The sequence below is a fragment of the Triturus cristatus genome, chromosome 1_1 (assembly GCF_964204655.1).
Source record: "Triturus cristatus chromosome 1_1, aTriCri1.1, whole genome shotgun sequence".
Classification (NCBI taxonomy): domain Eukaryota; kingdom Metazoa; phylum Chordata; class Amphibia; order Caudata; family Salamandridae; genus Triturus; species Triturus cristatus.
Genome location: NC_140579.1, coordinates 1103375512 through 1103447600, shown reverse-complemented (window position 1 = coordinate 1103447600; position 72089 = coordinate 1103375512).

Here is a 72089-nt window from a genome sequence, read left to right as displayed (position 1 = left end):
AGTAGTCTAGAGAGGGAAATTAGGTTACCACCCAACGAGCTTGAGACGCACCCTGATCGATGATACTCTATGCGGCACTCCACGCTGACAGCAGAGGACGGGACGGTAGAATCTCTGATTAATTTCTGAGGACCAGTTTCTGACTTAGAGAACGACAATTAGCCAGAATAGGCAATTATGACAAAAGATAATATTGCATTTGTTAGGATTTTAACCTGCATTTTGATTAGATAAAGAAAATTGATTTGTTTTAAAGAACTGTGTCGGGTGGTTATTTCTTGTAATGTATATTGATTAATATAAGAATTGAAGGGTTATCTATCAAATTCAACTCAACTAAATGATCCGATCGACCTCCGGATGGAGGACTGGTTAGGGTAACTTAATAGATGTGGTTTCCTCCATCCAATTGGAAAAGAAATTGTAGTTCGGGATATTTGAAGATCCCTCTGTAGGCACGGATAGGATTGATGTGGAATGAGTGTTGGTGTTATGGGCCCCAGCAGCGTGTGATGTGTGTATGTGCGTGTGACTGAGGAATCATTCCGTCCGTGGAAGCAGGAGGAGATTTTGTGTTCTGAACTGCACCACCGACTCTTCACTTTAATTTATCTACATCCCGTGTTCTGTTATAGTTCGAATCGGACGGTAAGCAAATTCATCTGGCGCGCGGTGACAGCTGCAGAGAGGTATGGGCTCTGTGCTGAGCAGGCAGTTCACTCTGCGCAACAGAAGTACAAGGAGGAATATTTCGGAAGACACTGAAGGAAAGTTGTATTTTCCTTTATTAAGTGTTAAAGTGTTTGAGATAAGTGTTGAACTCTGATCCACATCTTGATTGGCAAGAAACCTCCACTTTACACAGTAAAAGGGAAAATAAACTATTTGTGTGAAGTACAGAGGGATACAAAAAAGGCTAACATTGAAAATAAAAGGGGGAGATGAGACATTATTAGTGTTTCATTTATTGTTCATCGCCAAATTCACACAATTTCTTGCTGATTTTAGAGCACACATGTTAGCCCTCCTTGCTGGAGTCTGTCTCAGGCTTCATTTTCTTCCCACGCATAAGTAAAGACTGGGGGGCAGATTTACAAACCCCTTGCGCCTCTTTTATGCCGCCGTTGCGTCACTATTTTGACGCACCGCCGGTGCAAAACCAGCGCCATGCTGCAGGGTATTTATAACATGACGCATCTGGGAGATGCGTCAGGTTGTAAAGCCCTGCTCCAGAAGTAGGCGTTCCTGTGCAGGGGGGGAGTTCCGTCGCAGGAACGCCTCTTAAAAGTGGCTGAGTGAAATCTACAAGATTTCACTCAGTCACTTTTGAGCCCATGCTGCGTCAAAACCCTGCGCCTGCTTGAAGCAGGTGTAATGATTGACGCAGCATTGTGGAGATAGGGCACCCCAGAGCCTTGCGACGCAACTCCAGCAATGCGCTGCCTTTACGGCACAGATGCGTCACGCATCTGTCCGTTTTTTGCCCCATGGTGCGCCGCTTTGTAAATGCGGCGCACCATGGTGGCGGAGCCGTGATACACAATAACGCGCATCCCTGCTGATATGCAGGGATGCGTCAGTTATTGTAAATCTGCCCCTGTGGATGCAAGGAAACCACAAGTTCTTACGGAAAGGCCGGGCTGCAGACCTCTGCTATCACCAGCAGCTGGTTGTACTTTCATTGAAGAGCCAGCAATGCACAAGATAATCACAGGGGAAACAAAGCACACGTTCTTCAGCTTTTATAGCACACACTCCTGCTTCTTCCCAGATGATTTGAAAATGCATTGCATAAAAAGGCCTTCTGCTTCGTGGAACACTGGTTAAAGCGCTACCAAAATGCAGAGCTCGCAAAGAGGCACTTTTTAGGTCTCGGCTGCGAAGGCTGTGCTTGCGCAGTCTCGCTCCGAGATTTAATGTTTTTCAGAAGAGGGGCTTGAACCCGCCCCTCTTCTCCCCTCTTCTCCATTGGCTGGCCTCTTAAATGCTGGTCAGCCATTGGAGATGAGCTTTGTCTCTCCAAACAAGCCCCGTCTTTTCGGATCCGGGGGCGTGTTTTTTCGCTTCTTTCTCATTTTTTACTCCCTGCCCCTTTTACGCGTGGTGCGCGTGGTGGGCGTGTTTTTTTTTTTTTTTACCGTGGGAAGGTTCGGCCATTTTGTGCGCGGTCGGAACGGAGCGGGACGTGGGGTCGCCTCTTCCTTGCTCCAAGGCTGATCTCGGCGTTTCCTGGCGCTCGAGGACGCGCGGCAGATAAGTATGTATTGCCACCATGGCACTGAATGCAAGAATCTTTGTTAATACCGATGGCCCCACTGGGGTATTTACCAGCATTCAGTGGCCCGTCAATATCTGCCGTCATATGTGTTATGCATATCAGAATACACGCCTGTAGTTATTGCGCCTTGGCGGCGCCTGCATGTATTACTTGCCCGACCCAGATCTGCGTCATTATGTGTACCGTTAGAATCTGAAAGTGCGAGTCGCCGCGGTTTGGCCTCAACAACTCCCCGGTAAACGGCAACATCAGCTGTCAGATGTCTTTCCCCTCCAGCCAGTCTCTGTACCGTACCTCGGGGCCCTTTGTCTATGACTGCAGCAAGTTCTGACACAAACGGGCTCTGCAGACTTAATCCTTGTCCCAGAGAGCCCAAAACATTCGCTAAACACTATGTACAGGGACATCAGGCATGTCTTGGTTTGTTTAAAAAAAGAACAGTGTTAACTCCAAATAACACGTAAGTTTCTTCATGCTTTTGAGAAATACTGTATTCTAAGTGTTATTTCAAAAGTAAAAAAGGGACACGTTTGCGAAGGACTTGTTACAAAATGTAAATTGCAAAATAGTAATTTATTTTTAATGTGTAATTGGATGTTATGGACCAAACGCCAGACAGTGTTTCCAAGCCGACGTTGTGTTACCTAACACACTGACCTGTTCAAAAAGGGAACTGTATTTATCCTGATTCTATCGATTTATCATTTTTGTTGGAAATATTCCGAAGGTATTGCATTGTTTATTAATAAATTACCATTCTACTTGAATAATAAGAACGTCTGCTATTTTCCATAGCCAATCTGAGAGTCCGGTATTACTTTATATTGTGCGCACAGATCGACGCAACCAGGCTTCGACTGCTGGTGAAAGAGACAGGTTCACTGGTAAATAAACAAACATGTTTACAAAATAATGAAGGGGCGGGAGGAATGCACTTTACAGGACACCGATCTTATTGTGCCCACGTGTGTTTGCCTGGTGACACGCGGCGAGGCGGAATATTCATGCAGATGAAAATTTAAAATCAGGTACAAAGGGCCTGGGGTCGCTGCACTGTGCGCGATGCCAGTTTTCAGAAGACAGGGTCTCGTATCCCCTCAGAGGAGTAACACTTGGGGTTGTTCGTTGTGTTATTTATTCTTTGTGCTTCTCCAGCATGGATACAGCTGCAGAGAGCACTCACTGATTTCTGAATAGTGAGTGTAAAAGCGTTAAGGTAACAATGTTGTTCCTACTTGCATTTCACATGGTTTGCTAAATTTTCCATTCCCCTATGAGTGTTTGCTTTTTGGATGATGTTACTTTTTTCTGTAGGCCGCATATTGCTCTTGTCTAGTGCGTCATTTAAATTGAGCCTCATCCAGGTGTTTATAGCCGGCAGCAATTGGGTTGTAGTTGAAGGCAGTGTGAGTTTTTCTCAGTGGGACAGTATGATGTTCAGTGGGGGAGACGATGTGGCACTATGGCCAGAGCTGCTGAATTTGGAACTGGGCAAGCAGGTTCAGCCTTAATAACCAGTCCACCAGACGACTCTCCTGAGAGAGCACAATCCCATGCTAGACCTTAGAAGGCTGCGCAAGACCTTAGAAGGGCTGGTGTCTTAGCACCAGCAGGTGGACCCTAGCACTGGCACGTCTGGGTTAACCTTCAAGGTTTGTCCACCACAATCCATACTGAAGTTCACCTCCAGTCTTGCTAGCAGGCCTATGAAGCAGCACAGCCAAGAACAACAGTGACTCTGTCACTGAGGTCACAGGACCCTTGAGCAGGGCCAGCTCTAGGGCAGTGCAACCGGTGTGACCGGGCGCTGACTTTGGGTGGAGACATTATGTTTGCAAGTAAATTAATGTTTTAAAAGCGCTTGCTGCCTCCTTCCTGTCCTCCAGAAATTTTCGGCAACAATAAAAATGTCATGATGACGCTGGTGTTTAATGTTCTTCCTAGAGAGAGATCGAAGTTTTGTCTAGTGGAAGTTTTGACTCCTGGAAAGGTAGCACATAGGGTTAATGTGCCTGAAGCAAAGAACATGTACCATGCAGATCACAAAGTACACATAATGTAAATAGGTCAGTGGGCTACTGTGTGTGTGTGTGTAGGTGGCTCTGTGGGTGGCTCTATTTGTGTGTGAGTTGCTCTATGTAAGTGGCTCTGTGGGTGGCTCTGTGTGTGTGGGTGGCTTTGTGTGTGTGGCTCTATGTGTGGGTGCAAATGCAATAGGTCTCGCATTGGAGAGTGATTAAGCTATTGACATTGTAAATAACAATGCTGTTTCTTTAAATGTTTTTAAAAACAAAAACATAAACAAAAATAATGTCATGAGTAATGGCAATAGCTCAAACTTTAACAATGCCGAGACCATTGCATTGTAAATGCTTGTTGTACATTTTACTGTTTGTTACCGTTTACGTGACCTTGATGCTTGATGCTTGATGCAGTAATTCACTGCTACACCATAACACACAATAGTCCTATAATTATTGTTTGGGCGTTTTATTTTGTTAGAAAACTGAGCATTTCTTGCAGAAGGACTATATGCATTAATAAGGCGGACTGTTCAACCCAACTTGGAAGAATGGCCGCTAAGAGCCACTAAGAGCAGGAGGTGATTGGAGATGCATGTTAAAGAACAGTAGATGCTTCAGCACCCAGGCTAATGTGCTGCACAGCTAAATACATAAAAGATCCCAAAGGCAAGACCAATTGCATTGCAAATGCTTGTTTATTTTGTAGGCTATCAACATCGTGTTAGCCTTTCAGGCCCTTTCACGGAGCAATGCTCTGTTCGGCACCTGCAAAGTAGCAATTTCTGTCCGGTAGCTATTGAGCTATGCCAATAGCACTAACTCAAAATAATAAGAGACCTATTGCATTTCTAATGCTTGTTTACCAAGCCATGTTGCAGGGTGCAGTACCATATGTGGCTAAAAGAGTTCTTTTGGCCATATATAGTACTGCATCCTGCAAAGTTGGAGTTAGTGGCATTATAAATGGCAATGTTTTTTTACCTACCATGTTACAGGGTGCAGTACCATATGTGGCTAAAAGGGATCCCAGGGGACCTCTTTTGGCCACATATGGTACTGCACCCTGCAGAAGATATGGTTAATCCACCCTACTCATAATGCATTGCATGCAAGACAGTACCACGAGTACATCCAACTAGCTATGTCCATATATAAAATTCATAGCTTTGAAATGTGACAAAATAATTATTATATTAATTCCGGGTTTCTACTCTGTGTGGAGCTGATGAAGAGAAAATAATAGAAGGTGGAGAGGTGTGGTGCAGCGGCCAGGGCAGCTGACTTCAGAGCACAGGGTTCATGGTTCGATACCAGGCTCCGGCGGCAGCACAGCTCAGCACCGTGTGACTCTGGGCAATAGCTTGCTTAATTTCCACTACGGCCCCCAGTGACTTGAGACCCGTAAGGGTGAGTAGCTGCGCTATTTAAAAACGGACTTACATTTTTTTTTTACTTACAAGGTCAAATGAATGTGAGATGTGCTAATTAGTAAAATAACCACTGAAAGCCTTACAGAGTTTGTGTTCTGTCTGTAAATCCTTTAAAAAAGCAGTGCTCTGAGGCTGTAATTAAAACATAGGGAGAGAGAACACATGTACCAGGAAGTGTTCTCATGGGAGGTTACAAGAAGAGACAAGGTGGTACTAAGGAGGGACTACTAAGCCTATTGATAAATGAAAAACTACTATTTAAAAAGATGAGGCAGAAAGTTTAGTTTTGTTTTTATTTGCAGTGGAATTATTATATTTGCATAGCACTATTGTCAATGGTATAAAAAAGCTATAGTAAAAAACACTGTCATTTTCAATGCCAACAGCTCAAATGCAAGACCTATTGCAATGAAAATGTAATTGGTCTCGCATTTGATGGAGTTGGAATTATTGACATTATTAATCCCAATGTCTTTTTTAGGTTGAGCCTAGAAGCGCGCATGCGCTGCTCTGCGAGGCTTCTTGCATCTACTCTGTGTGGGTCTGACTCCTCCCACACATTGGATTGGCTTTTGCATGTGTCTTTCTATAATGAAAGCACACAAATGGCTAAAGGTGGGTGCATGTCCCACCTCTTTTGAAATGTTCACTCCCACGGCGTTTTGCCTAAGGAGCAAGCAGCAGCGCGCAGGGGGCAGCTGCAGTGCCTCCTTGTTTATTTCCCGCTTAGCATTAGGACCACTACCCCTACCCTCTGGGCACAAACACAGCATTTCCCTCCCCCCAACCATTCCGTGTGCATCGAGTGAGGCAGCACAAGCCCCGGGCACCCTCAGCAGCCAGCTTGGTAGTTTACTGGTTTTTATCACCATGGGCTCGAAACTTGTTGTTAATATGTTTCAGTTTGGAACACTAGCGCTTGTGCTTTGCTGTTGCTTGCGGTGACCGCAGTCCCGGTTTCCAGGCTCAGGCGGAGGCGCTGGGAAATTCACTCCACTTGTCAGCTCATGTGTGAACTCTACACAGCTGGGCTCCCCTTGTTAGAATGTTGATTTCAACTTTTTAAAATTTTATTTAGGAGGCCGCACCCTCTTCTTTGATCACACGGCGCCGCCAAAACGACTGCTGTGCTTTATGTTTCAGCATGGCAGACGTGACTAACTTTACGTTCACGAATACTGTGCACGCTTCCAGGGCATGTTTTTTAAATGTTTATTTAAATCCTAATTGCTTTCTCCGTCAACTAGTGTTTAATACCCCAACTGACCCGTCATCAGGGTCTCACAAGATCGCAGCAAATGGATAAACGGGTAAATAAATGCATTTCTCTGTCATTTAAATAGTTCAAAGTGCCTGCTTTACACAAGAACTAGATAGCGGTCATCGTTGGTATGCTTTAGAAAGTGTCCAATTATTAAAGAGTCCAGACTGATTGTTAAATGGAATAACTGGTGCTCATTTAAAGCACTCCAATACCTTCTAGTCAAGTTCGCGCTATATACATCTACAAAAAACAAATAGGGCACGGATCATTTTCAGGTTTTTAGTTCAATTTAAAATTGTAATATAAGCGTCCTCTCCTGACCATTGATCAAAACAATCCTCTTACTATTGTTAACTGACATATTTAAAAAAATTCCAGTTTCTGTTGAACATTGTTCCATTATTTAAAAAAAACAAATAGACCCTTTAGAAATATAGCTTTATTTGTTATTTTGTTATATTTGAGACTCGACCAATAAATCCATTGGGATTCATTAGGGCGTAATTCCAGTTCTTTGTCACCTGGGCAGTAACCTATCAATTGGGCATTAAATAATGTAAATCACAAATGTAGCAGCCACTTTAAAAAGAACCAAAAATAATAATTTTCACAGTTTGGCTCATCATTATTAAACATTTTGATAGAAATGCGCACATAATAAGTTTCTGTTTACTTAGTATCTAAGAGAGCATCGCTGCACATCTATGACCATTTACCCCGCCCCCTACCGCTGTTAAGTAATAATGCAAACAGGGCGCATTGGCATATACTGCTCTGGCCACAGATAAATACTCCTACATGTACCAGCGGTAAGATTGCAACCTGCCGCCTCTTGTCTGTAGAGCTTGTGCCAGACACACAAAATACCTTCAGTAGATAGTCCATCTTGTGACAACTACCGAGCCCATTACCATCGACAACAATAAATGTGATTGTTGGCAAGATGTGAGCTTAAATGGGTTTGAGGTTAACAGTAAATGTTTAAGCACCCAGAATAATGTGCGCCATGGCTAAATACTTATAAGGTCCCAAAGGCGAGACTATTGGCTATGCCAATGCTTGTTTACTTAGCCATTTTGCAGGGTGCAGTACCATATGTGGCCAAAAGAGTTCCCATGGGCCCTCTTTTTGCCATATATAGTACTGCACCCTGCAAAGTTGGAGTTATTGGCATTATAAATGCCAATGGTTTTTACCTAGTCATGTTACAGGGTGCAGTACCATATGTGGCCAAAAGGGGTCCCAGGGGACCTCTTTTGGCCACATATTGTACTGCACCCTGCAGAAGATATGGTAAATACACTCTACCCATAATGCATTGCATGCAAGACAGTACCATGAGTACATTCAACTAGCTATGTCCATATATAAAATTAGTAGCTTTGAAATGTGACAAAAGAATTATATTAATTCTGGATTCGGTTCTACTCTGTGTGAAGTTGATGAATGGAAATTAATAGACGGTCTCATATAAATGTGAGATGTTCTTGTGAGTGAAGTAAGCACTGCCAGCCTAGCTTAGGACCAAGTGTGTGTCCTGCCTGAAGCCTTTTAAGAAAATAGTTCCTTGAGGCTGTAATTTAGATCTAGGGAGAAACAACGGGGCAGATTTATGTTGCCTGGCGCATCCCTGCAAATCAGCAAGGATGCGCCAGGAATGATGCGTCACGCAAGTTTACCCTTGCGCCACACATGATGCGCCGCATTTATAATGCGGCGCATCATGGCGCAGGAATAAACAGATGCGTGACGCATCCAATGGCGTAAGGTTGGCGCAGTGCTTCAGTTGCGTCGCAAGCGCGACGCAACTCCAGCACTGTTCCAACCAACCCTATCCCTAACATGGTGCGTCAAGCCTTACGCCTGCTTCAAGCAGGCGCAGGGTTTTGGCGCATCAGCGTCGGGAAAGTGACTCAGTCAAATCTTATAGATTTGACTGAGTCACTTTTCAGGGGCGTTCCTGCGACGGAACGCCCCCCCCTATGTCGACACGCCCACGTGAAACCTGACGCAGGTTTTACGTGGCGCAGGGCTTTACATCGTGACGCATCTCCATAGATGCGTCACGATGTAAATATGGCGCAACGTGGCGCAGGGTTTACACCGCCGCTGCGTCACAAAAGTGACGCAACGGCGGCGTAAAAGTGGCGCATCTCCGACATAGATCTGCCCCAACATATGTTGTTACTCCCTAGATCCCTAGGCGTGTTCTCATGGGAGGTTACAGCAAAAGACAAGGCGGTACTAAGGAGGGACAACTAAGCCTATTGACCAGGAAAACCCACCATTTACAAAGGACAGGTACAGGAGCCAATTAAAAAGATGGGCGGAAAGTGGGTGGAGCTTTATGCATATATCCTGAATACAGCATGTCTCGAAGCGACAGCGCAAGTGCTACCTAGGCGAGACCTAAAAAGACCAGCATCTCCCTGCAGAGATTATTGAGCCCTTGGACTGAGGCCCTGAATGGGACTCTCGTCCATGCGATGTACCACCAACATGCTAAGAGCACATGCTGGTATATTGAAGACTGGGTTAAATGCGTCGGCGGTGAAGATCACAAGAATTTTCCAAAAGAAGGTAACTTTGACATTGAGTGCTTGAATGACCTTCAATAATTGAAAGATCTTAAGTAAAGTATCAATTTAGCCCAGAACAAAGGGCAGCCTTTCAAAACTGGTATGAAGATTCAATTAAACGAACGCAAGAATCTCAGATGGAGAGATTGAAAGACATCTATGAGAAACTGGAATACCAAATTAGACAATTAAGGGACAGAGTTAGGGCTTGCGCCCCTACGGCAACCCCTCCTTTTTATATGTCGCCCTTAATTACAAGTGAGACTTCAGAAACTTTAGAAGAAAGGAAAAGGACATAGAAGATGTTCTGAGTGTCCCTATTCTGGCAGGAGACACGAAGGTTCTTCCACAAAGACCACTTGGGAATGGAGCAGTACTGCTCAATGGACCAATGGGAGGGGCATAGACAAACCTGTGCAAGCAAGTACATTGAGCAAGCACAACAAATGCAGCCAGCAATAGCACAATCAGTGCAAGACGGGAGGTTGACACAAGAACAATCCACTTGCTACCCCGGTATGATCTTACTCAGCATCCAATCATTCCAAAGCAACGAATTGGAGCTGTTAGGTTTGCAGGATGAAAGACAAAAGAGCTTGAAACAAGACACTCCCTCAGCTAGTGGGGAAGACAGTGGTGATCTAAATGACTTTTTGCATGGCCAATCAGATGCCCTCCAATCCCTGCCTGAAGGTCCGTGTCCCAGTTTAGGGGACCGTGTTACTATTTATGTTCCCTAGTCCGCTTGCAAACTCCTACACATTACTTCACAACTCCCTAAAATTCAAAACAAATCACAAATATTTTGAGAAGAATTGCAACTTGTTTTATTATTATTGTCAGACCCCCACCTATGGAGCTGCAGGGGCTATTAGGCCCCAACCATGGTGGTTGAGGTCATTTGCCACTGGTTTTCTGGTCTCCATCCTACTATGACTTTCAAACCTGGGCTAAGTATCACCCTTTCCACACTCGTCTCTCAGAAAAATGAGGGTGAACAGTCATAGACTTCTCAGTGGGTGCTGTGGAGGGATTAGTCAACCAACAGACAAGTGCTGATCTTTCATGTAAAAAGAAAGTACTTTAAGCACACAGCGGAACTAAATACTACATAGTTCAAATGAAATTGCAATTATAGCATTGTAACCTTGGTTACAAACTTGAATAAAGATTGCACCCTAGCCCCTTCGATTCTCTCTCCCTGCTCTGATAATGCTAATGATTATAGTCCCTGGCATAGTGTGGGTTGGGCCATGAATTCAGCACAGGTGTAGATTACTTCACTCTTACCCTCACTGATTGGATGTTAACTGAGTTCAGTGGTTTTCACCCCAGGTATTAACTCGGGCAAAAAACCTCAACGTTCTTGCGTCACATTCCTCAGCACACATCTTTTTCTCCTCCCATTTGCAGACCAAGTCCCGCTTTTACCTGATTGATGGTGTTTCAGATTGTCTATTGCAGTGGGCATAGCCTACGTCCTCACCCTTGGCAGTGGCAACTCCTCACTGAGGAGACCTCAGTGGTGGCTTTCCTTTGGAATAGGAGTTGCAGGCCGAGATCAGCACAACAATTCTTGAGTAGTGGCATGACGCCTTTGACCGTAAATCCCTACCCAGCCGAGTCCAGACAGATAACTAACCAAGGTTGATGCGGCCTCCAGGGCGATCCCTTTGTTGTGAAGTGTCTTTAGCAATTGTGATCTCCCAAGCTGGTGAGGCTCCCCTTTAGCAGTGATGTGGCTCCTCTTTTCCAGTGTCGGCAGTGACAGCACCAACTTGTGGATCACAGCATGTGCCAGCTGACACAGGGGTGCTTATGCTTATAAAGTTATTGGGCACTTCACAACAGGAACCTTATAGAGAGACCGGAACACCCACCCTATCAACATGGGTTGCTCCTAGCTTCACCCACTAGGGCAGTCTACTTTCTATGGGTGCTCATCACGCCAGGAACAAGCTTGGCTTCTTCTCCTGGACAGTCTTTCCTCCTGCAGGGCCAGGCAGTCTCTCTCTCTCTCTCCACAGGCAGGCAGACTTCTAGACACTAAACAGACCCTGCAAAAAAAGTGTAGATTTCAGGTGATGTCCCTTCACCTCTGGGAGACTGACAGTGAGGCAAACACCAGTTCTCATCACAGAACAGTTCTTCAAGCACTCTGCAGAGCACTCCCTTCTTTCGTCTTTACAAACTTTAAACTAATAAAAAAGGGGGTTTTGGATTCCATTTTATATCCATTTTCCAGACAGGGTATGTAGATCCACCGTGTAAGGCTTCAAAACTGGGTTGAGTTGCTTCTTTTGGGTTGGTCTCTATACACAGACTTTGTGCAAAGTGATGGCTCTCACAGCAGGTAGCAATGGGGCTGGCTCCAAGCAGAAGCATCCAGAAATAAGGCACAATCAACCTTCCTGAAGCACCTAACACATATAGACAAAAGGGCAAGCCTGCCTAGAAACCTCCTCATCTTGAACAACAGAAAGTGCAGACCTTCCTCTGACTCTTACCATCTACCATATGCTCTGGGAGAACTAATCAGTTCTTTGATAACAAAGCCCTCATGAAAGTTCTAGATGGAGCTCTGCTTCCAACCTCCGCACTGCGGTGTCTGGGTCTCAACCGTCCAGCCACAGGGATGCAGGCAAAATACTTCTGCAGTCTATAGCTATCCCTAACACCCCTCTTGAGCCATATTAAGTAGGGTTGTCCAAAGTAGACCCCACTGGCCCCAGTAATCGAACACACACACCACACAGAGACCTACTGGAATACTTGTGCCTTGCACTCAGTGCAAATACATGCATGTGATAATCACACGGGATATAAAATCCTGGGTTTCACATAACAAAGAAACTTTACAGAAGAGAGAGCAGATGACCGGACTCTCACTTACACATGGGAAAAAGTCTAGTCACACAACTAATTCACAAAGCACAATACACTGCGAACACCACTTACATGATATACCCAGGCAAGGATAGTGGTCCTACTATGAGGGCACTGTGAGTACCCCTCCAGGTCACGGGAAAGATCCTGAACCTCACATTTTCCAGGGCAAGCCTACAACACTGTGGACAGGCTACGTTTTCATGACATCAGGGACAAAATAGAAGTGAGGATACCAGTTTCAAGTGCAGTGTGGCACCTAAGGTAGGGTTACACACGTGTTTATCATGCAGAGGACTTTCTTGTCCCAACAGTTGTAAACCCAGTTGAGCTGATGCCATTGCTTTGTGTAATTGTACTATGTAAAGTGAAAGACTGATTGCTAGACAAACCATACTGGTTGCAACAAGCCACAGTTGATGAAGCTGCTTGTATTGCTACTATAGATGCACTGTTGAATGCTGTTGATGAAGTTGTCCGTGTTAAAACTGATTGGACCATGGTTAATAATTGCAAACAGAGCATAAGGGAACCCCCTGCAGATTACGTTGAATTCTTGAAAATTGTGTTTGGTCATTAATTTGGTTTGTTGCTGCTTCAAAGCCATTCAAGAAGCGTAGTCTGCATTGAAAACCTCAGATTTTTCCCCCCTATCGCTCTCTGGTGAAGCGATTGATGCAGTTTGTGTTTCTAGCACACATGTTCCTCACTACATTTCTTATCCTGTTTCTATCTCTGCAGGTCCAATTGCAGACCAATACACTTTCTCTGGAGCCCTACCTCACCTGCCAATCGCCTGGGGAGGGACCTTTTTGTGCAAATTGAATTGTGTAGAAATTATTCTACTGATGCTGTCTATTTGAATGTCCCAGTGGAGAACTAGATTGCTGTGATAATACTGTGAACTCTTCGGGGCAGATTTATGTTTCCTGGCGCATCCCTGCAAATCAGCAGGGATGCGCCAGGAAAGATGCGTCACGCAAGTTTACCCACAGATGCGCCGCATTTACAATGCAGCGCATCGTGGCGCAAGGATAAACAGATGCGTGACGCATCTGATGGCGTAAGGGCAGCGCATTGCTGGAGTCGTGTCGCAAGCACGACGCAACTCCAGCAATGTTTAGGGGCTGCCCATACCTTACATGCTGCGTCATGCCTTACGCCTGCTTCAAGCAGGCGCAAGGTTTTGACGCAGCAGCGTCGGAAAACTGACTGAGTGAAATCTTGTAGATTTCACTGCGTCACTTTTCCGAGGCTTTTTCCGCTGGAACGCCCACCCTGCATACATTAAACCTGACGCAGGTTTAATGTGGCGCAGGGCTTTACACCGTGACGCATCTCCATAGATGCATCACGTTGTAAATAGGGCGCAACGTGGCGCAGGGTTTACGCCGCCGCTGCGTCACAAAAGTGACGCAACGGCGGCGTAAAAGTGGCGCAAGTCTAACATGAATCTGCCCCTACGTCTTTATGGTCTGAACATGCTAATGATACAGGTGGCATTTCAACTTCTGAAACCTGTTGCCATTAGAGGCAATCCCACGAACAGCTTCCGTGCATACCATAATTCCTAGTAGAGTTCCATGCAGTCATTGCTGGTTTACTATAAGAAGGTTTTTGGTGCCTACAGTAATCTTTCATAATACTTAGATACTGACCTGGATACGCTGTGGCCTGACCTGGATACGCTGTGGTTGCACTTCCTGTGGCAACCTGCTACCTTGCTGGACCCACGTTTGCTGTTGTGGAAGCTCGTTGCTATTTTTAGTAACTCAAAAGACCCTCTGCAATATAACATCAGTCTCCCTGAGAGAGGTACCTTTCTGTTCCTCTTTTTTGCCCTTCAGTGCTCTGAACCGCTGACACATCGCATTTCCATTCGTAGCAGTCCGCATCTCGTAGCGCGGCTCCCAGCCTCTTTCTGCCTCCCTGATTCTCTGTTACACACTAACATAACCTGTTGTACTAGGAGTATCAAGCAGCGTGAGGACGCGCTGCTTGGAACGGCATCTCCTGCCTGCACCAAACCGCATATCGGAGATCGGCCCCTCATCGAGACACGCTGCCTTCAAAGGAATCACCGGGTGGGAGCAGTGACAGTAACATTCTACCTGCAGCGTTAGAGCACACTGAGCCTTGTGAACTCGTCTTCCTAGTTTCCCTTAATGCTTGCATCTTCGTACTACAAAACTTTATTGAGAGCAAACTGCAGCCTGACAAACAACCTACTCCTGTTGAGACTGTGCTACCTTTTATTTTACCCTCTGATATAATCCTCATAGAACTCACAAGGGACTTCTTTTTGGGTTGGATTCACCTTTATCTTCTGATATTGAGTCACAGACAGCAGAATTCGTCTTTCATCGCACCCAGTCCTGTTGGAGGTCCCTCCTGGTGGTCCTTTTATCGTCTCTTCGCTCCCCCCCAAAAAAAAAGGGAACTAAAAGATGGCACCAGCCAAAGCAAGACCTCGTAAGGCTCCAAAAAATGGGACAAAGAATGAAACGAACATTCAAGCGGTAGGCGAAGTGAGCAGTGTTTGTAAGCCAAATGGGGTGACAAGTGAGCCAACCGGAAAGAAAAAAACAGTATCTAGAAATACTAAATCCTTGGTGCTAACACCGCAGTCAGTAAAATCAGCAAAATCAAAAATAATAAATGGTGGTTCATCAGTGTCTAACTCAATTAAAGATTTTTTGGGAAGACATTTTAAGGGGAAGGACACGATGGACACGATGGATAAGGAAACAAGCGTTGTGGTACATCCAATCTCGGAGCCCTTAGGCGAGGTGGAGTTAGGCTCTTCAATGCAGACCATCTTTAATATTTCTGGAGCTTCTTTGAACCCACGGCTGTCCTCTGCACCAAAAATGTTTCAGCAGTTATTTGAGCATGAAACTGAGAGCGAAGGCGAAGATGAAACACCAAGCAGCAAGGAACTGAGTATAAAAGGCAAAGATGGGACAATTGCTCAAACCAAGGAGAACGCTGGCATAGAGTGTTCTTTTGGTATGGGGAGCGAATCTCTGCACTCTCTATTGCATGGGTTGGAGGTCACAGGAGCCTCGAGTACTTCCATGCTTGAGGTTATGTGGATCCTCCAAAAAACCCTGCAAGGCCTATTAGAGGTATCTGTAGTAAATAATGAAATTTTAAAAACACAAGGGGAGCAGTTTTAAGCTATGTTGGGAGAGTTGACACAAATAAAGGATTAATGCCGGCATTAGTTAGACCGGTTGGTGAAGAACAGGACAGGGTAGGCAGTAAGGAGGAAGAGGAAGTTGTGCTAAGGGCCCCCAATCTACAAAAAGATGAACCGAGAGTTTATATATCTCGACAGCCCATGATTGTAAGGAAATGGGGCGAAAGAAGATATAATATGAGGGGCTTCCCGAGGTTTAGGGGGGAGGTGGTCACCTCTAGAAATAGACAACTGTTAAAACAACCAGAAAGGAAGGGGAGAAGAGGGAAAGAGGAAAGGAATAAGAAAGATCAAGAGAGGAAAGTGACGCAAAGAGCAAAGCAGAATAAGGTAATGCCCCTAGCTGAAAAAAAGAATACTGGAATCCGTTAGAAAGATCAAAGAATAGTAAAATAAATCTGATGCCAACATTGAATAGAGAGGAGGGGAAAGACACAGAAAAGAGGATAATTGCCCAGTTGGGATCTAGAAGCCCTAGGCGTAGCAAGGCCCTTATGGGAAAAGATAAAGAAGACGTCCTGTCAAAGAGAAGAGAAACTGGATTAACGGGGACCCCCTATGGTGTAAGGCAAGGATGTACCCCCGATTTATGGGTTTTCCTAGAACCTTCCGGACAGGGTAAAGGCGGGAAAAAAGCTAGGAAATTAAACCCATTAAATCGAACACAGCTCCTATTCTCCTTGTCAAAATGTGCAAGCCTCTGCAGCATTGGCACAGAGGACCTTAGAGAAGTAGGGTTTGTTATGAGTAGTAAAAAGGGGGAAGTAAGCAAGGTTCTTTTTTACTCTGCCTTGGTAAAAGCCGCTGTGGAAAAAGCAAAAAATGAGCTGCAAAAGGAGGGGATTAGATTGGTAAGAATGGAGGAGGTCCAGGGGCAGCACTTCCTTACGAATCATGCAGGATTAGGGTTACGGCAGGTAAGATTAATCAACTCAAGTTGGAATAAGAAGGAGGATCTTGCAATAACGATAACTGAAAATTAGATTGCAGGATATGAAAGAGATATACTTACTGGAAATAGGTATAATGCCCTAGCAACCCCAGAATTTAGGGAGTATGATGAGGAGGGGTTCCTGAGCGAAATTGACTAGGAGCATGGGTCGTCACACAGCTTATCAATCCTATCGTAGAATATAAACGGATACAAGAAAATATCGATTCAAGATAATGTTGACAAATTCATCAAAAGTAACGATATTGTGTGCTTGCAGGAGTTATAGAAGGATTCACCCAACACTCTAAAGCAACAAAGAAAAACACCTTGGGGAGGCCATCGGGGGGGCAATTTACGCTGATCTCTACACAGATAGCTAGAAAGGTCGAAAATGTGAAGCTAAACTGTGTTTGGGCACTAGGCTGTAGGGCTCTGCTGCAGAAGACGGATCCCTGTTATGATGGAATATGCATTATAAATGTATATATACAGAAGGGAAAAGACCATGAATATAAGGAGAACCTGGGGAAGCTGAAAGAAGATATAGCGTTCGTAAGTGAAAATTATCAGAAGGATATATTATTGGTGTTAGGAGATTTTAATCATAGATTAGATCCCAGAAGGGTGGATAGCTGGCACAAGGAACTATTAACATCTTATAATATTGAAGTGGCCAACTTCCCTAGAGGAGAGACCTCTCCACAGGATACAAAATGTTCTCAGTTGATGGGTTCATTAGGTATGGCATGTCTAAATGGGAGAATGCAGTTGGATCGGCCAGCAAGTCGCACATTTATGAAGGGCCAGCAACTCTGCCCAATAGATTATGTGTTTGCCCATCCTTGGCATTTTGGGCTAATCAAAAATTTTGAGGTGGTGAAAATGGAATGCAGTGACCACTACCCTCTGAGGACAGAATTATATTTAGCAAGCAGTAAGAAGAGAGAAAGGGTTCTACAGGTACATGTGGTTTACCCTAAACGGCTGACAACCAGGATAACAGAGGAACACATTGAGAAATTAAAACAAACCCAGCTGACGATCCCGGTAGAAGAAATCCATTCTAGAAATGGAAGCATCTGGTTCGAAACCATTATAAGTAAGCTAGTGGACACCCTAAAGATAAAAATTAAACCAAGAAAGTCAGGGCTTGGAAGCCAGAGAGCTAATAAAAATATGCATGCCTGGTTTGACGATGAATGCCGAGTAGCAAAGGCACAGATCAGGCAGAAGGAAAGAAGGCTAAGGGGTAGGTTTAATGTGGAAATATCTTAGTCCCTCCAGTCACTCAGGGTAATATATAAAACTTTAATTAGAAATAAATAAAGAACTTATAAAGATAACTGCTGGGCAAATATGTTGGAGGTAATTGAAACCAGAGATGTAAATGGTTTTTGGAAATTGGTCCAAGAAAGTGCGGGTAGAAAAGCAGGATCCCTAGACTGTATGGTCCCTGAGGACAACTGGGTGGGTTACCTGGGAGAGATACATGGGAACTGGCCAATACAAGATAAGGCTGGGAGGCCAGCTTGGCCACTGGTGAGGGACGACCTAAAAGAACAGTTTTCCTCCAGTTATATAAAGAAAATTATAGAAAATTTGAACCTCACCCGTGCTGCTGGCCCAGACAATCTTCCAGCAGTAATAATAAAGACTAGACCAGAATGGTGGGCAGAGTTTTTCGCAAAGATGTACCAAGTGAATTGAGGGGTGCAATTATAAGACCAATTCATAAGAAGGGCGATCGGAAATTACCGAAGAACTATAGGTTGATAAATCTCCTAGATGTAGGGGAGAAGGTCTTTGCAAAAGTCATTTTAGGACTACTTAAAGAGTGGACAGAGGAAAATCAGATTATAACCCCAGAACAGGGTGTTTTAAAGAGGGCCATTCCACAATTGACCATTGTTTTGCTCTCTGGTCCATAGCGCGGAAGTCGATCGAACAGCGGGGAAATTTATTTTGTTGTTTTGTGGACTTCCGTGCAGCTTTTGATCTGGTGGACCGGAAGCTATTGCGGGAGGCCCTAATTAGCTATGGTATCCCAAAAGATTTACTAAGTCTGGTTCAAATGCTCCACACAAAGAATTGGGCCCAGATAATTTTAGATGTGGATGGAAGTTTAACCAGGAAGATTGAGATTGGAAATGGATTGCGGCAGGGATGCGTATTGGCCCCCCTGCTGTTTTCCTTGTTCCTGGCAGATTTGCCATCGACCCTAGAGACCGCCAACGGGGCAAGCCCAAAACAAGATGGTAAGCATATTGCATGCTTGCTCTATGCGGACGACCTGGTGATCATGGATCAGACCGAAATCGGCCTGCAAAGGAAACTAAAGATATTTAACGATTATTGCTCCAAGAAAAAACTTGTGGTTAATATGGACAAGACAAAAGCACTGAGATTTGGCCGGAGGAAAGCTGGGTTTGTATGGTTTTTGGGGACCGAGAAAGTAGAAACAGTCACATAATATAGGTATTTGGGAATGTGGTTTGAAAGAAATTTGAAATGGCATACCCATCTAGATGCGTTAAAATTAAGAACATCAGCATCAATTAGCGGTTTGAAATTGTTTAACAAAACCTACGGTGCGATGTCAGGTAGACCAGTGTTAAAAGCTTATTCTGCCATGGTACCTCTGCAGTTTCTGTATGGCGCGGAACTCCTATACTTGAGCGGCAAACAGGGCTGGGATATCGAGGAAGGCAAATATTTAAAAAACCTATTCTCACTCCCCTTGTCGGCAATGGTACAGGCCATAAGACTTGAATAATGACTGATTTCATGGGGCATTCTAGCCAGTATGGCTCTTCTCTGTTTTTGGCAACGCCTAGGAGTAGGTGAGAACACCAAAATATCACAATGGTGCAAAAACGAAATTCAGAACAGCGAATTAAAATGGGCAAAAGAGTCTAGAGCTATCATGACGAAACTATGCTGTACGATGAAGGTTAAATTGTGCCCCATCACTTATATGATTAATTGTGATAAGAAGGTACTTAGGATGTTGGGGAACGAAATATCGCAGGCACAGGATCAAAACTACCTTGCGAATAAAACTTCAGTACACTTTATGACTATGGCATGGCAAAATGAACAATGCTCTCCCTACGTTGACAGGTTACCCGATTGCTGTTTGCGAAGAGAGGTTTTAAGGGTATGAATTGGGATAAATCCGTGTTATGTAAACAATGTGATAAAAAGTTCAATGATTGATAAGATGGGAAGATGTATTTGCACTTTGGGCACTTCATGTGACTTGTTACATATCTTAATAGATTGCCAGAAGTTTTTTGATATTTGAATTATGCTTTAAAGACCGATTTTTAGGAAATATGAGATAAAATCTAGGGCCCAGGCTGTAATTTTGGTGACTGAAATGAGCCACTTAGACATTGCCGCTGCTATTGGAAATTTCATGCAAAGAGTGAAGACACTTCTTCTAATTGGTTTTAAATGAGTTTTAAACCACCAAGACTTAATTAATTAATTAATGGAGGTTGTATTAATTGTATGTGTTCTAAGATGTGTTTAGTGTATTTAAGGTTATGCAATTTTAGATGTATTTTAATTATATGTAAGGTTTGAGGACCAATGGTCTAAATAAACGTAAATTGAACTGAACTGAACTGATAATACTTAGATTTCATCCATCAAAAAGCCTTGTAAAGAAACATCATTTTCTGCAAAATTAATATGTCATAAATGCTCTTGTACTAAGAAGCTTTCCTCTTGTACCGAGCCCTTCTAGCATTCGGACATGCTCACCAGCTGATCAGTGCAAAGGTGGGTGACTTTATTTGCTAACTGAATTGACTAAAAAGGGACCTACAGCGTGTACAGAGCAACTGACGTTTGTCTGCCTAATTCGATATTTAGTTATTCTAAAGAAACAGTGGTTTGCATCTGTATCATTAATGATCCAATTACAATATTCCGTTAAATCACTGTTTACACTGGGGAGGGATGGACAGAAATTAGCCTTTGGACGCTTAGAAATGGGTGTTTTTCAAATGGTGACTTGTATTCCTTTCACACAAACACAAGAAATTAATACTGTTTCTTCTTACTCCACTGCGTTCTCTTCACTTCTTGGATTGTCATGTGCTTTTGTTTACTCTCTCTTTTGTAGCTTTTCCTGGTTTCCAGTGATCCAGTGGGTTACCGACCTCAGGTACTTCAACACCATATACTCACCTATGCCCATAAACACACACACTATCACATAGGCTAGTAAATACCGCTGGGGTCAAATCTATAATATTTATGAGATTAGTTACCAGTCAAAATGTAACTAATCTTCACTGATCAAAAAGTTCTTTCCTAATTCATACTTTGGGGAAATAGAGAGCCTCCAGAGGACTTTCCTCTGGGAAGGCAGGCCACGCATAGCACTATCGAAGCTCACGCTTGGCTGGTACGATGTTTGGAATTGGACTGCCTGACATTAAAAGATACTATTGGGCAGCTCATCTAATCGCGATCAATCATGGCACCTATGGCCCCCCTGATGCCCCGGGATTCTGTATGGACCGCTGGCTCCTGCCCAGCGGGATGTACGGTCGAGCATTGTACTCCACTGCGGGAAAGTTCCCCCTGACAGGACCTACCAAGCACACGACCAAGATATGGCACACTGCGACACAGTCGCTGGGCTGGGCCAACAGATTAACACGTGCTACCCCATTTTGGGATTCATAAAAACTAGGATACCTGGGAGATTCAAAGGGGTTTGACAAGTGGGATTTGATCGGTATCTCCACAATTGGTGATCTTTGGGAGGCGGGGGGAATAAAACCGTTTAGTGCTTTGCAGACCCAATACTCACTTGCCGACTCCGAGCTATTCAGATACCTCCAGGTCCGGCACGCACTGCGGACCGCACTGCCAGGAGACGCCTCACTACCTGATAGCACCCCCCTGGAGGACAGACTCCTTGATGGATACCTGCCCGAACGGGCCGTATCTCTGACATACAGAAAGCTGATCAATAACATGCATGACCCCCTTACCCTACTGAGAGAGAGATGGACGGGGGACAGTTTAGAATTAGATGATGAGGGGTGGCAGACGGCTATCTCATCCCCTAAAACAGTTGCAATAACAGCGCGGCTCCGCCTAGTGCAACTTAAAATATTACACAGAACATATCTAACAGGGCCGCAACTGGTGCACATGGGGAAGCAAACTGATGGCTCCTGCAGACAGGGATGCACCCAACCGGGTATATTTATACACATCATATGGCACTGTGGGATAATTCAAGAGTACTGGCAGAAGATACATTCGATTCTTAGTGAATTCCTGGAGGTTGAACTCCGGCCGGAGGCTCCCAGGTGTCTCCTTAATATCTGGGAGCCCACGGACCTCAACGCCTATGCCATTCAATGGGTCACACTTGCCTGTATGATAGCTAAAAGAAATATTGCACAGCACTGGGGGGCCCCACAAGCACCCAAAGTCACGGAATTGAAAAAGGACCTTGATTGGTGCATGCAACGAGAAAAATCTGTATACATAGCAAGGGGATGCCCCCGGAAGTGGTCTATGATTTGGACCCCTTGGAACTTGTACCGAGGTGAAATATGTGCCCCCCCCAGACTGAGCGATTCAGATGTCTCCCCTTCCCCGTAACTCCAACTGCAAAAGTATATTGTGTACTGATGAAACCTTGTATATGCCATTACCTGTGTTGTGCCTCTGTGAACCTATGCCTTGTTGTCGAAGTTTTTACAATAAAAAGAGTTTAAAAAAAAAAAAAAGTTCTTTCCTCTGGTCAATGGACATAATAGTTGGAACTAGTTGAAGGTGAAATGACATCAGGGTTATTTATATTCCTTACCAATCTGAAATAATCACAGACTCGGGAGAAGTTTTAAATATTTATCTAGTCAATTCATGTGAGCCAAACAAGAATACAGTACAAACTCCGTTTCTCTAGGGAAGAAAAATCAAATAATTCCTTACTCTGTCACCTATATTAAATTAATAATTCACAATGATGGTGCTTCAGAAAGGAGAAGATAGAGAGAGCAACACAATGACATACTACACAGAATTATAGTTACCCCAGATGGTGTGGAAACCAACCCCTTGGCCAAGGAGCTGGGAGGGTCCCCCGGGAAAGATCAGGTGACAAAGACTTCAGGATAGGTTTTCAGGACAGGATTCAGGACAGGATAGATAACCTCTTCTAGATACGACCCCTGCGTCGCACCCCTCTCTGACACTATCTTCCTCCTCGATTCTTCCGTGATCTTCTTCTATTATGTGCCTCCTTGATTCTTCCGCGATCTTCTTCTATTATGTGTTCCTCGATTCTTCCGCGATCTTCTTCTATTTAATTGGCTCAAATTCTAAGACTGGAAATCGATTCTTCTTCAGTATTTATTTTGTTCTCGGACAGCATCCTGGTCTCTCAGCATCTCTTAACACGAGCATAACTAACTAACTAAACTACCTCAATTATACCCTGCTCATGGCATGTACCACCCCTTAATGTTTCAGTTTCATGGAAGCCCTAATTCTGATTGGACAGGCAAGGGGGGAATGGTCATCACATCATGCTAAGTTTAATAATTTTCTTTAGTCCTTTGTTCAATGTTCCCGCCCATAAATTTATTTTCCCAAGCTTTATTTCCCACCCGCATTCACATCTTTATCAACAATTTGTGTACATGTGGCTTTATTCTTGTTCAAATTTCAGGATGTCCACCAGGTTCCCAGGACATGTTGTGAATGTGGCCTTGGACGAGATTCAAGTACACCATCATGGTTTCCCGGCTTGTTGTTACTGCGCATGCGTGAGGAGTCAAGTGCTGTACAACCATTAGCATCTCTCGGAGGCCAAAATATGAACTAGAAGAGAGGTCAAAAGAAAACATATTAAATTCAAAATAAAATTATTTCACTCTATACCACCTATCTCTACTCTAACCCCATTTACTTATTTTATCTCTCCCCGCATTAGCATTTAGTACATAGCATGTTTTAGTTTCAGCAAAGCAGATGCTTAGCATGTGAGCTTTCAAGCAGCCATTTTAAAAGCGTTTGCGCAGGTGCAGGAAATTCCCTCCAAGCAAAGACTTGTCATATTGCGTAGATGCAGTTGACGCATGTGCAGTACAGTTTCCCGCGTTAGCAGCCATTTTAAGTTTCACTCAGGTTACTTCGTTAGTAAAACACATAAGCAAGCATCATTCTAGCTAAGATATGGAATGTGGTGTATATTAGTTTACAAAAATACATAATTAGTACAGAGTTATGAGTTATATGAGAGGATTGCATCCGAGCAAGTCTCTTTCATACGAGTCCTTGCTCCATCAATCCCCTCTCTGATGGCATTTGTACCATCACCAAATTACCCATCACTGAACCAGATGCCAATTTTAGAACATCTCAATTCCCTTTCCGGTCTGTTCATTTCCTTCCTCATCTTTTTCTTTCAAATGTTTCATTTTCTTATATAATTTGCCTTTCATTTCTTCTAATTGAATTTCTTCATACTTTTTTTCTTTCCCTTTTCATTTACTTCATATCTCTTTCTCTTTCTACAACATTTGTACCGTGACATTATTGCTAAGACTAATATTATTATTCCAAGTTTAGGTAGGATTATTTGGCCTATAAGACCTTTGCCTATATTAGTAAACCAATTCCCTATTGAAGTAATACTATTTGTTAATTTCTTCCATACACTGTCATCTTCAAGTGGTTTTCTTCCAAGTTCGAAATATTTTAAATGTACCCTCCGATTTCAACACTTTTATCAGGAATGTAAGTGCAACAATGTTGCGCTTTCAGCATTTTACAGACTCCGCCCTCTTTTGCCAGTAATATATCAAGAGCAAGTACATTTTGCAAAACCATTGATCTAATTGCAACCATTTCCGTATTGATCATCAAGAATCCTCCAGCAGTATCAGTCGATAGACGATCAACCACTGTCGATGAGTGACAAATCTTACGTGGATTTAGAATGACTAAATATGTCACCTACTATTTCTGAAAAACTAACTCTTTTCTTACGTGTTAGTTTGTTTGTGTTTTCATTGCTTCCAGTGATTCTTTTTACATGATAGACTTTAGGGAATACTATTCCAAAATAGCAACTCCCATACCATCGTGCAGGCAGCCTAAAATAAGTTTTATTCCCACACACAGAAGCCTTTCTTTGGAAGTCCTGTCTCCTTTCCGCCACTAAATTCAAAGATATCTTTTCTTCTTCGTGTAATGGACATTTTAGGTTGTTTTTGTGTGCTTCGGCTATATCTATTGTCTTCATAGTTAAGAAATATTCACCCATAAACTGTGCATCTTTAGTACTAAGAACTGGATTCATACTCTTACGAATAGGAACCTCTGAAAAAATCACATCTACATTAGAATAGTAATACTGTAACTTTCCTGTCCTATAAAATAAGCTTGATAAAATACTACATGAAATACTATATATTAACGGTAAATGGTGATATGTGACACCTTCTGCTACTGATGCTGGTAATTTCATAAATGTATTTTATTTTATTTATTTGAAAAGTTTTATATTGCGCTGGCTAAACCCAGAGGTATCAGAGCGCTTTACATGAGGAGGTACAATTGCTTCAAAACATAGTTACATAGTTACAACAGTTTCAGGTACGTAGTTCCTGGAGATATATGAGTTACAAAGGCATGGATCAGGTATGGGGAAGAAAAAGCAGGCAGGGGGAAGAGAGATTAGGGGGAGAGAGGGAAGGAATAGAAGAGGACGATAAAGAGAGAGAGGGGAAAGAGGTGAGGGAGGGGGTAGGAAAACACAACAGGGTGACGAGAAAAGAAACAGTGTCTGACGATCAGAAGGGTAGGTGCCGGCCAAGGGGGGAACCAGAGTCAAACCCCTCAATAGTTGCGTAGGGTAACTCCACCGGTCATCGGCCAAAGGTTGCTCGGTCGCCGAAGTACATCAGAGGGTTAAAGTATCAGCCTAGGGGAGATCATCAAAAAGGTTTCAAAGAGAGCGCCTTACACGGTACGGTGCTGAGTTCCCAGCGATAATGGGAACAATCCCAAACCTCCGCTAAGTGTGAATCCCTTAGCACTGTGGACTCTCTCAGAGGGGTATCTGAGACTCAAGGGCATAAATGCTGGATCCCCCCCCAACAAGGGGAGAAGGAGTGCTTTGGCAAGGGGCACCTTAGAGGAGGCCGTTATAGGCCATTTGCCGCAATGTGTGGAACCCTTAACACTGTGGACTCTCTCAGAGGGGAATCTGAGACTCCGGGGCAAAAATGCTAGAGCCATCCCCAACAAGGAGAGAGGGAGTGCTTTGGCAAGGGGCACATTCATGGAGGCCGTTAGGGACAGTTGAGCGGTAGGGGAGGACCAACACAGTGGAATGGGGGAAATGAGAGTTGGTATGCTGGTACAGACGCCTACTGCCCTAGAGCAGCTAACGTTGGAGGTGATAGGAAAATGCCAAGAAAAAAATATGAGTAGTCTGCCAATATGAATGTAGCTTAATCAAAATCAGTTACCCTCATGGTCTAAAATGGGAGGGCTAGCAGTAAAAGCGAGTTAAAGGGTGAAGAAAGCATAGGCTGAATGTGGAGAACGCAGAAACATTGGAAACAAAAGATTGCGGAGGGAAAGGGAAGATGTAGTCCGGGGGGAAAGTTTGGCAGCTATTTTAAGGTCAGGCAGTTATAAGCAGTATCACGGGGACGGTCACCGGGGGTGGTGGAACAGGTCAGAGTTACCTCATTACATCAGTTCAAAAAACAAAGACAAGGCGAAGCTAAACAGGCCTATGGAGCATAGAGGGAAGTGGGGTAATAGAAGGGGTTAGCATGCTGATCGGGTCAGGCAGACCGGCCGGGGGGAAAGAACATGAGGGAAACATCGCAAAGTCACAATAAACAAACAGTAGTCCAGAACTGCATCAGTTACCAGAGTACAAAAAAACACAGCTTTGCATAGTCTACCAGGGGAAAAAAGAAACGCAAGAACAAGATCGACTAAACATCGTGAAGTCACAAAGTCAACAAATAAACCAGACAGGTCAGGGACAAGGAATCCACAGCACCCGGGCTGGCCTCAAAACACCACGCAGGCGCAACCTAGCTATGGAGAGGGTCAGAAGAGAGGGGGCGAAGTGGATGTCTCGGACGGATCCTCGTTGTCATAAGGGGATAAGGCGTCCCGTTAGAGGGGACAGTCCAGCTGGGGATACAAAGTCAGAGATCGTCAACAGGCGGATAGTTGAGAAACAAATCCACGCCATCAAGATGGAGGGCTCGGGTCGTCTTAATATCTTCACTCAGCACAAAATGGTGGAAACCCAGACCATCAAACCCCGAGACACCAATTAGGGGGGAAGGACTTCTCGGTCACTGGAAAACAAGAGAGCGGAAAAACCAGGAACTCACCGCTCTCTTCACCAGTCATTGGGAATCAATCAGGGAGCAGCAAAGGGCGGCAGCGTCGCGTTGGGCACTCGCCATACCATCCGGTGAAGCAGCTCGCGTACCGAGAGCAGCAGCCACAGGAGGCGAAGCAAGGAGGAAGTCACAGCGGGAAGCGGAGCCGCCATGACCAAGCCTTGAAGGTAGATGACGGCCCATAACAGCACGGGGGGGCTGTCTCCAGCCCATCGCCTCTCAGTTGCCTGCGCCGCTCATTCGTGCAGCCGTGCGTTCGGCCAGGAAGCTGGGCTCCAATGGCGGCAGTCACTCTGGGCCTCTCGCTCATTGAAGAAAGTCAGCAAAAGCCGCGGGTTGGCTCTGGAAATCCCAGAAAAACGTTCCAAGGATCGCCAGAGAGGAGGAGGTCCAATCGGTGGTATAGGTGGTCTAATCGGGGGGGGGGTTTATGCCAGGTGTTAGAAATGGCGATTTCTGGTTGGCTAGGGCTTGCGCCAAAGCCAGGCAGAAACCACCACTCTAGTCAGGGCTGGGGAGTTACACGCCAAAGATAACCCCTGCTCACCCCCTTGGTAGCTTGGCACGAGCAGTCAGGCTTATCCCGGAGGCGATGTGTAAAGCGTTTGCACGCGCACCCAGCAACAACACCCAAGGACCACTGGTAACAGGTAAGTACCACCTACGCAACCCTAACCACCTTAGGAAAATGGCGCGCAGGGAACTAGGACCTCACTAGCACCCCCTGTACTAGGAGTACACAAACAACCACCTAAGTATCACCATACCTGTAGGGGTCTAAGCACATAAACACATGATGCATGAAATACATTCAGCGGTGTAGAACAAGGCACATGACGCATAAACACACATTCAGAGGTGCAGGAAAAGAAAACACATGATGCATAAAAACACATTCAGTGGTGTAAGAACCAGGGACAAAAGCGCAAAACTCACATTAGCCACCACTTGTGGCAGTCCCTAGGCCAACTGGCCTTGTTGGGGCTAGGACGCCCTGCGTCCAGCAGAGTCAGGGTGGGGTAATAGAAGGGGTTAGCATGCTGATCGGGTCAGGCAGACCGGCCGGGGGGAAAGAACATGAGGGAAACATCGCAAAGTCACAATAAACAAACAGTAGTCCAGAACTGCATCAGTTACCAGAGTACAAAAAAACACAGCTTTGCATAGTCTACCAGGGGAAAAAAGAAACGCAAGAACAAGATCGACTAAACATCGTGAAGTCACAAAGTCAACAAATAAACCAGACAGGTCAGGGACAAGGAATCCACAGCACCCGGGCTGGCCTCAAAACACCACGCAGGCGCAACCTAGCTATGGAGAGGGTCAGAAGAGAGGGGGCGAAGTGGATGTCTCGGACGGATCCTCGTTGTCATAAGGGGATAAGGCGTCCCGTTAGAGGGGACAGTCCAGCTGGGGATACAAAGTCAGAGATCGTCAACAGGCGGATAGTTGAGAAACAAATCCACGCCATCAAGATGGAGGGCTCGGGTCGTCTTAATATCTTCACTCAGCACAAAATGGTGGAAACCCAGACCATCAAACCCCGAGACACCAATTAGGGGGGAAGGACTTCTCGGTCACTGGAAAACAAGAGAGCGGAAAAACCAGGAACTCACCGCTCTCTTCACCAGTCATTGGGAATCAATCAGGGAGCAGCAAAGGGCGGCAGCGTCGCGTTGGGCACTCGCCATACCATCCGGTGAAGCAGCTCGCAAACCGAGAGCAGCAGCCACAGGAGGCGAAGCAAGGAGGAAGTCGCAGCGGGAAGCGGAGCCGCCATGACCAAGCCTTGAAGGTAGATGACGGCCCATAACAGCACGGGGGGGCTGTCTCCAGCCCATCGCCTCTCAGTTGCCTGCGCCGCTCATTCGTGCAGCCGTGCGTTCGGCCAGGAACCTGGGCTCCAATGGCGGCAGTCACTCTGGGCATCTCGCTCGTTGAAGAAAGTCAGCAAAAGCCGCGGGTTGGCTCTGGAAATCCCAGAAAAACGTTCCAAGGATCGCCAGAGAGGAGGAGGTCCAATCGGTGGTATAGGTGGTCTAATCGGGGGGGGTTTATGCCAGGTGTTAGAAATGGCGATTTCTGGTTGGCTAGGGCTTGCGCCAAAGCCAGGCAGAAACCACCACTCTAGTCAGGGCTGGGGAGTTACACGCCAAAGATAACCCCTGCTCACCCCCTTGGTAGCTTGGCACGAGCAGTCAGGCTTATCCCGGAGGCGATGTGTAAAGCGTTTGCACGCGCACCCAGCAACAACACCCAAGGCCCACTGGTAACAGGTAAGTACCACCTACGCAACCCTAACCACCTTAGGAAAATGGCGCGCAGGGAACTAGGACCTCACTAGCACCCCCTGTACTAGGAGTACACAAACAACCACCTAAGTATCACCATACCTGTAGGGGTCTAAGCACATAAACACATGATGCATGAAATACATTCAGCGGTGTAGAACAAGGCACATGACGCATAAACACACATTCAGAGGTGCAGGAAACGAAAACACATGATGCATAAAAACACATTCAGTGGTGTAAGAACCAGGGACAAAAGCGCAAAACTCACATTAGCCACCACTTGTGGCAGTCCCTAGGCCAACTGGCCTTGTTGGGGCTAGGACGCCCTGCGTCCAGCAGAGTCAGGGTGCGCCTGCGCAGGCTGCGCAAACCAGGGCGCACAAGGCACAACCTACACGTTGCAGCTGCCCACTAAGTGCTGGGCAGCTGGGAAAATGAGCGTGGGCACCACTGGGCCTTTAGAACCAATCTGTCGCCCTGGGAGCCTTCTCGGGGCTCTTTAAACAAACAATTTGCCCCCAACGTTGGAGCCTCGTGGGCTCTGGACCAAATGTGGGGCAACGTTGGAGCGACCCGCTGCCTTCCGGGGCAGCTCTACTCACTCAAATAAATGCCCCCTTATGTTAGAGCCTCGGGGCTCTAAATCGAGATTGCCCCCGTTACCGTTGGAGCGGCCCACTGCCTTCGGGGGCCGCTCTAATTGCCACTATTATGCCCCTAAGAACGTTGGAGCCTCGCAGGCTCTATGAGCAATGTGGGCCCGTTGGAGCGCACCAGCGCTCAAAGAAAATAATGCGGGCCTCGTTGGAGCGCAGGCGCTCGATCCCCATGCGGCCCCCACTCACCGGGACTCTGGAGGACTCCTTCAGACCTCCTCCGGTCGTCTCGGTGCTCCACGGGGCTGGGAAGCGGAGCCTACGGGCTCCGTGCATGCAGGCCGCACGTCCCAGTGCGGGGTGGGCTCCCGCCTGGGTGGAGGACGCCGTGCTTATCCGGAGGGCCCCGGGGCGCAGGGTAGGCTCCTGCCTGCTCCGGGGCTTAGAATTCAGCCGAGAGTCTCCGGGGGGAGGCGGGGTAGGCTCCCGCCCTCCTACTTCCGGCTCTGGTTGTCCCGACAGCCCGCCCCGGCCTGCCTGACTTCCTGGCCGTCCCGGCCCGGGCTGCAGCGGTGATTTATCCTTGGCTTTCTCCGAAGCGCGGGGTGGGCTCCCGCCTTTGAATTTAACGTATAAATCGGCGGAAATAAGCGGCGTGGGCACCCGCGAGTTCAACAAGACAATAATCGAGGTGGGCACTCGATATCGGCAATAAAGCGCTCCTGGCGCTCCTGGTGCTAAGGGCAAAGGCGGGAGCGCTCTCTGCCCTGAAGGCGAGTCCAGCGCTTCCAAGCGCTGGAGGCTTCAACAAAGCCCCAAGTACAGCGCTCCCCGACGCTGGGGTCCCAAACAAAGCGCTCCTAGCGCTATAAGGCCAATAAAAGCGCTTCCAGGCGCTTTGAGCAAGTCCAGCAACCAAAGTCCTGGCAAAGTTTTAGGAAGGTAGGCAGGGGGGCAAGGCTGGGCCAGGGGCCAGCTCACTGGGCCCTCCAGGCAGGAAGGCAGTCCTAAGTGGCGGTTCCTCCTGGCCTCCAGCAGCAGCAGCTCCCCCTCAGATAGGATCCTGGAAGAGAACAGTTTCTGTGGGGACACAGCCCCATTTTTATACAGTAAAACCCTTTGATTGGGGAGCACCCTTGATGTGCTCAGCCCCTCACTCTATTCACTGGCAGGGCTAGGGTCGTCAGTCGCACCACAGGGGGCGAAGCCAGCATTGTGTGGGGAAAGCCCTGCCCTATTCAGGACCCAGGTGTACTCCTCCCACCCATCTAGCTGCTGCTCTCCCTATTCACCACCGGGTGACTCCTCCTGACTCTGGGGAATCCCTAGCCCGTCACATGACCTCAGCCAGCCAATCACGCGACAAGGCACACATTTTACACTGCACACCGAAGTGCCCACTTCTAGAAGTGGCACTTCCATACTAGCTACACGCACGCCTCATCGCGCAGCATTCAATCACACGAGTCCGCACATACCAAACTCGAGCCTGCACACCCCACGCATCAGGAACTACCAGGGACACATACATTCCCCATGCATTCCTATGGGAGGGCAGGCCTATCTCACCACATGCACTCAGAATGCGCACGCACTTTACTCTGGGAAGCAGGGAAAGTGCGCAGAAACCAAAAATCACTACACCAGGTCACCAATAAAAAGCAAAAAGTTCAGGGGTGAACCTGCCAGAAGGGCCAAGTCCAACACCAGGGATTTGTGCCAAAAGGCAATCTCAAAACCGGGGAGCTCCCAGCCGGAGCTCCTTACCTGTCGACCATCTTGCGACCATCATTTCATACATACATAACAATAACTAACATCCATAGTGTCTACATACTGAACTAATAACTTTGTGAATACATTTAAATCAGTGTCATTATTTGTCACAGTTTGATGTAAGTCTACCTCATCTGGTGCCTCTGATTTTATTCTATTTCCTTTTATGTTAGCTACCTTTCCATTAGTGTCTGTGTTATTTTTGTTTTCTGTTACCATCAAATAAGGGATGGCTATTGTTAATATTAATCAAAATATGAGTACTAAAATTATGCTACATATACATATTCTACAACATTTATTTATACAATTTCATTTTGGTCTTCCAGTAACCCTATCATCAGCCATTTTAGTTTAAGAAGATTTCTCTTCTTTTCTTTGCTCTATTTTATGCCTTTTGTTTATTTGATCTTCAAGGAGGTCTGACTTCTACCTCATCAATCTGTTCAACAATTAATTCTTCTTCACTTTCTTCATTCAAATCTAGATTTTCAAAGTCTTCAAGAATTACATAGGTCCATTCAGGACCTTTGAACTTATTGTTCAAAATTCGTAGTCTTTGACTCCTTCGCCGGGGTTTTGCAATCAATTCCCCAGACTGACTAGAGATTTCATTTACTTGTTCAGGTTCTTAACTTATTGTCTTTAAGGGATATTTTAATCTTTTAACATCACCTGGCCAATTATCACCTTTTCTGACCTTTTTGGCTTGTACTGCACTTTCACTTTCCTAGTCTCTTTCAAGTATTCTTTTATTTTCGTTATGTTGTGGCACAATTTGATTGTCTTCCTCTTCAGAGTCCCTCTGTATCTGTCCTTGTTCAGGGCTTACTTTTGTGATATCATCTGCCTGAACGTGTTCTTCTTCCTCTATCTGATCCTGTCCAAGTCTAATTTCGACTTGTTCTTCTTCCTGAACTTGTTCTTCTGATCCTAACTGGTCCTGCTCAGGTCTTACTACACTTTGTGTTTCTGCAGCCTGAACAGTGAACATGTTCTTCTAATCCTGACTGTCCCTCCTCAGATACGTGAATGTTTTGATTCACCTCTGTCTGAGTATATTTTTCTCTCCTTGTCTGGTCCTGCTCAGGGTCTCCAACAGTTACATTCACCCTTTCCTGAGCTTTTTCTTCTACCCTTGTCTGGTCCTCACTATTTTCCTGCCTTTCTAGTTTTGTTCTGTTTCTTGTTTTAATAATCACTTCAGGTATGTCAACCACTGGTATCCAGTCTTCATGACCTGTGCTCGGTTGTTCCTGATCAGCTACTTCAGGATTTGTTATTCTAGATCCTTCAGCTGCACAACCTTCAGCAGCCTCAACTGCAGGAGTTAGTTGAGGTCCCTCTTCGTCAGGAGCTGAAACTCTTTTGGTATGACTGGCATGGATCCAGTTAGGTATACCTGCACATTTCACTGCTGTTGTTGTGACCATTATAACCTGATGCGGCTTATCCCACCTAGGTGCTAGGCACAACTCACAGGTTTGATTCTTCACCACCGCCCAGTCTCTGGGATTCAGATAATGTACTTGATTCGGCTGTCTGGCAACTGCGTCTTCTTCGACCTGATGAGAGACAGATGCACTAGGTCAGCCAATCCTTTACAATAGTCTAATACCAGATCATCGGTTATATTCAACAGTTTGTGTGCAGGTATAAATGCTTGTCTCATTGTTCTTCCCATGAGAATTTCATGGGGACTCAACCCTGTGTTTCTGTCAGCAATACTTCTGAGCCCCATCAGAACAAGAGGTAATGCATCTGGCCATTCCATTGAAGTGGATGCACACACCTTTGCCAGTCTTGTTATGATTGTACCATTCATTTGTTCCACCACTCCAGAAGCCTCTGGGCGATAAGCACAGTGCAGTTTTTGTTCAATTTTAAATGCTTCACAGATTAATCGAATTATTTCATTATTAAAATGAGATCCTCTATCTGATTCCAAAGTTACTGGGAAACCAAATTGTGGTATTAGCTCCCTTAACAGCAGTTTGGCAACTGTTATGCTGTCATTCCTTCTAGTTGGGTATGCCTCCACCCACTGGGAAAACAAACAAACAATAACAAGGACATACTTCAATCCCCTGCAGGGTGGTAATTGTATGAAATCCACCTGCAACCTTACAAATGGTCCTTCCGCATTTCTAGTTCTTCCCCAACTGACCACTGTTTTCATGCCTGTATTTATTTGTTGACAAGTTAAACATCGCTGGCAAAGGCTCTCTGTGACAGCCCTAAACGTCGGATTATAGTAAAGAGCCTGATCATGGCATCCCTGCCTACATGTGTGTCTCCATGATACATTCTGGCCATTCGTGAAAGTAAACAATCTGGCATTACTGGCCTACCACCTAGATAAATCCATACATCATCCTCTGTTCTCCTCTCGCATCCTACCTTTATCCACTCCTTCTTTTCACTCACTTCCACTTAATCCTGCAGTTGTCTTACTTCCTCCCATGTTTCTATTCCTGAGAGTAGCATAAGTTGGCATTTGATTCCACTTGTTTAAATTTTCCTGTTTAGTGCCATTTTATTCTTGGCACAGTACTGGGCAACTTGGTCAGCATATCTATTACCAGCTACTACATAGTCATCTCCTGACTGATGAGCAGCACATGTGACCACCGCCACTTCTTTTGGCAATTGTATTGCTTCCAACAGTTCTTTCACAAATTTTCCATTTTTAATTGGGGATCCTGAAGAAGTCATGAAATCCCTCTGCATCCAGAGCTGGCCAAAGTCATGCACAAGCCCGTAACCATACTGGCTATCAGTGTAAATGGTTACTTTCCAATTTTTCACAATTTTACATGCTTTAATTAAAGCTCTCAATTCGGCTACTTGTGCAGACTTGACTCGTTAATAGGATGCTTCGACTATTCCAGCCAATGTGCATACAGCATAAGCAGCACTTAATCCTCCTTTCTCATGTCTCATGCACGAGCCATCTACGGATAGCTCATGCTCAGTTTCTTTCAGGGGCTTTTTCTTGTATGTCTGGACGGTGCTTGGTACATAATTCAGTAACGTCCAAACAGTCATGCTCGACTTCATCTCTCACTTCCTCCCGACGTACATCTGGTAATAAAGTAGCTGGGTTAAGTATAGTACACCTGAACACAGTCACGTTTTCTGCTCCTAAAAGGATTCTTTCGTACTTAGTCATTCGACTAGGGGTAAGGTACTGTGTTCGAGTTCTTGTTAGAAGAATCTCGACTGAATGTGGAACATACACTTTTACTGGATGTCCCATTACAATGGACTCACTTTGTTCTAGTAGCAGCTACTGCTTTTAAACACCCAGGTAATGCTGACGCTACAGGGTCCAAGGTAGCAGAAAAATATGCTACTGGACGTCTCATCAAACCATGTCGTTGGGTTAACACTGAAAGGGCACAATTTTCTCTTTCACAACAAAAGAGTGCAAATTCTTTTGTATAGTATGGCATACCTAGAGCTGGAGCTTCACACAAACAATTTCTTCATTTCACAAAAGCTTCCATGCTTTTATCATCCCAAACTACTGGGTCCTTCGCCCGCTTATGTGTCATTTGTATTAGGGGTTTGGCTAACAAAGAGAAACCTACAATCCACTGTCTACAATATCCCACTACTCCAAGAAACATCCTTATTTCTCTCTGAGTTTGTGGTAACTGCATTTGCTTTATTATTTTTATTCTTTCAGGGGTCAGTTTTCTCACAACTCTTTCTATTTGGTGTCCTAAAAATTTTACTCCAGTCGACAAAAACTGTAATTTTTCTGGAGATACTTTGTGTCCCCCATCCACAAAATGGTTTAACAAGGCCATTGAATCAGTAAGACAATCTTCTCGTGACTTTGGAGCTATCAACAAGTCATCGATGTACTGGACTAGAACTGATTTTCTGGGCATCACTAAAGTTTCTAAACACTTCTTCAAAATTTGATTGAATATTGATGGACTTTCTGTGTAATCTTGAGGAACTCGATTCCAGACTAAAATACGGTCCTCAAACTTAAATGAAAAAAGGTATTGGCTGTCTGGGTGTAAAGGAATAGAAAAGAATGCTTGACATAAATCAATTACAGTAAAGAATCCTGCATTCCATGGTATTTGATACAGAATCACTGTGGAATTTGGCACTAGGGGGCAACAAGGCACCACAATTTTATTGATTTTTCGTAAATCTTGAACTATTCTATATTTTCCACTAGGTTTCTTAATGCCAATTATAGGTTAATTACAAGGACTACTCATTATTTCTTTTAAAATACCTTGTTTAACCATTCGATCAATTTCTGCGGCACCACCTGCTTTAACTTCGGGGCTCTTTGTATTGCCTAGTATTTGGGTAAACTGCACCTTCCTTTATAGTCACCTTCACTGGGTCTACATTTGTCATTAAACCTACTTCCTTTCCAGTGAAATCCCACACTTCTGGATTCACTGTGGTTTTCAATTCATCTGGTAAATCATCTTTTGTCATAATTTCACACATCTCGTCCACTTCTGTACCTTGTTTTGCCAGCATTATTTTATAGACACCGTCTTCATCAGGGGTCTGAATTGCAACACCATCCGGTATGCAAAAAATTGTGCAATTCATTTTGCACAATAAGTCTCTTCCTAGCAAATTTACTGGACTAGAATCGCACACTACAAATTTGTGCATCTCTCTGAAATTACCAATGCGCAGCTCCATGGGTTCTGTGATTGGGGTTCTAATCTGTTTATTTGCAACGCCTACTACTTGGATGGCTTCTCCCCGAGAGGGGTAGGTTTGGGATGTCTGCTGTTCTCACAGTAGAATGGGTAGCACCAGTGTCCAACAAAAAGATAATATCTTTTCCTTCTACCTTCCCATCAATATATGGACCTGACTGATCTACCGGTAAGGATGCACCAAGAACACACTCCTCTTCCCCCCCTCTCAGGCACCGTCATTGATCTTCTCCAAAAAGGTGACTGTCCTGAAAAAGAAACTGTGAAGTTACAAAAAAATTCTTACCACTTTCTCCTGGAAATCCAGTGTCCGCACTGTACTTTGCTCTGCTCACAAAATTTGGCATAGGGGCAGGTGGCAACTGACTCTCTGGATTTACAACCTGCTGCGGTTGACTCATTATCACCTCATTCTGCGTCTGTGGATTTAAATTTTGATTTGGGCCATTATTATTCTGAATATTTTTACACTCGTTCTTCCAATGCCCCAATTTTCAAACACACATGACAAGGAAATGTCTTCTTTGCTTCCTCTCTACTCATCCGTCCCCTAGGTTTTCCCCTATTGTTATCATTCTGACCCTGTCCTTTCACTTGATCATCATTCTGACTATTTAATTTTTGCTCTTGATGTTCTGCCAATTTTACTTGTTCCCACATCACCGTTTCTTCCAACTTTTTACGTCTATTATCAATGTCATCTCTGCAATACTTGGCATATTTTAACATTTCATCAATAGGTTTTGTCTGCCAGCACAATATGTGCTGCTGAATCATCTGGGAGATTTCTGGTCTTAAACCAGACACAAAACGATATACAAAATGTCCCATACTCTTATCTCCTATTTTCTCAAATCCGCTATACTGCTTGAACACCTGTAACAGGCGCTCATAATAGGCATTTAGAGTCTCATTTATTTCTTGTGTTGTTCTATCTATTTTTACCCAATCTATTTCTTTTGGTGGGATTTTCCCTTTCAAGAAATGGATCACCTGGTGATATTTCTTCATTACCTCCTCTGAAGGGGCTCCTGTTTTCTTATCTCTCGGGTACACTTCACTAGGCCAATCAACTGTGATCTTACATTCTGTCCATAAATCAACAGGCACCACTATGTCAAATAGACCATCCAAATCCTTCAACAAATCTTTCAAAACCTTCACAAACCTTTCAACCTGACGGTACCATTCAACAGGTTTTTCTCTTAATTCCTCCTCCTGGAACTTCTCTCATTGGACACAATCTTTCTACCTTTCCAGATTCTTTCAATAAGAATTCAGATGTTGTTCGATTTTCCTGTGCTTCTTCTTTTTTCCTCATCCACCTAGCTTTCCATTTGTCTAAATCTCCCCATTTTTGTAATATGGTCATTAATTCCTTAATCTGTAATTTTCTTCTGGACACATTAATATTCTCTAATTCTTTATCAGTAAATCCCAGCGCGGCTCTCTGTGACGTCAGTACAACTCCGGCAACTGACCCTCCCTTCACAAGGTAACACGAAAAACTTATTTCCTTACAACTTTTAATAAGATCTTCATTAATAACAACATAAAAATATTCGCTACTCTGTCTGTTCTGCTAAAAAGGACAGCTGATTTATTTTGCTATGAGTAAAACCTTCCACTTACTCTTCACACACTGCGTGTAAAGCCTTCCGCTTACCCTTCACTCAAGCTCCGACGAACCTGTTACTCCTTCGGTGTTACCCTTTTTAGGTGATATAAGGCCAAAGTTTCACCAGCGAACTGTTTGCTATCAATTACTCTCACTCTTACACAGAAAATAGTCCCTAATTTAACACTGCCAGCCCTACCTAGTTTCTCAGTGTTATTCCAACAGATGGGTAACCTCACTGCAGTGCGGCTTCCATTCGCCATCCGCTATTCACTTCCCAGGAATTTCCAGACAACATAAAACAAATGGGTTTGTTAAAACAGAAATGTATAGCCACTAATCACCATACTAGTCAATATCAACCGTAGCTCTGCTACCAGAAAACTGATCCAGCGGGTTACCAACCTCAGGTACTCCAACACCCTATACCTGGGCCCATAAACACACACTATCACATAGACTAGTAAATACCGCTGGGGTCAATTTTATAATATTTATGAGATTAGTTACCTGTCAAAATTTAACTAATCTTCACTGATCAAAAAGTTCTTTCCTCTGGTCAATGGACCTAATAGTTGGAACTAGTTGCTGGTGAAATGACATCAGGGTTATTTATATTCCTTACCAATCTGAAATAACCACAGACTCGGGAGAAGTTTTAAATGTTTATCTAGTCAATTCATGTGAGCCAAACAAGAATACAGTACAAACTCCGTTTCTCCAGGGAAGAAAAGTCAATTAAATCTTTACTCTGTCACCTATATTAAATTAATAATACACAATGACGGTGCTTCAAAAAGGAGAAGATAGAGAGAGCAGCACAATGACATACTACACAGATTTATAGTTACCTAGGATGGTGTGGAAACCAACCCCTTGGCCAAGGAGCAGGGATGGTCCCCCATGAAAGATCAGGTGACAAAGACTTCAGGACAGGTTTTCAGGACAGGATTCAGGACAGGATAGATGACCTCTTCTAGATACGACACCTGCGTCGCACCCATCTCTGACACTATCTTCCTCCTCAATTCTTCCGTGATCTTCTTCTATTATGTGCCTCCTCGATTCTTCTGCGATTTTCTTCTATTATGTGCCTCCTCGATTCTTCCGCGATCTTCTTCTATTTAATTGGCTCAAATTCTAAGTCTGGAAGTCGATTCTTCTTCAGCATTTATTCTTTTCTCGGACAGCATCCCGGTCTCTCTGCATCTCAGTAACACGAGCATAACTAACTAACTAAACTACCTCAATTATACCCTTCTAATGGCATGTATCACCCCTTAATGTTTCAATTTCATTGAAGCCCTAATTCTGATTGGACAGGCAAGGGGTAGATGATCATCACATCATGCTAAGTTTAATAATTTTCTTTAGTTCTTTGTTTAATGTTACCACCCATTATTATTTTCCCAAGCTTTATTTCCCACCCGCATTCACATGTTTATCAACAATTTGTATACATGTGGCTTTATTCTTGTTCAAATTTCAGGATGTCCACCAGGTTCCCAGGACATGTTGCGAATGTGGCATTGGACGAGATTCAAGTACACCATCATGGTTTACCGGCTTGTTGTTACTGCGCATGCGTGAGGAGTCAAGTGCTGTACAACCATTAGCATATCTCAGAGGCCCAAATACGAACTAGTAGAGATGTCAAAAGAAAACATATTAAATTCAAAATAAAATAATTTCACTGTATACCACCTATCTCTACTCTAACCCCATTTACTTATAATAGCTCTCCCCGGATTAGCATTTAGTACATAGCATGTTTTAGTTTCAGCAAAGCAGATGCTTAGCATGTGAGCTTTCAAGCAGCCATTTTAAAAGCGTTTGCGCAGGTGCAGGAAATTCCCTCCAAGCAAAGACTGGTCATACTGCGTAGATGCAGTTGACGCATGTGCAGTACAGTTTCCCGTGTTAGCAGCCATTTTAAGTTTCACTCGGGTTACTTGTTAGTAAAACACATAAGCAAGCGTCATTCTAGCTAAGATATGGAATGTGGTGTATATTAGTTTACAAAAATACATAATTAGTACAGAGTTACGAGTTATATGAGGGGATTGCATCCGAGCAAGTCTCTTTCATACGAGTCCTTGCTCCATCACCACCACCGACATCCCTTAATGAAAAGAAACAGAAGAAATGCCTAGGTAAATTTATGTTTCGTGTCTGAAAACTTAGTTTCTCTATTTCTATTTTCTCTCCCTGGTTTCTCTGGTGCCTTCTCCTTAAAGGGGAAGGAAACCTGGTAAATAGAAAAGGGGAAAACACTTGAGTAACCCAAAAGACCCACTAGGTGTATACAAGTGAAAAGAAACAGTTGTGCTCCGTTTTCTACCTGTATTCACAAAACGGACACTTTATAATTCTTTTCAGGTATGCTGAGTGTAATGCTCAGATCTCCCCTGAACCAAGGTATATACTGTCACTTTCCCAGGGAGAGAATATCAGTTCCAAACTTATGGAATATAACATATACACAGCACTTCCTAAGGTGGGCAAACTTTCAACACTCCCCAAAGGCAAGGCAAGAAAACAATATAACATTTGAGTAGTTTACACATCACTTGCCAGGATTAGACCAACTTCCTATAACACAATTACCTGCTAGAAGGGAATTCACCCATCCTTCTACAACAGAATACTTGGCCTAGAAGAGTCCACACCTCCTGCTACAAGGAAAAGACGAATTGGTATATCTGGGATATATTTATTAGTAAATAGCACCACACGGTAAGCCAAATGTACCTATCATAGCAGACTCTAACATGTCAATAGTATGATTGAAACACAATCAAGGCAAACATATATGTAGAAATATATATGTATGGATATAAGAATCAGAAAATAAGAAGGAAAGGAAAGAATCAGTAAAGAATCAAGAGACAGTTAGAAGCAGAGACACCTCACCTACTGCTCCATCATTTCACCCCACTTTGCTCAAGGGGAGTCCATTGCTTGAACCGGGCGAAAGCTCAGAGGTGACACCATCCTCCACTCTTCCGTGACAACACGTCTGCTCCACGGCGTGAACTTCCACCAGGCCAGTGTAGGCTCCTTTTAATACAAATTCAAACACAACGAAGCTTCTAGCAAGCCTTTCCCCCTCGTTCTCATGAGAGCCCGTACCAGCCTGCTCCAAGGCCACTGCATCGGTTGATCAGGCCTTTGCTATGGCTCCGAGACAGACCATGTACATTCCTCTGATAAGAACCAATTCTCTCTAGTCAGTGAAGTGCGAAAAAACAGGAGAAGAGCAAAACATGCCCTCCCCACCTACTGCTGCTTCGTGCAGGCACAGAAAATAGCTTCAGTCATGAACATGGAGTTAGTTAAGCCATGCACACAAAGGCCCAAAGCAAGATGGAATCAGAAAAGCAAGGATGTCATGAAACCATGTCAAAGGCAATAGTCAGCACTGCCATAAAGCAAGGTAAAATCAGAAATCAGAATGACATGAAGCCATGTCAAAGGCATTAGTTCACCACATAATTCACATAACCCAAATAACACTATGCACTTAATCCCTCAGTATCCAACATTGAGCACATGTGTGCACCATCACCCACAACACTGCACCTCGACATCCCACACCTTCTATTCTTGGCAAGACTATTCTACTAAAAGACAGCAAGATTACAGGACAGAAGAGAAGCAGGCATATGCAAACCCATCCTACATTAAGGCTAGGGTAACATAACACACTTAAGTCAGTACAAAATGGTGGTGGTTGAGGGTCATCATAGGGTGTCAGACCACAAAAGTGGCTGATTCACTACAGCTGAGTTCTTGTAGCCCAGTCACCATCAAGGAAGAGGAGAGGCTTGCAGACACTTCACCCATGAACTTTTTGGACACCGGGAAGGAAATCGAGACGGAAAAGAAACAAGATAGAGAAAAAAAATCAAAGTGGGCCCAAACTTCTGTTAGGCTAAGCTGTTCAGTGAACAACACCCAGGATGCCGTCATCCTCCTGGACTGCGGCTGGATATAAGGCATCGTTCAGCGGTGTCCCCCACTCTTCTGACAAGCTGTCTCCCTCCTTTATGTCCAATCCTTAGTGTCCTCCTCTCCGGGTCTCTCGTCTTTCAGTTTCTCGGGATGGCATCTCTCGGCTATTTTCTCGGTATTCTCCCCCAATGCTTCTTTCAAATCCGCCTTTTCTATGTCTTGTTCCTCCTCCTTTCTCATCACTTCCTTTCCTCCTTTTATCTTCATGTCTCTTTCCTTTCTCTGCCAAAGAAAGTCAGTTCTCAGTTTTTTTGTATTTCTTTCATGTTTACCTCTCCACCCCTTTCCGATGATAGCACTTTCTGTTGTCCTTCTTGCCTTTCCAGCACACTGTATGAATGGTCAACCTCGAGGGGTTCTCTAGGTAAGTGTTTTTTATTTCTTTTGCTTCACCTGCATTTATAGCCAACATTCATTAGCAACATACAACCAACACTCAAGAGGTGCAAACAGGGTTAAAACGTTATCCACAGTTTTAACCCAAATCATATTATACAAATGTTTTCATGTATGTGCATAGTTGTGTCCCAAGTGAAAAAACAGAAACCACAACCAAAGCGTAGTGAAGAAGAAGAATGACAGTGTTAGAAAAGGCTCTTGATTTTGACCTACTACCTGGGCACAACCCCATCTTACTCTATGAAAATATTGAATAATGATGATCTGATTGTAAATTTGATCATGGACCTACTGTAGGAGAGTAGGATCTGCTTCACATGGGTACCCCCACTTTTTGCTGGTGTTTCTCTGTTTTTCGACTTTAGTATGGCTTCCTATCTAAAATGGTTTCCATGTACATTAGGTACATATCTAATTGGAATCTGGAGTGCCTTATAAGCCCCTAGTATATGGTATACTATGTACCTAGGGCATAGGTACCTCAGAGGCCTACCAGGGGCTGAAGCATGTATTATGTCACCCCTGGGAAGCCCTCCAAAATGGCACCACAGGTCTGCTACTGCAACCTGGGTAAGGGTGTGCTTGCACCCCTTAACGTGGTATAGGCTACCTATATCCACATATATATGCAGACACATATAAACCTAGAAGTCACTCCTATGGCAGTCCTTGACAATTCTGAAGGCAGAGTGCTTGGTTTTGTGTGAGAGGGTGCCCAAGCATGAGCTGAGCCCCTCGGCAGCTTTCGGAAATACTTCCTTATGGCTGTTCTGTGATACAGCCATACCATATACACTTAAGTGCCTTATAACCTCGCGGTAAATGCTAACTTTGGAATGGCTGCATCCAAACATGTCGTGTTTGGTGTCAAACGCTTTGGAATACTACCCCCCCCCGCCAGTTCTGGCGGCAGGGGTAGCATTCCACCCTTCTAGAGGGTAAGACATGTTCACACTGGTCAAACCCGGTAGGACTTTCCTGAGCCCTGGCATCACAAAATGGATGCCTCTGCCACAGACACGGGTCTGGCCTCCTGTTGCTGACCCAAACTGCGGCAGGGGAGGCCTGGACAATAGGTTTCCTGTCGAAGGGGGCTGGGCGGGAGCACTCTCTGGTGCTTTGAAGTCCTGCACTGGGGGCACATTTTGTGTACCTGTGCATAGTCCAGTTCAAACCGGTTGCAGGGGCTACCTGCCCCTGCTCTGGCGTGAAACTGGACAAAGGAAATGGGTGTAACCACCCCTCCTTCCAGGCCCAACCATAGGTGGGGCCTTAGAGTTAGTCCATCCCCTAAAGTTAGTTTAAGTATAGGAATCCAGTCCCTAAGACTTTAGATTACCCTGGACGAAACTCTGCAACGTACATCCTGGACCTTCGACGTTCTATCCTGAGTAAGAGACTGAAGAAATCTCCCTTGGGGTCAAGGAGTGACTCCCCTGCTTGGCAGGCACCAAAGAAGCAACTGACCGGTCTGCATCGCTGAAGCTCCCGCCGGACGCTGAAGTCTTTGCATCACCAGAGGTGGATTTCCAGACTTCTCTGAGGCTACCCTGAGTTCGCAGCAAAGCTGAGGCCCGTGGCTATCGTGGGTGACGTGGAACCGTGACCCCTGGACACCGTGATCTTTTGCAGCAACAGCATCTTTCTGGGTGTCCTCGAAGTTGTGCTTTGGGCTCTGAGTAGCCCCACCCTTGAGCACCTCCTGCACCGAAGACTTCTGGCCTCCACTCCGCGAGTGACCCGTGGGCCAGTTTCAAGTGCGACCGCTTGAGGCTCCTTCGCGATCACTAGCCCATTGGCTAGCAGGTCCCCACGAAGGCAACTCCTCTTCTGCTTGGGATTTCCTGGTTGCTCATGACATGCCCTGACTTACCCTTGCTGGGTGAGTCGCTCAGACCTTGCTGGTCTGCACCGCAGTCCTTTCTCTAAATTCCGGTGACTTGCCGTTGCCAAAGCTTGTTGTGTCCATTCTGGCCGCCAACACTGCTGCACTCAACAGACTTCGTGGGGCAGCTTGAATCCGGCTCGTGGACTTCGTCGACGCCTCCTGGACCTCGTGGCTGAAGAGTCAAGACACCCATTAACTCACCTGAAGCACCCGACATCTGTGGGCATTGGTCCATCATGCCCTCGGTCACTGGCCCCTCTGCTTTCAGGTTCCTTCCTTCCTAGATCCGGGCTTGGATCTCTTCTGACACTTCTCCTCTTCACGGCAGCAGCAGTTCTTTGCAGACTTCCATTGAAATCGACGTCACGACCCGACACCAAAAGACACCTATGCACCCGGCATCCCTGGGTGAGGTAACTCGAGTACTCCGGTGCTCCCGTGGGTGCTAGCCCTAGAACTACCTAAGTCCAAAAGGGTTTGGTCCTGACTTGATTCTAAGTGTCCCTAATCTTTAAATTTCCAACCGCGACATTGCCCATAGAAGATAACGGGAACCCGCGGTTGTGTTCGCACACTGCATACAGTCCCCATGGGTCCCCTGTGTCACTACCTTGGGGTCCCAGCAATTCTACAGGCTCTAGGCCTTGTGTCTAGTTCAGTCGTGGTTCTTATACCACTTTTTAGGTCTCGCGACCTGCGTTGCACTGCGCAGCAGTACTCGCGCAGGCGAGAGTCCTTTTGTCCGGGGTTCAGAAATGGATCCTGGAATCGCACACGCTTGTGCGTGTGCGATTCCTTTTGTGCTACGCGATTGGCCTTTGCGTGTGTCTTTTTATAAAAGACTGCACGCAATTGGCCAAAGGCGGCGCATTGCTCCGCCCATGGCCTATTGGTGTCTATTACGCGTTTGGTGCGCGTAATAGACACCAATAGGCCATGGCTCGCAGTGGCGCGCGTGCGTGCACCACTTGTTTTTTTTCACATTTACGCGAGTTTGACCTATTGGCATTGTAAATGACAATGGCTTTTATTTATGTTTCAAAAACCAAAACATAAATAAAAGGCAATGTCATTTACAATAAAAATAGCTCAAACTCTCGCAAATGCAAGACCTATTGCATTGCAAATGCTTGTTACATTTTACTAATCCTCCTATAGTGGACTCTACCCCAGCCTCCACAGTTCCTTTATGTAAGGGCCAGTCTAGTTTATTACTAAATGTAATTCCTGTGTATTTATAAGATGTTACAACCTCCACAATGTTATCTCCCAAAAGCTACAATATATGCTTTCGTTTCCCCCCCAAAATTAATTATTTTTGTTTTCTCCAGATTGATCATTAATTTATAATTTATTGGCTACACAATACATGTTGAACCTTTCCAATTTCTTCTAGAGGTCCACCTGGGTCAAATCAAAAATAGCCAAATCATCCTCATAGAGGAGACACGAAATATGATTCCCTCAAAACAACACAGGGGCTAGAACACAACTCTGTCTCAATCCATTTCCCAACGGGATTCTTTTGGAAAGATCTCTGCTTAGATCCAATTGTGCCCAATTCTGTTGGTGCAACTCCTGTAGAAATAAAAGTAAACTGCTAGGAATTACTAAGTGTCAAAGCTTATCCCACACTTTACTGCGATCCACAAGTCCAAAGGTGAAACTAAAAATCTACGAAAAAGATTCCCTGAGGATTCTGTTGACTATCGCCCACAAATTAAGGCAATAATTAATTGTAGAGTCACTTTGCTTAAAACCTCCCTATTCCATTGGCACCAGTTTATTAACTTCTATACAGTTCTTTAAGGACAATAAAATTACCTTGGAATATATTTTGGCTGCAACTTCAAACAGACTTATCATGCGGAAATTGCCGGAGATGTCGGGGTTTTTTTGTGTTTTTTTTTTTGTCTGTGTGTTTGATTATAGCACCTGTCTAACTAGGCAGGAAAATACCCGCGCTTCTTTTGTTTCTCTTTCTGTTATGGAAGCTACTAACAAATCTAAAACATTGTTTAATCTAGTTAAGGACCTTGCTGGAGCTCACACCTCAGCGTTACCTCCCCCACTGGATGCGCAACAGTGCCAAGATCTTGGCTGTTTCTTTTCAGAGAAAATTGAGAAAATCATCAGGGATATTTCCGTTAACAATACTGTGTCACCCCTTTCCACCGACTGTGATCTTGTCCCCTTGGGGGATAACATCTTAGTAGCATGGCCCCCCATCACGGTTGGCACAATGAAATCCATACTTAAAAATACTAAGTCTGGCCCTCCTAGGGATCCCATCCCGATGAAAATACTTAAACTACTAGATGACCAGTCCTTGGAGGTCATTGTTGACACTCTTAATGCTTCATTAGAGTGTTCATCTGTCCCGACTCTTTGGAAACATGCCATGGTTATGCCATTGCTAAAAAAGCCCACAGCTGAGCCTGAATGTCTGGCAAATTATAGACCTATTTCCCTGCTCCCCGCCTTTTCTAAATGTTTGGAGAGACATGTTCATTCGACCCTAGCCTCCTTTGTGGAAAATAATTCACTTTTGCACCCCTCACAATCGGGTTTCCGTGTTGGTTACTCTACTGAAACCACTCTCCTCGGAGTCACAGAACACATTAGAACCTACTTGATAAAAGTCAGACGGTTGCGCTCGTACTTCGTGACCTAAGCGCGGCCTTTGATACTATATCACATGAAATTCTTATCAAGGCACTGTTTAGGAACGGAGTACGAGGCAAGGCACTGGATTGGATTCGTTCCTTTCTGAGTGGCAGGACGTTTCAAATAAATTCCTCCACAGCCTGCTCTGACTCTTTTAAAATCTTTCACAGCGTGCCTCAGGGTTCCATTTTGAGTCCGCTGTTTTTCAACATTTATCTCAGGCCTTTAGCTGACATTGCTGAAAAATCTGGACTCTCCCTGATGAGTTACGCCGACGACTCCCAGATTATTTTCTCCCTCTCTGAGCCTAGTCCTTCTTCCTCTTCTCCTCTTAAGACGGGGTTGCAAAACATTCTGAATTGGATGACTAGCAACCAGCTAAAGCTAAATGGAGACAAAACTGAGGTTCTTCTGTTAGGAAAACAGCATGATCTGTGGAATTCCTCCCACTGGCCTGACCAGCTGGCCACTATCCCTACTCCAGTGACACATGTTCGTAACCTGGGCTTTATTCTGGACAGTACTCTTTCTATGAGTAAACAAGCCAACAAAGTAGTGGGTCTTTGTCTCACCATTATTAAATGGTTGCGGAAAATCATATGGATGCTGCCTCTTTCTACTCAGAAGACGGTAGTCAATGCTTTGATTACTTCGCGTCTTGATTACGGTAACATACTGTATCTCGGTTCTAATAAAGTGGTAGTGAATCGACTGCAACTTGCTCAGAACGCTGCAGTCCGTCTACTTTGTAAAATCCCGAAAAACTCTGGGGTCTCAAATCATCGCAGGGAACTCCACTGGCTCAAGGTTGATAACAGAATTCGTTTCAAAGCTCTGACCTTTATGTTTCGAATTAAGGCTGGCACTGCACCTAATTATCTTTTATCGTTAGCCCAGCCCTACTATCCCAAGCGCAGTCTTCATTCTCAATCACTTTCTAACTTTTGTATCCCTAGATTTAAACTGGCAAGAATGGGTGGCAGATCTTTTGCCTTCCTTGGCCCTTCCCTCTGGAACGCCCTCCCCCTTTTCATCCGAAAAGAGGAAAATTATGACAGGTTCCGTAAAAACGTGAAGACCTGGCTATTCGACCAATAACTCGAGTAGTCTGCTTTTTCCGCTCCTGACACTATTTTCATGCTGTATCTCGTCGCCGGGAAACCCTTTTTGGGTATGTGTTGCGCCTTACAAGTTCTAATAAATAAATATAAATAAATAAGAAAAAATATTTTTGTTGAAAAAACTTGCCCACTATTTGATGTTAGAGTTTATTGTAATAGCTGGGAGATTATCAAGGCCAGCTGCTTTTGTTAGCTTTAGATAGACTATCAATTTAACTAAGGACTGTACAAAGAAAAGATCCAATAACTCCTCCCCTGGGCAATCCCACCTTCTGCTCGTGAGTACCTCTCTGGCCATATAGATGTTACTTAGATATATAACCCAAGCGTCTTCTGGGTCCTTATACTTTAGAGAGTAATTTGACTTATTGTACCCTCTGTACTGTCTTTAGCAAGGAGGGTGCTGACCATCATGTCCCAGTTTGCTTAGTAATAAGCTTGTTTCTTTGTTCTAATCAATGCTGCATACTCCTTCGTTGTAATATCACAACTTTCCCTTTCCCTAGAGCCCTCTGGGAACCACTTCATAGGCCTTACTTTACTTAACCTCTTTTTTAGACCTAAGCATTAATTATCAAAAGCCATCGTAGTATGGGAGCACTACGCAGAACACGATATCACAGGACTGTGCAAGTTTTAAAGCCACATCAACATCGATGCCTGTATAAAGATTATGTCATGAACACTGACAAAAACGTAGGCTCTATTAAGACTCCACGGAATATCTTTTAACTGTTTTTACAATGCATCATGGGATTTATATTTTCAAAGACAGTCATGTGACTTGAAATGCTCATGATTGCACTGTGCATTTTAAATGATTTCCACCTGTGAACAAGGCTGCAAGTTATGCTGAAACACGTAAGGACTATGCAAACATAATGCATTGCTGTGCGTTTGAATAAATGCAATGTTTCTATGTTAATTGATGGGCTGCTCTGTGCCCATTGTTTGGAGGGTTGGGAGCTCCCTTGCTCAGAGAAACATGCTGGATATATATATATATATATTCACTGAAAAAACCATAGGTTTCACACATGTTATAGTTAGCGGAAATTTTACTGATAAAAAACCAATGAAATTCCCCCGTTATAGTTAGTGCAGGCAACTATAACTCACGCGACCGCAATCCTCTGCTGATGCTAATACTGTATTTAGACACTTATTTGCCCATGTCTTCTTCCATACATTTTTAGCTATACATATATTACAAATATTTTTTTTTCATAAAGACACATATGTCATCAGCAGAAGATTGCGGTCGCGTGAGTTATAGTTGCCTGCACTAACTATAACGGGGGAATTTCATTGGTTTTTTATCAGTAAAATTTCCGCTAACTATAACATGTGTGAAACCTATGGTTTTTTCAGTGAATTTGCAAGGTTTTTTAAATGCTAATTCCTAACTATAACGTGTGTGAAACCTATGGTTTTTTCAGTGAATTTGTACGGTTTTTTAAATGCTAAGTTACTTTACGCCATTCGTGGCGTGCGCGCCCACTTAACGCAGTTCGTTCCGTGCGCGCACGGTGCGCTTCGTGCACCGTGCGCGCACAGTGAGCACGCGGTGCGCTTCGCGCACCGCGCGCCCACTTTACGCAGTTAGTGCCGTGCACGCACGGTGGGCACGCGGTGCGATGACAAAGCAAGAAAGCACGTCAACAAATCTGTTTCTGCTTTCCTCCGTGACTATGGTATGGGTGCCATTTACCACAACAACTTGCGTTATGACATGCAAGACATTTATAGAGGAGATGGTGTGCACTTCAATGATGAAGGGAACAGAGTCTTCCTCTTGAACCTTAGACTCTGCATCGGTACTTACTTGTAGGTACCACTAAAAAATCATTTCATAAACACAACGGCTCTTTTTAGAGCCCCCTAATATCTAAACACTTAAATCTGATTTTCATTTTTTTTTTTTTCTACCGTACGCTTACCGTAAGCTTACCGTATGCGTACCCCGTGATTTTTTTTAAAATCAATAAATGTTTTTTTTGTACTTTTCTGTCCTTCTTTGACCCCCTTACAAATGTTAGGGGGTCTGTAACTCTCCTCATTGCCCCCTTTCCTTGTTTTCACTCTTTTTTTTCAGAGTGAAATACACAAAATGGCGGCCGCCGCTTCCTGGTTTCGGCCGATTCGAATGTTTACTAAGATCTAAGAGCCAATCAGAATCGCGCTCGCGCACGCCACCGTACGCTTACCGTAAGCGTACGGTAAGCGTACCGTAAGCGGGCTCAGATATATATATTGATTTAAAGGCTATTTTCTCAGAATCTACTGAACAGATTTACACCAAACCTACAAAAGGCACTTCCTTGACCTAGGGACTACCTCTCTGCCAAATTTTGAGTAATTCTGTTCAGCCGTTCGGGCTGTAGCTCGTTCTAAAGGTCCTATGGAAAAATGCATGGGAAAAACGCGTTTTGGGACCCCCCTTTTATCTCAGCCCCCGCTTGACGGATCCCCCCGAGACTTTCAGGGTAGGAGCGGAGCGTAGCGCCCCACCTATTTTGAGAAATTCGCGAGGATTCGTCGACCGGCGCCAAAGTTATTCAAAATAGAATGTTGAGGTTTTCCTATGGAAACGTGGTCCTAACTATAACTACCTACTGGCGACCGCCAGTAGGTAATATATATATATATATATATATATATATATATATATATATATATATATATATATATTACCTACTGGCGGTCGCCAGTAGGTAGTTATAGTTAGGACCTATTTTCCATAGGAAATCTGCAACATTCTATTCCCAATAAGTCTGGCGCCGGTTGGCAAATCTTCGTGAAATTTTCCAAACTTTTGGCCAGCTCCGGTCCGCTCCTATCCTGAAAGTTTCGTGGTGATTCGTCAAGCGGGGGCCGAGAAAAAAGGGGGTCCCAAAACACGTTTTCCCCATGCAATTTCCCATAGGACCTGTTGACGCAGCTACAGCCTGAACTGCTGAACAGAATTACACCAAATTTGGCAAAGAGGTAGTCCTCAGTTCAGACTTGTGCCTTTTGCATAAATCGTGTAAATCCGTTCAGTAGTTCCTGAGAAAATTAGAGTAAAAAAGATAGATATCTATGGCCTCGGAGGATCCACGCACCCTATGTGTACCCTAAGCGCACCCTCTGCGAACCGAGCGCGCACCCTCCCGATCACGCGCTGAATGCTAATTGGCTGTCAAGTGTCTGTCTACATTCAAAACCAGGAACTGTTGGCAGCCATTTTGTGTCTCGGTAGAAGCGAGGCTGATTAAGTAAGGGAAATAAGTCTGTGAAAGATGTAAAGGGGGCAGGGTATAAATACTCTGACCCTCTAGTGTTGCTTAGGGGGTCCCAGAAGGACCCCCTGTGGTCCCCTATATATATATATTTTTTAAATAGGCGAAATGCGCGCAGGGTGCGCGGATCCGGCCGGGAAAAAAACAAAACTCGAAGCGCGGGCTTCCGCGCTATTAGCCCCCGGGGGGCCAAATCCCGGGGGCAAAATCTTTACAAATGAACGGGGGAGGGGGCTGTGTGGCTCCCCTCCTGGAGCCCTTGAGGGCCCTGGGGACCGCCACCCCCCAGGGCCGGCTCCTACAGTGTCCTGGGGTGCCCACCCCCAGGACACTGTTGTTTGCTATGAGAGGGCGGGAGTCTCCCGCCCTCCCATAGCAAACTTCGTTTGGATTTTGAAAGAGAGAGCAGGGAAACCTCCTCTCTCTTTCAAAATCCAAACGATATTGCTTTTCCACATGGGGAGCTGCATGTTAGCAGCTCCCCGTGTGGAAAAGCAATGCCGTCTCCCGAAGAACGCGGGGAGCCGGCTGGGACCGTGGGGGCGTTGGGGCTCCCCCCACGGTCCCCAACGTTTTTTAATAAACCCCGGGGGATGGGGTCCCCGGGGATAATAAAAATTAGTCATAGGGGCTATTTTTTTTTTTACGGTAAAATTAGGAGTCGCGCATCCTAGCGCGTTGGGTGCACGGTTTCTCACGCGTTGGGTGCGCGGTTCCTAGGGCGTCAGGTGCACGACTCCAAGGAAAAAATAGTTAAAATATAGTTTACAAAATATTTTTAAAAATAGTTTTAAAAAAATTCAATTAAAAAAAATCATTAAAAACAAATAATATTTTTTTTATTTTTAAAAGAATTCGTTGAAAAAAAAACTTTAAGAAATGGTGAAAACCAATATTAAAAAAACATAATTAAAGGAATTGATACACTGAAATATAAAGATTTAGAAATCCTATGAAAATCATTAAACATCATAGTTTTAGAGATAAGTTATAGATAGGAATTAGCATTTAAAAAACCTTTGAAATTCACTTAAAAAACAATAGGTTTCAGGTATTTTATAGTTAGGAAATAGCATTTAAAAAACCTTTGAAATTCACTGAAAAAACCATAGGTTTCAGGCACGTTATAGTTAGGAATTAGCATTGAAAAAACCTTAGAAATTCACTGAAAAAAACATAGGTTTCAGGGGCATTATACTTAGCTGGACATTTCCCTCGTACAAAACCCTGGAAATTCCACCGTCATAGTTAGTTCAGCTAACTATAACTCGCGCCCCCGCAATGCACTGCTGATGACGTCACATATTACATTACTCATGACATGGTCAGTGACATCACTCATGACATATATATATTGGTATATGGTTTGGTACGCCCCCTGGGCCCAAACGTGTATTTGTGCTATTACTGATGATTGCTCACTTGTAACTTAAGTACTTCGAACTTCAGTCTCATAAAGAGACTAGAGGGGTGTGTTTGAACCTAAATACATATATTTTAAATATATACCTGGTGTGGTTGTCCTTTCATTTGATCATTCAAGAGATTATAGACTGGTAAAGCAAGCTGCTTTACATTCCTTCAAGACTTAGCCTGAAGGCTGCTCTCCATAGCTACCACTAGGATAGCTTTCAATAAAGGTTGTCTTTAACCTATCACCATAAGGGGTTGTTTTGACTGATACAAGGTGCCCACTAGAACTAGTGGACAGCATATATCAGGCCACCTTCTCACATTGGTGTGCAGCGTGTGGGATTCCAGCTTGCTATTGTTTTACCAGATAATCTCAATTGAATTGATCAACTGAAAACCACTAAAGGTACCTGAGGTACATATAATATCAAGTTTAGCTACAGTAAGTTCTACTGAACTTAGAGTTGTGTGTCAAGGGATAGCACACCCTTTCTACAACTCAAGAGAGTTTAATAGGCCACACTAGTGTAGGTAGTGCAATACACCACACCACATTAGTAATGTCTATCAGCCAGGAACCAGTGGGTCCCTACCAGGAACCAGTGAGCTCCTTCTCTATAAATAAAATATGAGGATCTCTCCTTTGCTCAGCTAAGGGCCTTATGTTCCATTAGGAAGCTGAAGACAGGCAAAAGTCCATCCACCCAGCATCTCATAAAGATACTTAAGCTGGATGATATCACAGGGCCTAGTGGGCCTGATGAGGTAGACAGTGTGGGTGGGGCAGCAGCTGAGGGTGGGCCTAGGGGTAATAATTCCCCTTACCCTACCTCTAATGCTGACCAGACTGGTGACAATGACCAAGATCTGGTGAACACAGCTCTCCAGGATGAGGATGAGGAGGATGACAACAATGCTCCTTCCTTTATTCCTCCTGGTAGAGTTGAACATAGGGCTAGAAGGGATAGATCTCTGTCAAGGGGATCTGTCCAGTCTAACTCCTCTATAGGGACCTCTGTCTCCTCACAGAGGAAGGGAAACCTCCCAGGAGAGGAGAGAGAGACTGCTGAAATATGAGCAATACAAGTTCAACCTCAGAAAGCAGCAGATGGCCTTAGATAGGGAAGCCCTAGAGCTCTACAGACCTAGTAAAAAGGAGGGACTAGAGTCCCTTGGTGGCAGCAATTTTCCTAGAGATAGGGAGAGGTCTTATGACCATAGAAACCTAAGTAAGATTGTTCCTCCCTACCTGAGTGGGGATGACATCCACAAATGGATAACTGCCTTGGAGAGGACCTGTAAAGTACAGAAGGTCCCTCAAGATCAGTGGGCAGCAATCTTATGGCTCTCCTTTGCAGACAAAGGTAGAGATAAGCTCCTCACTGTAAGAGAAGAGGATGCTGATGATTACCAGGTCTTGAAAAGTGCACTAATAGATGGATTTGGCCTAACCACTGAACAATACAGGTTAAAGTTCAGAGACACCCGAAAAGCACAAAATCAAGACTGGGTTGACTTTGTTGACTGTGCTGCTAAGGCTCTGGAAGGTTGGTTATTGGGCAGTAAAGTGTGTGATTTCCTAGGATTGTACAATCTGATAATGAGGGAGCAGATTCTTAATAACTGTCAAAATCAGCTGTTGCACCAGTACCTGGTAGACTCTGATCTGACCTCTCCACAAGAATTGGGAAAGAAGGCAGACAAATGGGTCAGAACCAGGGTGAGGCAGAAGGTACAGAACCAAGGTGGTGACCCAAAGAAGCAAGATTCCAAGAACTCTGACAAGGGTGGGGACAAGGGTAAAGACCACAAGGGCCCCAAAAATCTTCTACAGGTGGGGATTCACAGGCTAACAAAGGGAAAGGCCAAAAGAAACCTTGGTGCAAAATCTGTAAGCTGAAAACTCACTGGACCAGGGACTGCACCAAGGCCAAAGAAAATACTCCAGCCACCACCATTGCCCCTAAGGCACCTGCTCCCCCTAGTGCAGTTAAAATTGGTGGTGGAAATACACAGAATAAGGGTATAGTAGGGTTGACCCTGGGTTCTGAGATGGACTCTGGCCTAGTCAGAGTACCAACTCAGGCTGTGCTTGTCAGTGATGGGGGCATGGATATGTCCCCCTTTGTGAGTCCCAGTAACTTGGGCAAATACAGACAGCAGCCTTTAATAAATGGAGTAGAAGCTTGGGCATTCAGGGACACAGGAGCAAGTGTCACAATGATGACAAAAGAGCTTGTGGGTAGATTATACTTGGTGAAATGTACCAAGTGACCAATGCTAGCAATGTCATAACAGACAATTCTCTGGCAGTTGTTAACTTCTCCTGGGGAGGGGTAACTGGCCTTAAGAAGGTTGTGGTATGTGCAGACCTACCAGTACAGTGCTTGCTTGGCAATGATCTAGAAACTTCAGCTTGGGCTGAAGTGGAGCTCAGGACACATGCAGAAATGTTAGGGATCCCTGCACATGTCTTTGCTGTGACCAGGTCACAGGCTAAAATGTCTAAAACTGGACAGGCCCTGGATTCTGTAATAATGGACCAGGTGCCTCACAAGAGGAGAAGCAGTAGGGTTAAGGCAGAGCCTTTCCACTTGACTCAGGATGCTGATCAGTCTCCTCAGGGAGATGATCTTGAGCCTGAAGAAGTAACTGTCCCAGAGGAGCTTGAACCTGACCAGGTTGAGTTTTTGGGGACAGGGGGCCCTTCCAGGTATGATCTGAGCCAGGAGCAGAAAACCTGCCCCTCTCTTGAACCCCTCAGACAGCAAGCTGCTGATGAGGCTGCTGGGAATGCTAGTGGCACCCATAAAGTTTATTGGGATGATGGACTCCTATACTCAGAGAGTAGAGACCCCAAGCCTGGTGCATCCAGGAGGTTGGTTATACCTCTGATGTTTAGGGGTTTCCTATTGACAATAGTCCATGATATTCCCCTAGCAGGACACCTGGGCCAGAACAATTCTTGGGACAGAATTGTTCCTCACTTTCACTGGCCCCACATGTCTGAAGACACAAAGGAGTTTTGTTGCTCCTGTGTAACCTGCCAAGCCAGTGGCAAAGCAGGTGGCACTACAAAGGCCCCCCTGATGCCACTACCTTTGGTGGGGGTGCCCTTTGAGAGGGTTGCAATTGACATTGTTGGTCCCATGGATCCTCAAACAGCATCTGGGCACAGATTTATACTGGTGGTGGTGGATTATGCCACCAGGTACCCAGAGGCAATTCCCCAAGGACCACTACAGCACCTGTAGTGGCAAGAGCTCTTTTAAGTGTGTTCTCAAGAGTAGGCTTTCCTAAGGAGGTAGTATCTGACAGGGGTGCAAACTTCATGTCTAGTTACTTGACTGCTATGTGGAAGGAGCGTGGAGTGAACTACAAGTTCACCACACCCTATCACCCACAATGCAATGGTTTAGTTGAGAGATTCAACAAACCCTTAAAGGGCATGATCAAAGGACTCCCAGAGAAGCTTAGGTGAAAATGGGACCTGCTCTTGCCCTGCCTTTTATTTGCATACAGGGAGGTGCCTCAAAAGGTGGTTGGCTACAGCCCATTTGAACTTTTGTTTGGACACCTTGTCAGGGGTCCATTGTGTTTGGTGAAGGAAGTATGGGAGTTACCTCTTAAGACCACAAAGCAAGACATAGTGGACTATGTACTTGGTCTCCGCTCCAGGATGGCTGAATACACGAAAAAGGCAAACAAAAACCTTGAGGCTAGCCAGGAACTGCAAAAAGCCTGGCTTGACCAAAAGACTGTACTGACTGTTTACCAGCCAGGACAGAAGGTGTGGGTGTTGGAGCCTGTGGCCCCAGCAGCCCTCCAGGACAAATGGAGTGGCCCCCATACAATTGTTGAACAAAAAGGGGAGGTTACCTACTTGGTAGACCTTGGAACCCCTAGGAGTCCCCATAGGGTGCTTCATGTCAACAGATTAAAACCATATGTTGACAGGGCAGACATGGGCTTGCTCATGGCTACTGATGAAGGACAGGAGGAAGAGAGTGACCCACTCACTGACCTGCTTTCTCAGAACCCTGATGATGGGTCAGTAGATGGTGTAGCCTTGGCAGGCAGCCTCACTGCCCAGCAACAAACTGACTGCAGAAACCGTCTCAGCCAGTTTAGACATATGTTTTCTCTGACTCCAAGTCAGACCACCTGATGCACTCATGAAGTGGACACTAGGGACAGTCTACCTGTGAAGAATAAGATATACAGACAACCTGACCATGTCAGGGATTGTATAAGGACAGAAGTCCAAAAGATGTTGGATTTGGGTGTGATTGAACCCTCAGTTAGCCCTTGGGCTAGCCCAGTAGTCCTGGTACCTAAACCTCACACCAGTGGTGGAAAAAGAGAGATGAGGTTTTGTGTAGACTACAGGGGTCTCAATTCAGTCACTCGGACTGTAGCCCATCCCATCCCTAGGGCAGATGAGCTAATAGATACTTTGGCCTCAGCCAAGTTTCTAAGCACCTTTGACCTAACAGCATGCTACTGGCAGATCAGACTAGCTGATGATGCAAAGCCAAAGACAGCATTTTCTACCCCTACTGGGCACTATCAATTTGTGGTAATGCCCTTTGGTTTGAAGAATGCACCTGCCACTTTCCAAAGGTTGGTGAATCAAGTCCTTACAGGCTTGGAAGACTTTAGTGCAGCATATCTAGATGATATTGCGATCTTTACCTCCACCTGGGAGGATCACCTGGTCCACCTGAGGAATGTTTTGGATGCCCTGCAAAAAGCAGGCCTAACTATCAAGGCTACTAAGTGCCAGATAGGGCAGAGTCAGGTTGTGTACCTGGGCCACCTTATAGATGGAGGCAAGGTTCAACCATTGCAGAGCAAAATCTATACCATAATGGACTGGTTTGCTCCAACTACCCAGACTCAGGTGAGAGCCTTCTTAGGCCTGACTGGGTACTATAGGAGATTTGTCAAAGGGTATGGATCAATAGTGACACCCTTGAATGACTTAACTTCTAAAAAGATGCCCAAAAAGGTTCAGTGGACAGCTAGCTGTCAAAAGGCATTTGATGACCTGAAACAGGCCATGTGCACTGCTCCCATTCTGCAGAGACCTGACTACTCCAAAAAGTTCATTGTCCAAACAGATGCATCTGAATTGGGGGTAGGGGCTGTACTGTCACAATTGAATGATGAATGTCAGGATCAGCCAGTAGCTTTCATAAGTAGACGGCTGACCCCTAGAGAGAAACGTTGGTCAGCCATTGAGAGGGAGGCCTTTGCTGTGGTTTGGGCTCTGAAGAAGTTGAGGCCATACTTGTTTGGTACTCACTTCCTTGTTCAGACAGACCATAAGCCCCTCTAATGGCTAAAATAAATGAAGGGTGAAAACCCCAAACTGCTTAGGTGGTCCATTTCTCTACAGGGGATGGACTTTACAGTGAAACATAGACCTGGGAGTAACCGTGCCAATGCAGATGGACTCTCTAGGTATTTCCACTTAGAACATGAAGACTCAACTGGTCAAGGTTAGTTTAATGTCCCTGTGTTGGGGGGTGGGGTTGTGTAGGAGAGTAGATCTGCTTCACATGGGTACCCCCACTTTTTGCTGGTGTTTCACTGTTTTTCGAAATTAGTATGGGTGTGGCCCTGCTAATCAGGCCCACAGCCTAGCTGCTTCCTCTCTAAAATGGTTTCCATGTACATTAGGTACATATCTAATTGGATTCTGGAGTGCCTTATAAGCCCCTAGTATATGGTATACTATGTACCTAGGGCATAGGTACCTCAGAGGCCTACCAGGGGCTGAAGCATGTATTATGCCACCCCTGGGTAGCCCTCCGAAATGGCACCACAGGTCTGCTACTGCAACCTGGATAAGGGTGTGCTTGCACCCTTTACTGTGGTATAGTCTACCTATATCCGCATATATATACAGACACATATAAACCTATAAGTCACTCCTATGGCAGGACTTGACAATCCTGAAGGCAGAGTAGTTGGTTTTGTGTGAGAGGGTGCCCAAGCATCAGCTGAGCCCCTCTGCAGCTTTCGGAAATACTTCCTTATGGATGTTCTGTGATACAGCCATACCATATACTCTTAAGTGCATTATAACCTCGCGGTAGATGCTATCTTTGGAATGGCTGCATCAAAACATGTTGTGTTTGGTGTCAAACGCTTTGGAATACTACCACCCCACCAGTTCTGGCGGTGGGGGTAGTATTCCACCCTTCTAGAGGGAAAGACATGTTCACACTGGTCAAACCCAGTAGGACTTTCCTGAGCCCTGGCATAACAAAATGGATGCCTCTGCCAAAGACACGGGTCTGGCCTCCTGCTGCTGACCGAAACTCCGGCAGGGGAGGCCTGGACAATAGGTTTCCTGTCAAAGGGAGATGTAACCACCTCCTCAGACAGGCAGATGTGTATTGGGGCTGGGCGGGAGCACTCTCTGGTGCTTTGAAGTCCTGCACTGGGGGCACATTTGGTGTCCCTGTGCATAGTCGAGTTCAAACCAGTTGCAGGGGCTACCTGCCTTTGCTCTGGCGCGAAACTGGACAAAGGAAATGGGTGTAACCACCCCTCTTTCCAGGCCCACCCATAGGTGGGGCCTTAGAGTTAGTCCATCCCCTAAACTTAGTATAAGTATAGGAATCCAGTCCCTAGGACTTTAGATTACCCTGGACGAAACTCTGCAACATACATCCTGGACCTTCGACGTTCTATCCTGACTAGAAGACTGAAGAAATCTCCCTTGGGGTCAAGGAGTGACTCCCCTGCTTGGTAGGCACCAAAGAAGCAACTGACCGGCCTGCATCGTTGAAGCTCCCGCCGGACGCCGAAGTCTTTGCATCACCAGAGGGGGATTTCTAGACTTCTCTGAGACTACCCTGAGTCCACAGCACAGCTGAAGCCCGTGGCTATCGTGGGTGACGTGGAACCGTGACCCCAGGACACTGTGAACTTTTGCAGCAACACTATCTTCCTGGTCCTCCTTGAAGTTGTGCTTTGGGCTCCGAGTAGTCCTCGCCTTGAGCACCTCCTGCACCAAAGATTGCTGGCCTCCACTCTATGAGTGACCCGTGGGCCAGTTTCAAGTGCGACCGCTTGAGGCTCCTTTGCCATCACTAGCCCATTGACTAGCAGGTCCCCATGAAGGCAACTCCTCTTCTGCTTGGGCTTTCCTGATTGCTCCAGATATGCCCTGACTTACCCTTGCTGGGTGAGTTCCTTAGACCTGGCTGGTCTGCACCGCAGTCCTTTCTCTAAATTCCAGTGACTTGCCGTTGCCAAGGCTTGTTGGGTCCATTCTGGCCACCGACACCGCAGCACTCAACAGACTTTGTGGGACAGCTTGAATCCGGCTCGTGGACATCGTCGATGCCTCCTGCACCTCGTGGCTGAAGAGTCAAGCCACCCATTAACTCACCTGAAGCACCCAACATCTGTGAGCATTGGTCCATCCTGCCCTTGGTCACTGGCAAGTGACCCAGACTCTGTTCCCTCTGCAGTCAGGTTCCTTCCTTCCTAGATCCGGGCTTGGATCTCTTCGGACACTTCTGTTCATGGCAGCAGCAGTTCTTTGCAGGCTTCCATTGAAATCGAAGACGCGACCCGACACCAAAAGACACCTATGCACCCTGCTTCCCTGGGTGAGGTAACTCGAGTACTCCAGAGCTCCCATGGGTGCTAGCCCTAGAACTACATAAGTCCAAAAGGGTTTGGTCCTGACTCGATTCTAAGTGTCCCTAATCTTTAAATTTCCAACCTCGACATTGCCCATAGAAGATAACGGGAATCCGCGGTTGTGTTCACACACTGCATAGAGTCCCCGTGGGTCCCCTGTGTTACTACCTTGGGTGGTTCCTTGGGGTCTCAGCGATTCTACAGGCTCTAGGCCTTGTGTCTAGTTCAGTCGTGGTTCTTATACCACTTTTTTGGTATATGGTTTGGTACGCCCCTAGGGCCCAAACGTGTATTTGTGCTATGACTGATGATTGCTCACTTGTAACTTAAGTACTTCGAACTCCAGTCTCATAAAGAGACTAGAGGCGTGTGTTTGAACCTAAATACCTATATTTTAAATATATACCTGGTGTGGTTGTCCTTTCATTTGATCATTCAAGAGATTATAGACTGATAAAACAAGCTGCTTTACATTCCTTCAAGACCACCTCAGCATTATTGGATTCTCACCCTTCATTTGCATCAACCATCTGAGGGGCCTGTGGTCTGTCTGAACCCGGAAGTGAGTCCCAAACAGGTATGGTCTCAGCTTCTTCAGTGCCCAGACCACAGCGAAAGCTTCCCTTTCTATGGCACTCCACCTCTGTTCCCTGGGGAGCAGTCTCCGGCTAAGGAAGACTACAGGCTGGTCTAGGCCCTCTTCATTCAGTTGTGAGAGCACCGCTCCCACTCCATGCTCTGAAGCACCAAATTGCTTAGAGAAGTCGGGTGCCTTGAGCAAGGGTGCCGTGCACAAGGCGGCCTTCAGGGCATCAAAAGCCTACTGGCATGACTCAGTCCAGATCACCTTCTTGGGCTGCTTCCTGGAAGCCAGCTCTTTTAAGGGTGCAACAATGGTGCCATACCCCTTAACAAACCTCCTGTAGTACCCGGTGAGTTCTAAAAAGGCCCTCACCTCTGTCTGGTCTTGGGGAGCTCCCAAGTCAGAAAGGTGTCGACCTTGGTTTGTAGGGGCACCACCCGGCCGCTTCCTACCTGGTGTCCCAAGTACACCACAGAACCCTGCTTGATCTGGCACTTACTGGCCTTGATCGTGAGGCCTTCCCTCTGCAGCTCCTTCAACACTTCAACAGGTGCTGCAAGTGTTCTTCCCAGCTGGAACTGAACACTGCGATGTCATCCAGGTGGGTGGCACTGAAATCCTCCAGCCCAGCCAACACCTGGTTGACCAACCTCTGAAAGGTGGCAGGGGCATTCTTCAATCCAAAGTGCATCACCCAGGACTGGCAAATGTCCTTCTGGGGTATAAAATGCTAACCTCTCCTTGGCCCCATCGGTTAAGGCAATCTTCCGGTACCCAGATGTTAAATCAAATGTTCTGAGGAACTTAGCAGCTCCCAACCGATCAATGAGCTCATCAGCTTTGGGGATGGGGTGTGCGTCAGTCCTGGTGACTGCATTGAGCCCATGGTAGTCCACACAAAACCGGTTCTGGAATGGCACCGGGGCTGGCCCAAGGACTGTTGGAAGGCTCGATCACACCTAACTCCAACATCTTAGAGACCTCCTCTTTAATGCTGGCCTTGATCCAGTCAGTCAACCTGTAAATCTTGTGCTTCAGAGGAGGGCTGTCACCGGTGTCCACGTCATGGGTACACCAGTAACACTTGGGGTCAGAGAGAACAGTGGGGCAAACCGTCCCAACAACTGGTGACAATCGCTCTGCTGTTCTGGGCTCGGTGTAGGGGAGAGGATCACATCTTCCACTGACCAATCATGCTCCTTGGCAGACAGGAGGTCGGGGAGAGGTTCACTCTCCTCTTACATCCCATCATCTGTTGCCAAGAGCATGCTCACTTCGGACCTCTCGAAGTGGGGTTTCGAGGCTGTTCACGAGGAGGACCCTCAAAGGGTTCCTGGGAGCCTGCAAATCCACCAGGTAGGTTACATCACTTTTGTGCTCCACCACCTCAAACGGCCCAGTCCACTTGTCCTGCAGGGCACAAGGTTCCACTGGGGCCATGACCCACATTTTTTGCCCAGGTTGAAATTCGACGAGAGTGGCATTCTGATCATACCACTTATTCATTTCTTCATGGCTTGCTTCCAGGTTCGCCTGAGCGAGTTTCCTGAAGCGGGCAGTTTGGTTTCGGAAGGCCAGCATGTAACTAAACACGTCCTGGGGAGTTTTCCTGGGAGCTGCCTCCCAGCCTTTCTTTACCAAACTCAGAGGTCCTCTCACAGGGTGACCATACAGAAGCTCAAAGGGACTGAGCCCTAGAAACGTCTGTGGGACCTCCCTGTAAGCAAAGAGAAGGCATGGCAAGAGGACGTCCCACTTATGCCTCATGGGTTCTGTTAGACCCTTAATCATGCCCTTCAAGGTCTAATTGAATCTCTTCACCATACTGTTACCTTGTTGGTGGTAAGGGGTGGTGAATTTGTAGGTTACATCACACTCCTTCCACAGGGATGTCATATACTTGAATATGAAATTGGTCCCCCTGTCAGAAACCACCTCTCTGGGGAACCCCACTCGGGAAAAGATCCCCATGGGATGCGGGAGGACTCCTGTGATGTGGTGTAGATGATGCAGGCTTTTTTGCACCTTGCCTGGGGTTACAGGTATGTGTTCTTATATTGAGTCAGTGATGCAGATTCTATCTCAAAAGATTATGGAGAAGGTCGATTGCACCCCGCAAATATGTTTGCTGGGACAGCCCAATTCAATTAAACCATCTAACCACAGACTAGTAGCTATCACAATACTGCTGGCTAAAAAACAAGTGGCAATGAACTGGGGCGGGAAGGCTGTACCTAGAGTGGCTGGCTGGATTAAAGATGTTGTGTACTGTCGAGAACAACTGGACATTTATGTTGAGGAATTGCCAGTCGCCTCCAGGCCAAAAGATATGTGGGGCCCTGTGACAATCTTCCTTCTGGAACACCCTGATGTGCTGCAGTGAGGTCAAGAACTATGGGCTCTGGGGCCGGGAGGAGTGTGTAGGAAGCTGGCTCTATATATACTATTCCAAAGCCTTACCCTTCCCTACCCCCCAGCAACAGGGATATTCTACATCAGAGGGTGCTCTGAGACAGCAGTAATCTGATGTGTGCTGTTTAAACTGTATTTAATAGGGACTGTGTACTTCGTTTTTTGGCCAGGAGAAGGAGTAAAGTTGTATTCAAACAGTATTGTTAAAGCACAAGTTTGTTAGGCCCTTACCTGCAGAAGTCCAAAGTATGGATTGATCCTGTCTGTATCCTAGGAGATTTCTGGCTAGAGCAGCTCCCCAGTCCCAGCCCCACCCCACGGCCAGCAGACCTAGGAATGCTGATTGGTTTTCCCAGCTCCAAGCAAAATCTGAGACCTCCTCTCACACCTGCTCAGGCCCCTTAGGGCCTTGCTGGGTGCACCACAAATCATTCTCCTCCATCTTGTGAGCTGCAGCCTACATGTGCCCCAGATTACAATGAGCAGAGTCCAGGAAGTGGTAAGGTGGCAGACTAGTGCTGTCTCTTCCCTAAAAAAAGATTTTTCCTACCTTTGATTGCATGATCTTTTCTTTTTTTTAAACTTTCTTTAGCTGTCTGTGCCTGTGGTTGTTACAGTTTAAAATAGTAGTTTTAACCTGCCCGTGATTGCATAATTTATCATCTGTTTTGTGTTTAAACTTGTGGTTTTTCCTGCCCGTGACTGCTTCCATTTAACCTGTTGAATTGTGGGATTTGCAGTCCAAGCTCTGTAGTTTTACCCTCTCATTCCCTGTGACTACCAGTTTTTCCCTCCAAATTTCTCATTTGCTCTGTGCTAAGACCTGTATGTTAGCAAAAAACAAAACTTGATACGGCGGAATTGATCAAAAAACAACAGATAAATTATGTACCTGAAAGAAACCTTAATTAATCCCTCAGGGGAGAAATGTTCTCATTACACATATATCTTATTTCAAGAGCACTCACATTGGGCTGAGATCCAGATGTTTGTCTCAATGCATATATTTGTCAACATTTGCATACAAAAAATATATAGTGCAAATGAATAATGATGCAAAAAATTACAAAAGAATATGTACATCTACATTTAACATATATCGACAATCATGTAGTATCTTCTGTCTCTTCAACAGATACCTTATTGCCTATATTTCTTAGGGGGCTGCGCTAAACAATTATATACCTAACTATAGTTAGCAACCCATATCGACACTATAGCCCTTCTGTCAACACCTAACTGGGGAATAATAGATCTCGACCCCTTTCTATGTTAGACGGTGTTGTAAATTTCTTTTTTTGTCAGAGTCCAAATTGTGAGAGCTTCTTTTATGTACAAGGTCTACGCGTTTCAGCCCGTTTCGTCAGGAACTCATCAGGACTAGGGGCACAAAGGTAACGTATCTCACCGATACCAATACATCTATCGGGACACAGTACACGGCACCAGAAATGCAGAGCTACTCTGTAGGAAGCAGCTATTCAAATGGTCATGGTTTGAATGCGTATTCTTTCACTGGTTCGAGGGTGGCAACAGCTTAATATAGTTCACCCGGCATGTTATATTCACCTCGGGCGGGTTCGGGAACAGAATTCCCAGCTCGCGAGTCCTCTCTTTGCAAAGGATAGTGGCGTAAACAGTGTGACCTGTATGTTAAGCAGTGCACCCCCAGCTACCAGTGTTAACAAGTCAGTGCAACCAGCCCACCCTTCCCCCCGCAACAGGGATATTCTACATCAGAGCGGGCCCTGAGACAGCAGTAATCTGCTGTGTGCTGTTTAAACTGTATCTAATAGGGACTGTGCACTTCTTTTTTGGCCAGGAGAGGGAGTAAAGTTTTATTCAAACAGTATTGTCAAAGCACAAGTTGGTTAGGCCCTTACCTGAAGAAGTCCAAAGTGTGGTTTTAGCCTGTCTGTCTCCTAGGAGATTTCTGAATAGAGCAGCAGCTTCCAACTCTCTGGCCAGCAAACCTTGTCTGAGGTAGCTGGGACCTTATATAGTCTGCTATTGTTTGGTACATGTGTACACTGATTGATGGTTGTATCTGGTGTTTCTATTGGATTAAGGTTGGTGTTCTCATTGGTTAGGTATTTGAGGGTTCTGATTGGTTTCTGGGTCTGTGATTTAATCAATGTAGGGTTGGGACTAGACCTAGGGTTAGGATTTCTATTGGAAGTAGGGACTAGGGCTTCCTGTTTTATTGATTGTTGGGACTAGGGTGGGGCTAGGATTAGGCCTTTAATTGGAAGTAGCGAATAGGGCTTCTGGTGTGATTGGTTACTGGACTAGGTGTCGGACTAAGAGTAGGGTTAGGATTTCTATTCGAAGTAGGGACTAGGGCTTCCTGTGCCATTGGTTGCTTGGACTTGGGTTGGGACTACTAGTAGGGCTAGGGCCTCTACTGGACGTAGAGATCAGGTTTTTTTTAAACTGATTGGTTGCTTGGACTAGGGCTAAGATTGGCTGTAAGGTCCTGGTCACCTACTGGTTCTAGATTTTAGGGCTAGTGTTGTGATTGGATAGTGTTAGGGCTCCCATTGGCTGGAGGGGTCACCTGATTACTAGGGCTATAAAAGGCCAGGGTTAGGACGTCTCAGCCCGGGCGTCTCAGCTAAGGGCAGAGAGAACAAGGGCAATTGCCTGTTTGAGACTGGTCGAGACTAGGGCCAGAAATGCTGCCCATGTTTCCAATCAGTAATACCCACCCACAATTTATTCTCACTATAGATATGTACCTATCTTTGTGTTTTGCTTTGTATAAAGATGTAGAATAATAATGTTGTAAAATAAAAAAGAGAAAAAAATCACCTTTGGTCTACATGTACTTGCTTCCATTGTGCATCTATGTATCTCCATGTACTTGGATCTGTGTGTCTGTTACTTTTCTCCTGAAAAAGCATACCCAATGCACTACCCTATTTCTTATCCTGTACCTCTATCAATTTCCTTAATTTACATATACTTACCTACTTTATACATCTATATACTTTCAATGTAGTTATGGATCTATATATTTATCACTTTCTTCTATTATGGCATTTGCAATGCACTACCCTATTTATCACCCTATACATCTAGTAATATATCCTCTACATCCACTCTCTCATTTATCCCAAACCCCATACCACTACTATGACCCCCAAAATAACCCTTTCTAGACTCTCTCCTACTCTACCCCTCCTTGCATCATCTGACACCTCTTTTATAATACCGATCCCCAAAACAAACCTCTCTAAACTCTTTCTTCTGACTCTTCCCCTCCAAAAACCCTTTTTACTCCTCCAAAAGCCTCTTCCTACTGCTATGACCTAATGAAAAGAAATAAAAAAGTCCTTCACTCTTCTGTCCCTCCACAATCCTTTTCAATCAAAATATCAGACTAACATGTTCACTTCTCAAATTCCATATTGCACTACACTAACTCACCACTAATCCGTTATGGGTTCCAGAGTAGCGTGCTACTCGCCAATAAAGCGTTTCAACACCCCATCAGGGTTACAAGCGCCATATAAATGCAAACCTTTTTTCCCTTTCCTACCCCTCCCCAACCCTTCTCAATCCAATTTCATGTTTCACCATACTAATTCAACACTAATCCTCATGGGTTCCGGAGTAGCGTGCTACTCGCCAAAAAAGCACTTCAAAACCCCATCAGGGGTAGCAAGCGCTATATAAATACAAACGTCTTTCCCATTTCTATCCCGCCACCTACCCTTCTCTATCCAAATAACTGAATAATATATCCACCACTCAAATTACTTCATATTTCACTATACTAATTTTCAACACTAATCCTTTATGGGTTCCGGAGTAGCATGCTATTCAGCAGAAAAACGCTTCAACACCCATCAGGGGTAACAGGTGCTATATGAATGCAAACCTTTCTTCCCCGTCTATCTCTCCACTATCCTTCTCACTCCAAATAACTGACTAATATCCACCACTCAAATTACTTTCATATTTCACCATACTAATTCACCACTAATCCTTTATGGGTTTCCGGAGTAGCGTGCTTCAACACCCCATCAGGGGTAACAAGCGCTATATAAATACAAACCATTTTTCCTCTTCTATCCTTCTGCTATCCTTCTGAATAACTGACTAACCTATCCACCACTTAAAATGTACTTGAATTTTTCACTATACTAATTCAACAATAATCTTCTATGGGTCCCGGAGTAGCTACGCGCCGAAAAAAGTGCTCTCGACGCCTCGTCAGGGGTATTAAGCGCTATACAAATGCAATTACAATACAATACAATAGACAAACTCCCCATTCTGTCCTATGGGAAACAGGTAACCTTGCAATGGCGAAAAACGAAATTGGCCGTAATTCACTATCAGAACATGCCACACACACCAAGGCATGTCCTACTTTTCACATACACTGCACCCGGCCCACAGGGGTACCTTGGGCCTACCTTAGGGGTGGCTGACATGTAAGAAAAGGGAAGATGAGGGACTGGCAAGTGGGTGCACTGGCATAGTCGACATGGCAGTTACAAACTGCGCGCAGACTCTGCAATGGCGGGTCTGAGTTACCTTTTCAGGGCTACTCACGTGGGTGGCACAATCAGTGCTGCAGGCCCCCGAGTAACATTTGATTCACAGGCCCAGGCACACTCAGTGCACATAGGGACTAACAAGTAAATCAAATATCCAATCATGGAAACACCAATCCATAACACAATTTACCACAGGAGCACTTGCACTTTACCACTGATCAGCAGTGAGAAAAGTGCGCAGACACACTATGCCAGCAAAAACAGAGTCAAAACCGGGAGGTCAGAAAGGAAAAAACTCAGGGGAAACACGCCAAAAGTTGCCAAGTCTAACAATGGGGCAGTTATGTAATAGAAACCTATCAGACGCCAAGAATGGATCAGCCCGCCTGTCGGGGAAAGATAAAAGACTGGCCTCATCAGTGGATTGCTGAACATTCCACTCATCCTCAGAGAAATCCACACACCGGTGTGTGAGTAAGCAGAGATCCAGGAGAAGAATCCCGTTCGATTTCCATTCTCACCATCAACCTAGGAACAGGAGCTGGGCTAGAGAAGGTGTTTCTGTGACAGAATGTGTGTGGAAAGTATTTGACAGTCTGAAGGAAGGAGCTGGACTTCTGCTCACCAGGCAAGGGACTCAGCAGGTTCCAGCAGAGAACCAGCTATTTGCGAGGCCCTTCCGAGGCAGCAGTGAAACGACAACTGCGTTGAAGCACAATGAGGTTCGGGGTAGACGCCCAAGATAAGGACATTTGCTGCATATCAAGAAGGAGGAAAATAGGGAAGCTTCTTATTGCTATTGAAGGAGAGACAGCTTTTCCCTGACCCCTCCCTGTGCTTTGGGAGCCTGTTGGTGCCTCCGGTTACCATCTGTAACTGGGAAAGATTACCCTGTTGAAGAACTTACAATTTGAAACCTTTATCCTTGCCCCAGGTCTTGCATAGTCTCCAGCTGTGTTCTTGCTTGCTCTGGCCCAGTACCAAGTAGCAGTATGTTACAATTTCAATGCATCCATTACCATAAAATTCAATTGCCACCCATTTTTACAATGCATGGATGTTTTCAACGCATGCATTTACAATACATTAGGTACGTACTTAGTAATAAGGTAAGGTTCAGAGACAGGTAGAGATAGAGGTAAAGGATGGGAGGGATTTTGATTAGGCTTTATCGGTGGGTAGAGGTAAAGAAAGGCATTGGCTTTTTAGGGCTTAGGCGTGATTTGAGGTAAAGGGAGGTAAGGTATTTTTAGGTTTCAGAGGTGGGTATAGTTAAAGTGTTGGAAGGGTTAAAAAGAAGAGGGGACTCGGGGGGGGGAGCCCCCTCCCCAAAAATAAATAAATGAAAAAAAAGATTTGTATATATATATATATATATATATATATATATATATATATATATATATATATATATATATATATATATATATATATATATATATATATATATATATATATATATCAAAATATGTACATTAAACATGCATACATGATATATAAATATGTTACATAAGTGTGAATGTACGAATATATTGAAATATATATATTATTAACCATATGTTTTTGTTAATCTCCTAACTGCTGGGCATCCACACCACATTTATGTACTTGTTTCCCGTATCCTGGAGATTCTAAAGGTACCCAAGATTTGTGGATTCCCCTGGAGGGGACTGAAAAAATTTCAAAGATATAGCTGAATTCTGGGATTGGGGGAAAAAATAGGAAAAAAGCCCCCCAAAAAAGTGTCTGTTTTTCTTTTCTTAAAAAGGGCAACAAAAGGTTTACTGTGCTAAAGCCACCATCTTCTGAGCTTTCAGGACCATGCCAAGCTGAATAAAAAAAGCATTGGCATAGCCAATAGGTCTCGCTTTTGGGACCTTATAAGTATTTAGTTATGCAGCACAATATCCATTGTGCAATAACATCAACTGTTGCATGGCTAAACACTTAGAAGGTCCTAGCAACGCCAATGCTTGTTTGATATGCACTGAAAATACCTAGGTGTATTAGAACACTCACTGCCTTTATGTTATTAGCGAGATGTTGAGTGGCGGTGCCATGGATTAAAGAGTCTATCCCCAAGTTGAATTACTGGTTCAAAGACGTTGCTACGGAGAATGAACAAGCAGAGAACTGTGCCTAGCCTCAGTTTGCATCTACAAAACCTAACGTAATTTGGGGCCAACTTCTGGCCTATCTAAAAAATGTGATGGCTGCCCCACTATAACAAATTGACAGATTATGCATATACATTTATATATATATATATATATGTGTATATATATATATATACATAATACGCAATGCTTAACTTTGCACAATGTCTCTACTACCACAGGTACCCCTTTTATTATATGTTAGAAGGGAGTTATAGTCAATGGGGTCTGGGATCTTTCTTCCTCAGTGGGCTCTGTCTGGCTTTGGTGTGCATATATGGGTTTGGTGGAAGGCCACTTAACTTCTGGGGTAACTGAGGTTCTCTCGCTGTAGCAAAGAAATTGTGTTAAAGATACTATAAATTGTGGCACGTTACTGTGAAGAAAATAATTAATTTTAAAAAATCCATTGCGTTAATGTTTCCATTCTCTAATCTGCGATTTCTGAAGTGTATTCTTGGGCCCCCAGGCAGAACAGCATTCTAGGTAGGAATGCTACAAAGCAAGAGAGGATGAGATGACAGGAGTTTACAGAAAGACCTAAAGGGAAAAGTTAACCAACAAGCATGCTGCGCCAGATAAAGTTCAAATGATCGAGGATAAGGTAATGCAAGAAGTTGAAATTCTGTCAGGTCATGAAAGGGAAGTAAGTATGGATAACAGGAGAAAGGTGAGATCTAATATGGTAGGAGTCTTGCCAGGAATACTCGGGAAGTGCCTAAACAGTAAAGTCTTCATATCCATTCAGTACTGAAGGGTGGAATGGGCTGCGTAAGCTCAGTCCCTAAAAGGCCACAGGAAGCGGAAGTGTCATACCAGTGATGATCCATCTCCCAATCGTAGCTCCCGAAACCGCCTCCTATTTGCTGACGAAGGCAGAGGAAAAGGCAGGAAATTGATACTGCACTAATCCACAGAGGTCGATTTATGGGTCCAGATGAAAATTCACATAAGCAATTTTGCCTAATTTGTGCCCAAATATTTTCATAGAAAATATTTCACCAAGAGACATCTTTCACTCAAAGCGGTCTTCTTTCAGTATTCGCAAGACTTATTTTCAGAAGACGTAAGTGTTGGTATGAAAATGGTCATGAGAGGTAACGACAAACTCCATTTCACTCGAAAAGCTTAATTTTGTGAACTTTTCATGGAATTTCACAAAAAAATGTACAAACATCCCCTAGTATCGAACCTCATGACAGGGATAGTAGCAGCTGACCCTGAATATGCCCAGCTGATATCCATTTATAGGCTACTGTTTTAGGGGAAGGTACATAATTTAAGGAGTAGTGCACATAGTTCGGCAAGGGAATCTGGACTGCATGTTATGAAGAGCCACTGATTGGTTAGGCAAGCTGCAGCATGTTTAATATTTATAATATTGCGCCAGTACTGCCCCTGCCGCTTCTCCCAGGAGTACAGGCAAGTGTAGCAGATCGATTCCTTCCCCAAGCCTTTGTCTCCAATTGTGTCTTGTCCACAGCTTATTAGCACGTTGACATGGACAGCCGGCAAGAAAGTGAAAGAGACCGCAAGCAGGCAAATGTAAACAAGTGCATGTGGACACGCTAATTGAAAACAGATGGCCCCTGCACGCCGCTGCTCGCTCCCGCAAGGTGGATTCCGCCACAAGCACGAGTGTTTGAAAAGTGCAGACCGATTCGAAAAGGTCATCTCCCAGTACAGTGCTTGCGCGCTGCGCTAGGCTCGACCTAAAAACTATTTTTTGTACCACAGAGTTGGCACTTTTCAAAGAGGTAGCCCATTTTTCTATTTTTTGTGCTTTCAACATACTTCCACTTTGTGGGGGAAAACCAGTGGGAAATCCATGGGTGATCCATGAAAGCTATAGATTTTTGAAAGAATATAAAATTCTGAAATCAGCAAGGGGTCATATGTGTAGATCCTTCAGGGATATCACAAAGAAACTTCATTAAAAAATATTGAAAATGAGTAGGAAAAAACAGCAATTTG